This window comes from Miniopterus natalensis, chromosome 7 (genome assembly GCF_054644295.1).
Source record: "Miniopterus natalensis isolate mMinNat1 chromosome 7, mMinNat1.hap1, whole genome shotgun sequence".
Taxonomy (NCBI): Eukaryota; Metazoa; Chordata; class Mammalia; order Chiroptera; family Miniopteridae; genus Miniopterus; species Miniopterus natalensis.
Genome location: NC_142087.1, coordinates 69,773,935 through 69,846,023, shown reverse-complemented (window position 1 = coordinate 69,846,023; position 72,089 = coordinate 69,773,935).

Genomic DNA, 72,089 nt, shown 5'->3' with positions numbered 1-72,089 from the left:
GAAGATATATTTGCCTGGAGGGATAGAAATTGTGAGAAAGGAAAGGCTTGGCGATAATAACAAAACATTGTCAGCATCTTGGGGAAATTAAAATGCGATGCTGCTATTGAACTGTTGTCCCTCTAGAGAACAAATTGTGTGCCCAAATATTTTATAAACACAATACCCTCCTAGACTTTTCTTTCTAAGACATCTTTTTGTAGCACTCCCACAAGCGTTCTATAAAATTTTCCCATGAGTTTCAAATGTAGTAAAAAGTTCAACTGAAGATAGTTTAAACCCATCTATAGTCAGCCTACTTTTCTTTCCCACCAAAGTTGTAATTCATACTCCAGGGAAAAGCTGTCATTACAGAATTCAGATTTCCTGAGCTTGAACTGTGTTGCAAAAATGTTTACACGTTAGATTTGGTGCAATTTACATCTTTGTTCAACTTTATAAATCGCACACACGAACATTTCAAATGATCCCATAAGCACGGTAGACTAAAATGAAAAATCTTCATCACAGTGCTTCTGAGTTTGTTACAAAAAGATGACTTAACTACATAAGCAGCAGACTATGAAGAATCAGCCTAAATTATCTGGGTTTACTGTACTACAAGATACATTTGCTCTCAACACAATACACCATATGTTTTTCTTTTAATTTTTATTGAATTTATTGGGATAACATTGGTTAATAAAATTATATAGGTTTCAAGTGTACAACTCTATAACACATCATCTGTATGTTGTATTATGTGTTCACCACCCAAAGTCAAGTCTCCTTCAGTCACCATTTATTCCCCCTTTACCTTTTCTACCTGCCCTATCCCTCTTCTCTCTGGTAATCACCATACTATTTTCTGTGTTTCTGAGGATTTTTTTTCTTAATCCTTCCACCTATTTCATCTGTCGCCCCCAAGCCTCCTCCCCTCTAACAGCGGTCATTTTGTTCTCTGTATCTGTGAGTCTGTTTCTATTTAGTTTGTTTATTTATTTTGTCCATTCGATTCCATACATAAGTGAAATCATGGTATTTGTCTTTCTCTGACTGGCTTATTTCACTTAGCATATACTCTCCAGGTTCATTCATGCTGTCACGAAAGATAAGATTTCCTTCTTTTTTGTGGCTAAGTATTCCATTGCGTAAATGTACCACTTTTTTTTTTTATGACATAAGTTTTAGTGATAGGCACAGTGCTTATGTTCTATGGCAATTATGCAGTTGATGTGTAGTTCATACAAATGCCTACGCAGATAAGTTTACCAAACGTAACTAATTAAGAGTGCCAAGGTAAAAGGAAATCAAAATTTGCTGAAAATAGACCAGAAGTTCTCTAAATATCTTGAATTTATACCCAGCGGTAGGTTTTTGCCTTCCCCATCATGATTTCTCAATATCTTTAGGTTATCCTGAGAGTTCACAGTGGAAAATATATATGGTTGTCATGGTAATTGATCTCCCAAAATTTATTTCATTCCAAATCATTGTTCTAGGCAATTCATGGTAATTGTAGCTCCTTGCCAAAGGTAAGTATAGACATGAAATCAAATTCTGGCCAAGAAGAATCTTCTCACCACTAAACAGGAGACACAGGGTACCAACATCCCTTTATTTTACTGTTGATATTGCTTTGTGTGGGAATGATGCTTTGAACTGTTAGAGTCATTTTGCAATCACTAGGTTAGTCAATGGGAGATAAGAAACTGCTACCTTAAAGATGGCAGAGCCTAGAGATGGAAAGAACCTGGTCCCTGATGATGTCACTGGGCCATAGAACTAACCAAGTCAGGAGCCTGAACAACACATGCCTCAGTTTCCTCATATGTAAAATGGAAATGCACATGTAAAAATTATAAAGCTTCCCTTAGGGGTTACTATCAACAATAAGAGTCAATTTACATAAGTGCTTAGAATAATGTCTGATATATAATATAATCTCAGTAAAGAATAATTGTTATCACCACCCTAATTCCACACCAACAACTGTATGAGATAATTCATTTACCATTTATGTTTTTTTTGTAGTGATTTTCTCTTCAGTTACCGCAGAATATCTCTTAACTGGTATAGCATACCTGTCCCCAACTATATAAGGCTAAAAAAGATGAAGACTGAAGTTCTAAGTCGTACCTCTTTTCCTCTGGACAACTCTTAGGAAGGCCCATCCTGCTTTATTTAGTGTCCTCAAATGACTAAGACAAGTGGCGATGGGAAGAGGGAGATGACGACGGGAATTTCTGAGGATTGTCAACATGACTTCGTCCTCTTGGGGTCAATTTTAAATAGTAGCTGACAAATAAGTGGTGTGATTTTTCAAGGGCTCTGTCCCAAGATTTCTCTCTCCCTAAAATTCTGCTATTGAGGATCACATGTTATTGGAGAAAAAGGAATGTTGAGGAGAGTGCAGCTGGGCAACTTGCCATTCACATCTCACTTTAAAATTAGTTCAATGGGATGCTTTCCTGACATCTAGTTACACACGGTAGGAAAAACGAAAGGGAGGGAGGAGACACTGCTTTGAAAGGAAAGTGATAAGCAATCTTGAATGAGAGCATTTTAAGAGGAGACCTACTAGGCCAAAGGAATTTCAGGTTAAGGATAATGGGATTCCTGATAAAGTAGAATCAGCAACATTTTGTGAGAGGTACAGATGAAAGAGTGAGAAGAACATAATATAAAGGAACGTGGAAAAGTGATAACAGAACCGAGACGCAACGTGGGCAAGTTCATGCTCTGTTCTGACTTAGTACTACTACTGTGTGGGCCTCCTCTCTTTCTGTGAGGTGCTACACAGAATGCAAACAGAGTTTATATTTTATACTTTTGTTACTCTTCTTTCAGAGAGCTTAAGTGCATGACACATGCTTTAAAAATTCTTACTCAGTTATAATCATAAAAACCACCAAATTTACGTACTCTAATGAAAGCCATCACCAATTTTTTGTATACACTTTTTCTCTGAGGTAGTTTTCACAAATAATGCAATGACTTTGAAAATATGATGTTCAATTTTTATTCCACATTATGTTCCAACACATTGTATTTTTAAAGTATCCATTCCGTTTTGATTTTTAAAGAGAACTTCAAAGGACAGAGCACTGTTAGACCTAAGATGCTTTTCAAGATCATTGCACATAATTTTTGCTTCTTCCATGTTACCCCAGGAATCTTGGGCTTAAGATAAACTTAACAAAACAGTAATGAGAGAAAAAAATTCATACTCAGGAAGTTTGGAAGCCAATAAATCAGCCAAAGGTAGTTCCCAAGGGGAATGAAAATCATTGCTAACATTCTCCCTAAAAGTCCTTGAAATCCCCAGCTCCTTCCCATTAGATTTTGGCTTGTGCTTGGCTTTTATATTGTCTGTTGAATTTACCTTAATTTTTATATACAAGCATTGCAGCTCTGTTCACTGTGCTCTTTTAGAAAAGACTGTGATGCCATAGCTCCCTGCAGTAAAACATCCTAATACCGGTGCCCTGAGATGCCTATTAAATAAAAGCCAGGAGCTGTTTACTGGACCTTTGGCTATAGTGAACCACCCAAAGAAAATCCCATACCTAGAGATCCAGAATCCTTCCAGAAGACAGGCAATATGCCATGGTGGTATAGATTTATACTTAAAAGGATGCACAAAGATATTATTTTGTTTTATATGTTGGAGGGCTGATCCTACCAATAAAAACTTCTGGAGACTTTTGAGAATTGATTTCTCTACTCCTGGTGGCTACCAGATATCTGAAATCTGTCTCAGTCAGCTCAGGCTGCTATAATAAAATTCCACAAACTGGGCGACTTACAAACAATATAAGCTCATTCCTCACAATTCTGGAGGCTGAAAGTCTAAGATGGGCACCAGCATGGCCAGGGGCCAGTGAACACCCACTCTGGTTTAAAGTGAACTTCTCGCTGTATTCTCAGATGGCAGAAAGAAAGCTAGCTCTCTGGTGTCTTAAAATCCCATGCATGAGGCCTCTACCCTCATGACCTAATGACCTCCCAAGGGCCCATTGGGGATTAGATTTCAATATATGAATGTTGAGGGGGCACAAACATTCAGTCCACAGCAAAGTCAGTTTAGAGTAAGTCAGTATGCTGAATCTAATACTTTGGCTCGTCCAAAGAGCACCTCAAATTTGAGGCTGTTGGCTACTGCTCTAAGGCTATTGTGTGCCCATCTATTTATGTAATCATGCTGGCTATTGATTATTCATTCATTCGATAAAAATGCTGATTCAGCCTGGCCAGTGTGGCTCAGCAGTTGATCACTGACCTAGGATCCAGGAGATGGTGGTTCTATTCCCAGTCAGGGCCCGGGTTGCGGGCTCCATCCCCACTCAGGGGCGTGCAGGAGGCAGCCCATCAATGACTCTCTCATCATTGCTAAAGGTCTCTCCCTCTCCTTTCCTCTCTCTGATATATATATATATATATATATATATATGAATAAATTGCTGGTTCAAACATGCATACCCCTGAAAGGTGCTGTTGTGCTAACACCAAGAACACTTTTCCACAGAGACATTGAGTGGTAATTTTTCTGTTCAAGAAAAATAAAAATTAAGCCATCTTTGGTTGAATAAGCATTACAAGCTCAAAGAACATTTTTTAGCAATATTTTATATTTTGAGTTAACTTTTTGAAATATAAGAGTTAGTAGTAAAAAGTATCTCTTAGAAGTAAGACATGACACAATAAATACTTGGTTTCCATGTTTCAATGCCTACAATGATTACAAGACTCAGACTCTGAATTTGTGTGATATTTGGTTCCACTGCTATTCAAGTAACAGATTTTCAAACCTGAGATATTGGTACTTCCAAGCCACGGGGAAACAAACAAAAATGAGAAAAGTGAAGTAGTCCAAGTTATTACAGGGTAGGACCAAGAAGAGCAAAAGCCTTGTCATCAGTAGCATCCACTGAGAGTGTGGCTTATAGTGGTTAGTTTCAAGAGATCAAAAAGGACATGCCTGCATGAAGCATACAGTCTACTTCTGTAGACAATGCGTTGCATTTTTAAATTTTAATTATTTTGTTTATATCTAAAAGTTTCAAAGAAAAAGAACTTTTACATCCAAGAGAAGGTGAGAGAAGAGTGGGGGGAGTGGCTTAGGCAAGGACCAGAAGGAAGGGATAACCTGGATGAGGAGAGGGAACAGAGAATACGCGCTGCATGTGACAGTGTGCACCCCAGATTCAGAGAATAGTAAATAGCTTGGCCTTGCTGAATGACAGAGTTCAAATAAGAGGAGCAGAAGTTTAAAGGGGTAAGTTCTGGACTATAGGGGAGCCTCTACGTTCAGGGACCCCTTGATGCTCTAATGTGGTATCTTGTTAATGTTTTTCAAGTATACATAATAGTTACGAAAATCATATTAATACTTTTGAAAGTGTCAAAAAATTTGCTGAACACACCCTATCACCTTCAAACAGCATTAAGCACTTTTCAGGATTTAGCTAATATAACCTTCACCACATCCTGGAGATAAATATTTTCTCCTAAAATTTTAGAGAATGGACTTTGGAACTGGGAATGCTGAGTAACTAGCCCAGGTCCATGTAGCTAGGGAAAGGCCATCGGAATGGAACAGTTCTAAAATATCTTCCATCAGCCAAACATGTGTCTAGAAACTCAAACTTATTTCCATTATCCAATCTATAGTCTGAGTGTGTAATGTGGCCTTCAAAGAACAAAGAGACTACTGCTGGCAGAGCCGCTGCTATATTTCTTTCAGACCCTCAACGCGGAGGAACTCACCCCAACACTTCTGCCTTCCAGGAAATATGTCCTAACTGGAGTAGATAATTGTCTCTCTCCCTAGAGTCTCAAGGCACATTTTTAAAGGCATCATAAAATATTGAAGCATGCAATAGACTGATGTATTTTGGAGGGAAGAGGGGTGAGCTGGGAAGAGATTAACCAACAAGCTTGTGTGCATACATGCATAGCCCATGGACAGACGAGTGTGGAGAAAGCCTGGGGAGGCGGCCAAAGCAGGGTGGAGGGATCAATGGGGAAAAAAGGGGGACATCTGCAATACTTTCAACAATAACAATAAATTTTTAGAAATTGCATTTCCAAACTATATATATATATATTTTTTTTTTCTCTCTCTCTCTCTGACTGGTTTTCATAAGCAACCCACTATTTCATCTATGTGATATTTAAATTGTTATTAAATAAGGAACACTTAAAGGTCATTTGTAGCATTATAGTCAAATTCTTCACAAGTATATTTGAGTATCTAATTTAGAAAACAAAAGGTATAGAAATGTTAAACATTCTGATGCTTTATTGAGTCGAGCTGAACAAAGGGTGATGCCAGACGTGACTCATTAAGCATAGAACATGCTGTCGGCAGGAAAAGCGAAGGTGATGATTCAGCTTGGGGTAAGTGGATGGTTTAACTATGTTTTGGCACTTATTGGATATGATTTAAACATTCGTGGCATGTGGGTTTTAATAACCTTTGCAGTGTTCAGCCTGCTAACTTTTACTGGGCTGTGATTTCGGTGTGAAATTTCCCTCTCCGCCCCCTCAGCGCGCTTTGTGAATTGCAAACAGGTGCAAAGAGCTGCAGCCTGCGGTGCCTTTGCTGTTCTTTTCATACAAATTTCATCACCAAAGTTCTCTGTCTACCTCTTCTGCAGTACTTAAGAAATTCACTATCAAGCATGTATATGATTAGGTTTGGGTTCCAAATACATTCACAAAGCAAGTTAGGGCCACTGTCACAATGCCCTTGGCAAAGGGGATCAAAAATTGTACTTCCGATCTTTTCCTCGGGCTCCAAAACTCATAGCCAGGAGCTGAGTAGATGCTAAACTTTCCTATAAAGTGATGCAGCCTTAACTTGTTTCAATGTTGGCCTCTCCTCACCCTCTGAACAGGTAACTAGTTGTATCTCAAGATAATATTAGAAGGTATTTTTATTGAGTCTTGAAAGTCTCTTTACTCGTACCTTAGGGTCTCGATCCTGTTTCATCTAGCTCCCCACTTCTGCAGTCTTCATTCACTCACTTTTGAAGCCCACAGGTAGGATCAGCTTCACCCCAAGTGTGAGCACGATCCTCACCATAGGCAACATGGCTTCAGGAAGCAATTCTCATCACCCTGGGTCATGCTCAACTCCTCTGCGTCCCGGTTCTAAGCATTGGTAACTGGGTTTCTGGCTGGCTGCCTGTCATCTCCATCTGCCATGTGCACGAGCCTCCAGGGTTTAGAATGACCACAGTCCAGCCATCTGCCCTCTGATGGTGCTGCATGCTGCCTGCAGACAGACCATCCTCACCTTTCCTGCCTGTCTCTGAAGAGCCCCCTGACCGTGCGAGAATCCTGTTCCCATACTGGCCTTGCACCCTGTGCTTTCATGGTCACCTGTTGTGTGACGCTATCCACACCCTGGACCTCAAGGGGTTATTTTTTTGCCGTACTATTTAGATGTGCTTTTGCCTGCTGAATTACACCCCATCCCGATGCTGCCCCTTGGTCTGTTGACTCTAGCCCTGTGGAAATGTAAAGCTCCCTGTCTCCACTTAGAAAGAGGCTACAAGGGTAGTTGACAGAAATGATTTAAAAAAAAAAAAATGACTTCACAGTCATCTGTGATTTAACTAAGTTGAAGTCAAACTTAAGGTTTCACCAAAATTAAAGAGAACCTTTTTCTTTTTAAATTCACTTCACTACCACATTTTATTGCATGAATTCAGGGAACTCGTGCTGAGTCATATATTTGCTGTGAGATCTTGGGTAAGCTTTTAGCCAAAGAACAAATATGCATAGCCCAAGGATACCAACAGCAGTGTGGTGATGGCTAGAGGGGGGACTTGGTGGAGTGGGTAAAGGGGGGAAATGGAGGACATGTGTAATAGTGTCAACAATAATAAAAAAAGAAACAAACAAAAATAAAATAGGTAAAAGTGTCAATCAGATTATGCCACTTCTTTCTTAAAACCTGATACAATGGTTCAATCCACTTAAAATCCAAATCCTTGGATCCCTATCAGACCCTCCAACATCAAGCCCCTGCTCCTGCTGAGTCTGGTCGCCTGGGTTCACTTAGCTTCATCTCCACTCTCTGCTCCCCTTGGATCTACTCACATGTTCTTCCGTTTTAGAGAAATAATCTTCCCCAGATATGCTAAAGTTTCATTTCCTCATTATATGAAATTATCTAAATTATCACTTTCTAAAACACTGTCCCACCTAGTAGCTTTCCCTTCCCATGACTTATTTTCTATGCCACTTCTCACCACCTAATATTGTGTCAAAGTTCCAGTTCTGAGTGTGCACTGCTTGTCTTCTCCAGGTGCGGCTCAGGGGGAGCTGGGTTCCAGTTCTTCTGTCTATTGCAGGGCCTTCAGGACATGGGACAGCACCTGGCCACAGGCTTTTGGTTCACGTGTGTGTTGAAGGAATGATAAATAGAATTTTAATTGTAAATCCTTTGTAGAGTTATGTTTGAAATTATTTTTGCATTAAAGTATTACTGCAAAGTACTTCATAATAAAAATAAGTGGTTTTAGCTATTATTTTATAGAAATAGAAAGGTAAATAAAATGCACAAAAGGCAGGCATGGCATAGGTTTTATGCAAACACTTCAGCTGCAAGGAACAACTTTGTAAGCCAAAACAAGCTTATCTCTACTCTGGCAAAGGCAGATTAAAGAGACAGTGAGCCGGAAGAGGGGTAAACATGGCCTAGTGAAGGCTTGGAGTCAAAATGAGTGAAATGTGTTAGCCTCAAACCCAGCGTTTCCGATGTTTGAGTTGGAAAACAGGATTAAAGCTGAGAGGATAAACCTTTTTTTCAAAAATGTCTTTTGCCAGTAGAGGTGAACAAAATATTTTGCTTGAAGAGGTACAAATTCCAGAAGACTCTGACTGATCCATATCGCTATAAACAAAAATTCCCATTGAAAACCAGAAGTAAATTATTTTTTGGATTACCCATTTCAACACTTCCCTCTACTGGCATAATAATTAGAAACTGACCGTATGGCTCAAATGTCAGTTTGAAACCAGACGACAAGAATATTAAATGTCAAGCACGTCCCCATCCCCACCTGCATATGCTATTTTCAAGTCAACAAAATCTGTGTCTGGAAAATGCAAAGCCCACAATGTGAATATTATATCTCGATTTTAGAATATGTGACTGATAAACCTGTATTCTACTTAGAAAGCTACCTACCCTACTCCTTGGCAACTTTTCTTCCATTTTATACCCTTAATTTTTGAACTCCTGAGCCCTCTTAACTGTTGGAAGTTTTCTCTTTTTTCCCCTCAGAATCTTAAAAGAAGTAATAATATTTATATTCAGAGATAAACAGGGGAAAACATCTTCTAGGTTTTTAACTGGAAATGAGACAGTCCTACATATTCTTATTTATTGTAGCTATGAAGTAAAAGAAATAAAAGCCTGCAGATTAAACATCAGGGATTCTTCGAGACACCATGGGCAAATGGTATACAAATTTTTACTGTATCTGCTATTATAAAAACATCCTTGTGTAAATTACTAGTGGATGAGTTTGCATAAGACAATCCTGAGATTAAATGCTTAACTGTGATTAAAGTCACATTAAAAGTGAGATTTGTGACAATGAAAACTTATGAGGGGAAAAATAAACATAGTAGTAGCCAAAAGATCTCTCCTGAAAACCTGAGTTGTCATCTTTAGAGATCCTGCAAATGAAACACAACAGGAGGGCTTTTTTTTTTTTTCCCTTTTATGTAGGGATTTTGAAAACTATATAATTAAAGTGATACCAAAATGTATGAGTAGAGTTAGACAACTAAGACTAGCTAGAGAGAAAAGTGGAAAGGTGAGTAAACAGTGGGATACTACATTTTTAAAACAGGCTTGACATTAGGAGATGTTTTTAAAAATTATAGCAGACGTGAAGAGGAGCCCCAACTAAAGAAACATGTTGGTCTTCTTTTATAAATTGTACTTGTAAAGTAAAAGAATATATCATCATTGACTAACAGTGTCATTTCAATTATGTGTTCTAGCAGGGGGAAAAGGCATTTAGTGATAAACAATAAAATCACACTAAAGAAAGGTATTAGACTTCCTGAGTTCTGATCAAGAAGGCAGTACTCTGTGTGAGCACCGTGCTCACCTCCTCCCACGAGCACAACTAAATAATAGAAGGACCATCATTAAGAACCACCTACAGGCTACCGAACAGAAGTTCTGTAACTAAACATAAAAGAAGACACGATGAGACTGATAAGACAAATATATACATAATTGATTTGAAGGGGAATTTTTCTTCAGGATGTGTGTGACTGATTGCATTTAATTTTTCCAACAAAATAGCTTTTAGAAAATGGGAAAATTTGCAATATTTACCACAGATTCATTCATGCCTTCAACAAATATGTCTTGTCCCTTTAATATATGAAAGAAGAGCCCCTGGCCAGTGTGGCTCAGCTGGTCTTGGGTTTGATTCCTGGCCAGGGCACATACCCAGGTTGTAGGTGTGATCCCCAGTCAGGGCACATGTGGGAGGCAACCGATTGCTATTCATTCGCACATCAATGTTTCTCTCGCTCTCTCTAAAATCAATAAAAGCATGTCCTTGGGTAAAGATTATACAGAAAGAGAGAGAGGAAAAGAGAGAGAGAAAGAGAAATATATTTTTAAAAATATATATACATATGTATATGAAAGAAGACCTCAATTCACATATATTCACCTATTAGTATTTAATGTTTGTGTAGAGGTTTTCCTGAATTTTAAAGTATTTTTCTTTATAACTTCCAGATATTTAGTAGTGGCATCAAGCCCCAGAAACCAGGTCCCCACACCAGAACAGTTTGCTGTTCTTGTTTATGGTCCCACGTGTGTCCTGGAATTGTAGCAACCCGGTCCTATTCCTAATAAATGACTTTCAAAGACTGATTAATGCTTTATTCGTAATGCAACATATGACTCATCATCATTTGCCATCCTTGTGGCCATTAGTGTCATTCATACTCAGAATGGAGTAGATACATCACTTAGGGTACCTTTGTGGACTCAGCACCTGAAACGAGTTCTGAGACTGTTTTTAAGAGAAATGGAATTTATGATCAAAATTGCAGGGAGACTTGAGAAGAGAGCAGGTTGACCGGAAAAGTCGTTCTGTTAGTGCGTAAGGATAATTGCTTCATCTTGGGTGCAGCATAAAACTCCTGAAGGAAAAATTAGTACATACTCAAGGTGCTCCTAACCTTAAAATCTCAAGACTCTACGAATAATCAAAATGTAGAGATTTTTTTCCTTTGCTCAATGCATAGTTCTGAATTTACCTTTAGTTTACCTGAATTATATCACTGACTTTGGATATAATTAATTTCAGATTTTAAAACGTAAAGGGCAGTACATGACGATAAAAATTAGTGGTTGAAAAGCCACAAGAGTTAAAGCTGATTTTCTTGATAAGTTCTCTCTTTACACAGGGAGAGGTTTTATTTAATTTTTGTTCAATAATCTCTGATTATATCATCTTGTAATTATTTTCTCCTTTGTTTACCAACTGCTGAGCTGAGTGCGAACAACTTAGATTCAAGACGTTGTTCTCATCTGAAAGGGAAGGACAGAGTGGGAATTATGTGACAAGCCAGTAAACTTTACAAGCACACAGCAGAATCAATTACTATTTTTTACTGCATTGTTCAAATGAAACGAATGGCATGCCATTAAGTTAGAAATTGGAAATAAGCCGATTTCTTTCCATATCTGTAGGAGACTCAACCATCAGTAAAAACATGTTTTAAGCCTCACTCATTGAGGAGCAAGAGGAAATCCAGCTTGAATCTGCCACCACCCACACTGTGAGCCCATCTCACTCAGCACAATGGTCACTTCTCTACTGTGCAAGTCTCTGGTTTGCTCTCCCTCCCCCGCCCTTGAGTCATCCCCCAGTTTTTTCTATGTACAAGCATAAGAACTATCAGCAGCTTAATCTCACTGGCACTTGAAAAAAATTTCATTCCCTGAAAGGATTGACTCAAGGAGGTCCTTCAAACCTAGTTTGAAGAGTATGGCAGGCGCCCGAGAGGAAATCTCCTCTCCAAGCTTTAGAACAAAGCTCTCGGCCAAAGAGCTGCTGCTGGGAATCTCTTTTCCTCACAGCTTCCCATTGAGAGCCCCATTTCATCATTCAGGGCTCAACTCAAATGTCATGTGCTCAGAGAGACTATTCTGAACACTAGTGAAGATCAAGGTTTGAAAATAATAGAGAGAAAGTTTGAGAGCAGAACTGGGAAGAAGGTTCCCCAGTCGACATGGATTTGTTAGGGGGACAAGCATATATGAAAATGAAAGACAGGTGGGTTGACCTTAGTGACTAGGAGCGGCAGTCACTGGCCCAGGCTGCTAGGTATCTGGGATCACCTGGAGTGAGCAGCCACCCTGAAGCCATGATGGAGCCTTCTTGCCACTCCTGCCCACAAGCAAGCTGATGTGAGGAATGTGAACAGTCAATGAAGCAGAGCTCCCCACAGAAGGAAGTGGGGGTCAATATAACACATTAACAGAATGTAGGACAAAATGACATGATCATCCCAATTGATACAGAAAAAGCATTGGACAGAACCTAACAACTCATGATAAAAATCACTCAACAAACTACAAATAAAGAGAAGTTCCTCAACTGGATAAAGGCATCTCTAAAACCATGGCCTTGTTGATCAGGGCCCAGACTGGCATGGGTGGGGAAGTGAGCCCATATATGTAAACAGCTCTAGAGAGAAATGATGCTGTGATGAATGGCAGGGGGAAAAGCAGCCATCCCTGCAGCCGGGTGTGGGGGTCAAGGTAAGTGCATTTGTAGCTGTTTCTTTGTTTGAGCAGGGGTGATTTTAGAGTGTGTTTGGATGCTGCTGAGATCGACTGGCTTTAGCACGTGAAGCTGATGATACAGAAGAAAAGGGGCAGAATAACAGAAGCCAAAGGCCTTGCGATGAGGGCGATGGCTTCCAGACCACACACTGAAGACCAGCCTTTGAAAGCAAGAGGGTCACTTCCTCAGTTGTATCACGAGATTTTAAAAAAAACAAATAGATGCAAATAGAAGTAATTTTGAAGATGTGTAGGAAAGCAGGGGATTCTGTATAATGGTTTATTACTTTTTCATCAGTGTATTAGTTAAATCATAAATTTTGAGTATGACAATAGACAAAAAGATGTCATTGAAAGTTTAAAAAGAAGGAAATGTGCACAATACTTTGCATGGGAAAATGAGAAAACTCAGCTTATAAGAGACAGAATATTGAATTATCTGACAGGGCTGAGAGCCCAACCGATGTCTTGGAATTAAACCAGTGAGTCCCAGTGTATGGCTTTCCCTCACTGTGTTCACTCTAAAGCCTTACTTCTGCCACGCTCAACTTATAGTATTTGCCAGGGTCTCCTTCCTCAGTGGGCATCTTTCCTTTGCCAGCTAGGCCATTCCCTTCTTTCTTCATGCAGTTAATGGCCACATCTTTACAAAAACTCTATGTACACACAGGGACTTGGCCCTCACATGTGGCCAGGCTGGGTCACATGCCTTCCTCTATTCTCCTGCAGCACCCTGACCAGGCCTCTATCAAAACAGCAATTTCACTCAACTATAACTGCTCGGGGTAAAACTACAAGTTAAAGAAGATGTTTACCCTATTGCAGAACAAATATATTCTCTTTAAAAGTTTAATCCTTTAGTTCCCACAGCTATAATGACCATTTCTATTTGGCTTTTGCCTCAATATTTCTTCACAGCAGAAAGCTAGATTATAGAAACAGGATACCAGGGAGAAAGTTGACTTTAGCCGCCTAAAGGATTCATGACTCAAGTATCACAGGAACCAGTAATTCTTTGTCAGTTATATTGTCACAAAAGGTGAATCACTTGTGTGAAGATCTAATCTTAGGAAAAAATCCATGTGAGACACCAGAACAAATGTATTCTTGTTTTCTGTGCATTAATGCCTGTGTTAACATTTCACAGAGAGAAACAACCACAAATTTTACACCTGACTACTGTGTAATCTCACCTGTTATTGCTCACAAGGTAGAGGGACTGAGAGAAGTGACAGATCAAGGCAAACTCTGTCACCTATGATGCAATAACTATTCAGAGCTCATGATGTAATAAGAAGTCTTTTGGCAACTTTTCCATATATCAAATAAAGCCCACAGCCAGGGCCTTACAGTAAATTTGAACCTAGCATTTATAAAATCATGGAAGCAGCATAGTTACATCCTGATCTAGTGCAGCAGAGTTTAGAGATGACAATAGCATGGGATGGGATCATTGTGTAGGGTTGATCTCTCCATATGTCGTCTATAGATATCCAAACTCTTCCGTCAGTAACAACTACTTTGTTCACTCCCTCCCTCCTTTCACAGAGGGTTTCTGAACATATACCAGAATATATGTATAAAATAATTTTGTATGTAAATATGTATGAGTTGATACTTATTGAATATGTAAATATGTGCCCAATACTTTGCTAAGTGCTTTGCATGAATTGTCTCATGGAATGCTTCCAACAACATTAGCATGTATGAGCTTTTTACTCCCCTGACTTTATCATTACAGAAAGTAAATAAATAAAATCAGGTTGCAGGAACATGAAAAATAAAAATCTCTCAGTTATGCCTCTTTGAGACAAGAGAAAACATGCCAGTTCCTGGCGGTAAGTTAGTGTCTTTAGTACTTATCCTAAAATGCTTTCTCACGTTGCCTTCCACAAAGAGAATGGTCAATAACTTCAGCAGCATCCCTGGAGTAAAATCATCAGCAGGTTTTGTGAAGCTGTTTTTTGTAGGATTCCTCATTATATGCTTAGGAGTGAAATACAACCCCCCAGCTAAAGACAGTTCTATGAAGTGAAGGAAAAAACTCCACAGAACCCTCCTTCCCCTCCACAATCGATCGAAGACGTCATCAAAGAAGATATACGAATGGCAAATAAGCACATGAAAACGTGATTGATAAATTTTGACATTAGGAAATTGCAGATTAAAACGATGAGATGCCACTACACACCTAGTAGAACGGTTAAAACCCAAGCACCTGACAATACCAGCCTCCGGGCGTGCTGAAAAGCAAGAGAAACTGTTATGCATTGCTGGTTGGACGCACTCGGGGAGACTGACAGTTTCTCATAAAGCTAAACACAGGCTTATCAGCACTGCTTCCCAGCAATGGTGCTGCATGGGGTTGAGTGATACCTGTGTCTGCAACCCCTTCCCTTCGGCCCCCAGGTCTATTCCCATCCCTGGTTTTCCCAGAATTTACACTCTCACTGGAGCCCAGAAACTTAGATTCACTCTCTGAACCAGGCTGAGTGAGGACCTATGCGGTGCTCCCTGCCACCTTTTCAGGTACCACCCCCAACCTGTACTCCACCGCCATGCCACATTGGGTACCACTTTGAACATGGAGACATATGAAATGCAGGACTTCCCTAAGAAGCTACACCCAGAGAAATGAATCACCAATAGCAATACTCTTGTATTTTTCCTAACGTGTCTGGATATTTCTTTTTCCCATCTCCCCTGAAAATGTCTATTCTTGGGTAGGACTTTGGATATCCCTGTGTGACTTACTGCCCCTCGTTTGCTCTATGGATCTTCCAGGCTATGCCTTCCAGGATAAGAAAGGCTTTCCCTTCTTGTGTAGCAAAAACTTCCCTCATATTATATCCTCATTTTATCTACTTAATCGTTTTCTCTGTGCTTAATTCTTTAGGCTTTGAGTTTATATATGAAAACCAACTTAAAGTATTCTGAGAAAGTATATTCTTCCCCCATGAAATTCAGGTTTTCCAGATCATTGTCCCACTATGGACTTCTAAAAATCTGATTTTAAACTCAACATTGAACAATTATTTCCATGTTCTAGACAGCTTGTGGTGTTCCTTTCCTGAGGCATAAATTTGGGCTGAATAATAAAAGGGCTACAAGTGATGAAAAAAGAATAATTCCCTCCCCGTAGAGGATCCTTACCGCCTAGTAGGACCATCTGTTGACAACTACAGACTTATTAAATCTACTAAATCTACCAGAATGAATAATCTAAATTTCCTTCATCCAATCATCCTTACATATAAGTCTTTTTAACTATTTTTATAACAGTTTTGCAGCAGCAATTTAAGGTTATACAGGTTCTCTCTATGTCTTTTGTGTAGGGGATAGACTATTCGGTCAACTCCATTTATTATCAGATGAGTACTTCCCCTAGCAAACAAGCCTGGAATAAGAGCAGGATGTCTGACTGAAGGAAAAATGTAATTCTGTGAATTTCCAACATACACATTTGCAGGACCACCCATTGTTTAGAAAAGTCCTATGCATACATCAGCACCGCAGGCAATCAAAGAAAACAAGAAGGGATGCCCAGTCTACCATTTTCCTTCCTTCGTTGTTAACAATCACCATGACACTAATAAGAAATAATGGTTGAACACTTCTTATGTACCAGTCTCTGAAATGAGTGCTGTGTATGCATTACCTCCTTCCACCTTTCCAGCTACCCTGTGGGATGCTGGCAGTATCTTCTTTGCGTACATGAAAAGTATTAGGCTTGGACAAATCTAGTGGCATGTCTAGCATCACAGAAGGCTGGGCCTGTATCTGAACCCAGGTCTATCTCTAGAGTTCTCACTCTTAATAACATGGCTATCATGCCTCTTAAAGCCTATTACATTCTTTACCACAAATAAAGAGAAGATGTTTACCCATTAATTTATTTCAGATTATAGTTTGTACTCCACCTATATATTCCATTATGGATAAATTTTACCACCTTAAATTTTGTTGATACTCCCAACTTGTGTTTGCTAATTCACAGAGCAATAGGTGCAGAGAATTTATTTTAAAAGCAAAGCCAAGTACTGTGTGTGTGTGTGTGTGTGTGTGTGTGTGTGTACATATGAATGTGTAATAGTAGTAGTAAAGCAAAATATATCATTTGCAATTAATATAGAGACACAGCTTGTAGAGCTAAGCTTACCCTATTTTATAGCTACTTTAAATTTCTGGGATATGTTTTTTTTAAATCTTAGATTACTGGCATAACTTTGTTATTCACTTTAATTTCATATGGGCTTAATTAAATAGACTCTCCTTTAAGTATGTAGAACTTAAATACTCAGCTAGGAACCAGAATGGCCCTAGACAACATTTGCCTTTTTACTTATTTTAGAACTATCAATAAATTATTTGCCATGCCTTAAGTATAATGAAATTAACTTACTTAAAAGATTTTTACCACTTTACTCACAAAAGTAATTGGAACAAGAAAAATCTGTAGTGATATCTGATTCTTGGAAATATGTAAGTCTTGGAAATGTATAAATGTCTGATTCCATGGGGTGAAAAGGGTGTACAGGAAACTAAAAGAAAAACCAGAGAAAGAAATGAAGAGAAGATGAAGGAAGGAAGGAAGGAAGGAAGGAAGGAAGGAAGGAAGGAAGGAAGGAAGGGAGGGAGGGAGGGAGGGAGGGAGGGAGGGAGGGAGGGAGGGAGGGAGGGAGGGAGGGGGAGGACTCAGACCTTTGAGTAGGAAGAGGGACATAGAACAAGCAATTCTATTAAACATTATGTTACAAACTGTCTAGCCCTCATAATTTCTTTAAGGAGAGCAATTTTTCAACTAGAAAAGATAGCACAAACCATCAGCAGACAGGGATACTCTAAAAGAAGCATAGAGCAGTTAAGATGTCGATTAGAGGACACTTTTTGTCACTAATAGAAGATGAATATGTTCCTAATAGAAGGGAAATAGGCACAATCTTTATAGAAGCCATTTGAAAACGTGTGTATAAAAGCATTCTCGTGGATGCATTGTTTGTATAAACATATCATAGAATATTATGAATTACCTAATTTTTCAATATTTTATGATGCATAGTTGATAGAAAAACAAGTAGCTCTTGACAAAATTATTTAACTTATTTATCTGAGGTAATCAGTGAATATGTTTTTAAGTAAAATAGAGCTGAACTGGCTGAGTCAAACTTCAATGACCTCTGAAAGTAATCCCCAAAGGAGAAGCATGGAAGAAACAAAATGTGGCAAGAGCAGCTATTAAAGGTCTTTTTGTGGGCTTGATGAAAACAATAGCACTCTCTATCCCAAAGCACACACAAAAAATACACATAATTCTTTTTATTAGAATTATATATCAGAGAGGAAAGAAAAACAGTATTTACCAAGCTAATGCTTCTCTCAACCTTCCATTTTTATGAGAAAAAACAAAGCACTACTTCCCTTAAAACAAAAAGGAGAGAATTATATCCAAATTATAATAAAACTTTAATTCTTCTCAAAGGCCAAGTTCTAAATGAAGGTTGCTATGTTTTTGACTTAAATAAAAGCTTAAAATTGTAAAGTTAATTGTGGCATGGCTACCTGTATCATACCTTTTTTTTTTTTTTTTTTTTTTTTTACAAATAATTGATCCAAATTTGTTTTGTTAATGTGGCACATAGGAAACCCGAAGTGGTTTAGAAAATTTCAAATAGAAAATATGCCACATCAATTCCTTTGTTTTCATGGCAATGAAGTCATCTTTGACTAGGTCTTCATCATTTATGAAGAAAATAAAGAAATAGAAGTTACTTTAAGAAAAAAAGTGGTCTTCAAATAAATGTTTTAAACTTTTTCAGATGTATGTCTTCAGTGAAACAAGTTTTAATACTCAAAAAAAATTTTACTATATTGAAAATTGTATACACTCGTTTGCCAATCTCCTCATACACGATGGCTTATTAGTTAAAATAACTAGCCATTTTTCATCAGGATTTATAATGGAGAAGGTTGGACCTTGAACAAAAAGATAGTCTTCTTTTTTTCTTTTGCTAAAATTATGTGCCAATTCAGCCAAATCATTAATAAACTGCACCTCTGGGGGAGCAAGAAACATTTGTACCATAAAAGGGAACGTTTCGTGTTTTGATCTCTTTTCTTCACAAACGTCAAATGTGAGCAATTTAACTGCTGTTTCTGATATAGCACAACATTCCTAACAATATGCAAGTATTTACAGACTATGGGCAACAAGTGTAACAACAATTCAGGCAGCACAGGAAGGAAAGTCATGAGACTGGGGAGCCTTTTCCTTTACAACGTAGAAAAGTCAAGGGTGTCCTCAATCTATTAAACTACCACCTATTAGAGTCTCAAATTTTTCTTTCAGTTGAAACTTTGCTTGGAAAAGAAACATTTTTATCATTACACTTGGGTTAGTTATCTAGTGCTGTGTAACAAATTACCCAAGGCTTAGTAGCTTAAAACATTGGTTTATTATCTCAAGTCTTGGTGGGTCAGGAATTTGGGAACAGTTTTAGCTGGCCAGCTCTGGCTCAGGGTCTCATGAGGTCACAGTCACGATGTGAGAGCCAAAGTTACAGTCATCTGAAGGCCTAACTGGAGCGATGGGTCCGCTCGCAATGGCTCACTGATATGAGTTTTGGCAGGATGCCTCATTTCCTACCAGATATTGGTGAGAGGCTTCAGTTTCTCATCCAATGAGCTTTCCATGGGGCTACACGTGACATGGCCATTGGCTTCTCCCAAAGCAAGTGATGTGAAAGAGCAAGAGCTAGAAGCAAGCCCCCAATGCCTCTTATGACCTGGTCTCAGAAGTCACACACTATCACCTCTGCCTTATCTCCTCCTGCAAGTTACTAATTCCAGTGACACTCAAGAGGAGGGGGAAATTAGGCTCCATTAGATTGTGCAGACTTTGAAGGTGACAGTGTGTAAGCCACACATGAGACCAAAAGTAACCTGCCCTAGAAGAGATCAATTATTTTATCCTGCCACTTCCTGAAGAGAAATAAAATAGCTTAATTCTTTCAAGACCATCTTACAAATTCTATCGAAAACACTAAAAGAAATTCTAGAGTGGATAGAATCATTCGATACAGTCATTGCTATGGGTTTCTTCTCTTGTTCTATAGCTCTACATTTTTATTTAAATTTACTAATCAGATAAGGAAGCTGGTCAGTTAAGGAAATCTAAGAAACCCGAGAGTACATCTCAGAGGTCTCAGGGCCTCTGTGACCTCTGTGGGCTACTTCTTTAGAGTCTTATGTCTAAATTCTAAATAATTCTTTTCTCACTTTTACTAAAATATAACTGTCCACTATGTGCCACTTTTAGCCGCACAGTTATCTGTATCTTAGCCAACTTTAGTCCACAGTGGTTTCTTCTGACTTAAGTAAGCACATTATAAGTTATACTAAATTTCCAACACTAATACTGAATTGCCCATCCTAATGGATAAACACTGATACAGGTAACTGAGAAGAGAAGGTTTTCAAATGTGTCAGGAAATAGTTTCTGTTTCACTTTCATATATAGAAAGACCATTTCTGCAAAAGATTTATCTTCCCAACACTGATTCAGGTTTCCAACTGGTTTGCTCGCCTCAAAACACAAAATTTGATATAAAGAAAAGTATTGAGAGGCACCTCTCTTGGTAAAAGATGTAAGATGCTGATTTAACATCTGCCATAGATATTTTATAAATGAAAACTTGAGGCACCTACATAAATGCCACTTTATTATTAACAGTTCTATCAGTTAATGACAGAGATAAGTTGAATTTTAAAATATCAGCTTTGTAACTGGCCTTTTGTTCATCTATTGGTGTAGGTTGGGCAAAGTACAGACCAGCATAAACTTAAATAAGTGCCCTGAAGTGGTACCAAAGTACTTTTTTAAAAATCCTGAATTTAACACTGGACATAAGTGGATAATGTGGATTCCTGTACATGGTATAATTCATTTCAATGAAGTGGGAAATGGAAAGGGTGTGATTTATAACAGATAAAATCTAACAAGAAATGTATGTTTCACTTCTGAGTACTAGGCGGTGCTATATGTTAAGGCCTCATAGGACAGGATTAAGAGAAACCCTGAAGTGACGGCACATGTAAGAGCTGTCAATCACAGCTGGTAATCAGAAGGTACTGAAATAACCCAAGACTTCAGTGTCAAGTGGACCAAAAAGTTCTTAAATGGAATTGAAACTCCCTATGTCGTTTTATGCTTCAGTACCTAACTAGGCAAGGATGGAATCCTACAGGACATTATAACACACCAGGGCTCTGATAGTGCCCAGCAAGCCAAGCCAGCGCTCTTTCCCACTGTAGGCATATGCAGACAAAATGAATGTGTAATCCCTCTTAAGGAAACCAATGTTCCACTCATGATCAGTAAATGTTATTAGAGTATACTGTTTAAAATCAAATGGGTTCTAGTTAAACTGCTCAATGTTATTTAAAAGCAAACCTCCATTCCTTAATAATTTCCATGTATCTAGCCAACTAAATGGGTTGACTGTTCAACTCCATAGAGTCGCCACTGACTCCTACTCCCCGGCATTGCCTTTGTTGAAGCCCATCCCCAAGACACTCCTCTCTGAGAACTGCTGTCATCAGCAGCCACCTACAGTTAAGTACCCACTGGGGCTGCAAGTGACTTAGGTGAGGAAAGCCAGTTAGGCTGGAAAACAATACAGAATAGTAAAAATGACAGTAAAATGATGAACTTAAGCCCTGTCTAGAGAGGCTATGGACACATTGCCTCAACCTCAACCAATTTTCGGCAAGTGACACGTGTACCCAAGGTTGCCAGATATTCTAAGATTTTTTGTTTAAAAGAAGCTAGATATCTGAATTATGTGAACTTGTCCAATTTTCAAGTGCTAGCAACAACTTTTTTAAGCCAGTGCAACACAAACAAAAGACTCCTGCACATGCCCCTAGACTGGTTTGCAACCTGTTTCATGCAGTTTCCTTTTCTGTGCACATGTTACTACAACTTCATCAGTCTGCATAATGACTAAAAATTCAAACTAAAGGGTTTCACGTGGCACTGGCACCAAAAAAAAGTTCCTATCTGATGAGATTGTAGTAACTGAAAAGAACAGTTACATCATCAGAGGGAAACATGGGAAGCCACCTGAAGTATTTTACACCTGGAACAAGTTCTTTAGCCTATCAGAGAACATTTTATGTTCTAACAAAATGTACCAGTAGATCTTTACTACTATCAATATGTTCAGTTTTGTAGAAACTTTCTATTTCGAGATATCTGAACCCTTCCCCAGGAATAAATGGGAATGTTGCCCTAAATTGGCCTTCTTTTTTTTATTTTTTTTTTAGTGTGGTATAATCAGAATATCTGGATAACTCTAAACCAAGACAAATAACTGAGCTAAAATGTAAAGAAGTTTGGGACAATCATCAGGAAGGAAAATATTAAGAAACTATATCTCCAGATCAACTTTTTCGACAAACATTTATTGAGTACTAGTGTGTGTGGAGCCTATGCTGCATGCTGAGGATGCAATGGAACCAGGCAAAAGCTTTGCATTCCTCTTGAAGCTTATAGAAAGTAGATGGGCCCAGCGATGAAAAGCATATGAGATGGGCACGATGGTGCCACGATACAGTCCAGAGCGTGTGGTTAGCATGGAGGGGCGCTGCTCAGATTCTCTTTCAGTGAGGGGTGCATGGGCCAGTTGTGCGGGGTGTGTTCAGCAACGCTAGGCTCTGCCTCCGCTGCAGGGAGCTGCTCACCCCAGGCCGCCCCATCCTGAGGCAGGCTGCGCGCAGGCAAGGAGAGGGGATGAAGCAGGGTGGGCCCCTTTCAGCCCAAAGCGGACAGTTCCAGTGGCTGATGCTCATTCCAGAGCACACTCCAGCGGGGCTGAGGCTTTGTCAAGCCTACACTGCAGTTCGATTCCTTCCTTCGCTTATCCTGCTCCCTCCCCTCTCCTTTCACTGGAACTGATCCCTAATAAACAAATTGTGCCTCAATCTCCATCTCAACATCTGCTTCTAGAGAACCTAGCCTGCAACCTGATGGATTACAGCAACATTTAGCACAGCCGGAGGGGAGCAATCAGAGAAAGCTGCCCGGAGGAAGTAGCATTAAATCTGAGATCCAAACATTGAGGTTAACCCTCGTTTTGGAAATTAAAGGAGAACAGAGAACAAGAAGGCCAAGATCCAAAGTCCTAGGAAAAGAGAAATGTGGGGAGGATTGTGTGTTGCACAGGGAAAGGATCAATAGGACTGGCTGATTTAGTAAATGTGAGATGGTAGGAGTGAGGGGAAAATCGAGAATGCCAATTTGTTTTCTAATTGGTCCCCTCTGAGATAGGAAAAATGAGAAAAGGAGATTTATGTGTTAGGGTTCTCCAGAAAAACAGAACCAATAGGAAATATACAGAGATATACATGAGGATATTTATTCCAGGAATTGGCTCATGTGTTATGGAAGCCAGGAAGCCCCACTGACTGCCATCTGCAAGCTGGAGAACCAGGAAAGCTGGTGGTGAATTCAGGCTGAGTCCAAACGCCTGGGAACAAGGAGCTCCCATGCAGTACGGCAGGAGAAGATGGATATCCCACCTCAAGGAGTGAGAAAGAGTTCCCTCTCCCTTTGCCTTTTTGTTCTATTAGGGATTCGATGAGGCCTGCCCACGTTGGTGAGGGCGAATCTTCTTTACTCAGTCTATCAAATCAAATGCTAATCTCTCCCAGAAACATATTCACAGACACATCCGGAAACAGTGTTTTAACAGCTATCTGGGCATCCTTTAGGCCAGTCAAGTTGACACATAAAATTAACCATTACAGTTTGGGAGGAATGATTTCAGTTTTGGACATGACAAGACTGATATAGGAGCCTGTTTTTCAAAAGGGAATCATCAGCATACTATCAGCATAGTATTAGCATATCATTATCCAATTGTATCATTAGCATATTGTCATATCAGCATATCATCAACATATGAGTGCTCACTGAGGCTGTGGGATTGGAGAATATCTGGGGAGGGCGGCATTTGAGGGAGAGAAGAAAAGGGTTTGGGGCAAAATGCTGAGCAATACCAACGTCGAAGAGATGAGCCAAGGAAATGTAACCTGCTTGGGAGAGAGGCCAAGTTAAGAAAAGGAATGACATTATCTACAGAGCTTAGTTAGCAGTAGCAGCTTATTGACGCAGAGTGCGTAGGCACAAGCCAGATTACACGGAGTTGGGTGGGGAATGAAGCAGAGGAGGCCCGTACCGTAGACACTTCCCAGGATATAGTGTGATCGGAGAGAACCAGACAGAGTTGCTGATGTCGTGATGATGATGATGATGCTTTGTAGCTGGTGGTTTTGTGGCTGTTGTAGATTTTGTTTTAATGGGACACCTTGGTTTAAGTTTAAGTGGTTATAGGAAGGAATCGGTTATAGCAGAGACATGACTGAAAATATAGGAGAGGAAACAATCAAAATATCCTGAGTAGGCAGGAGAATATGGGATCCAGAGAAGAGGTGGAGGGAATACCCTTAGAGTAAAGGTGCCTCTTTGTTTTGCACCTGGATCTCAATTTATAAAGTTGACTGAGAGAAGACACTGAGAAGTCAATGCTCTTGAAAAGAAAGTTGAATATCACTCATAATTCTTCTAGAAACAAGAGATACAACTCACCCTTCAGGGCCACAGGAAAAACACCAGTTTTGATCAGGAGACAAAGGACAGGAACATGGAAAGCACTAGGCCACGACCTTTTTGGGGGTTTCTGTGGAAAAGGCAAGGCAGAATAAATAGTTTAGGATTGGCTAGTTAGAATAATTTGGGTGGGTTTGGGCCTATAGAGATGGCGGCTAGATGCTTGGTACATGGCCCAGGGATGATTCTGGCAGAGGAATACTCTCTCTGGGGGTATACAAGCCAGATGGAGGAGCTGTGGCTCTGGATTGATTAGTGTGCCTATCAAAGGCATGCTCCCAGCTGAGTCATTTGCTATCTCAAAAAGTTGGCTAGCTCTTAGAAGCAGCAGTCTCTCCCCAGCCAGAGGTTGTTTTAGGGTGTCAAAACATTGTAATATACAGAAAACAAGCAAACAAACAAAGGTGAATACACTCTTGAATTGTAATACACTCTTGAGAGAGAGAGAAACGAGTGAAGGAGTCTAGTTCTAACGTCTAGAAGGAAATTTGAGCAGTTCACTTTCTTTGGGCTCTATAATCTGTATAAAATAGAAAACAAGTCAGCGGATGAGTGAACCTGACTGGCAGGCAGAGATTTGACAACCAAGAAGAGGTTTTGCAAAGGAGCTTTGGAGATTAGGAGGGAAAGCTGATGACAAGGGAAACAAAGTCGGATTCCTGTGCAGTTGACAACCAACTTTCTGCTTCCACTGATTATTTACTTTCTTTCAACTCTTAAATAGCAGGAAGTTTTTATCCATCGCAGCAAGTGTTTTCAGCTTGTTTGCAGGGGCATCTGTTTGACACCCTTCATCCCATGATTATTTTAATAAATAAACATGGAACAACACCCCAGGGCAAGTCTGCTTCATACACTCTGAAAAAAGAGTGAAATTCAAGAAACTGGTTTATAAGGTTGCTAAAGAACAGAATTTATTGAAATCTAGAAGTAGAGTTTCCAGAGACCATACAAGTTGCCCAGTCCAGTTGTCTTTTCATCACCTTCCCAGGGAGCTGGTCATCAATGTAAGGTGCCTCTTAGAGTGCATCCAAGAAGTTGAATTTCTGACATTATGTACAGGTGGGGTCATAAATAAATTAATCATGGAATGTACATATCTATGTCTTATAAATAACCATTAAAGAAAAATCAGAATTTACAACATAAATGAGTTAGAAGGTTGTTATTTATACTCTGAAATGATGGCTTTCCTTTTTACAGATTTCCCACAGGAAAAAATGTGAACATATTTGATTTAATAGAATCTCTGAAGAGAATTTTTATTCTCAGTCATCCTCTCTCTTTCATCGTCTGTTTCTCTCATTCTTATTCCCATATGGCTCTGTCACTTTCTACAATTATTACTTACATTAAAATAAAATAAACAAAAAATTTGATTTCTAATAAACATAGGTAAATAGGTAGATAGATAATAGATTTCTACAATGCTTTTCATTTATGTACAAGTTGCTTTAAAATATTTTATTTTTTTCTACCACCAATTTTCTACTGTCCAATGAACCCCTTAGATGTCATTGGTTTCCAGGTTGTCAAATCTAACAAAGTTTATTGCCTATTCAACAGCCTTTTCCTCCCACTCTCAAGATTTTTTTTTTTCCAGGAATCAGGTGACTACAGGCTTCATGATTGCATCAGCCTGTTCAGGAAATTCCATTCCCTTGGTAGTTGGCAGTTTATGCATGGGCATATGATGCAACTCTGGCCAATGAGGTCCTTTAACACATTATTATAAATGTAGTGACTTAAAACAGCACAAACATTATCTTACAGTTTGGAAAGTCAAAAGTCCAAAATTGGTCTGACTGGGCTAAAATCAATGTGTTATCAAGGCTACATTCTTTCTGGAATCTCTATGGGGAGAATCCATTTCCTTGCCTTTTCCAGAATCTAGAAGCAGCCTGCAGTCCTTGGCTCATGCCCCATTCCTCCATCTTCAAAGCCAGCAACATTGGGCCAAGTCTTTCTCAAACTGCTATTTCTCTGGTTTTCCCTCTCCTGTCTCCCTTTTCCACTTAAAAGGTTCCTTGTGATTAATGGGCCCACCCAGATAATGCAGGCTGAAGAATCCTGAAACACTAATTTGAAAGAATATATGCACCCCCATGTTCAATGCAGCATTATTTACAACAGCCAAGATTTGGAAGCAGCCCAGGTGTCCATCATTAGATGAGTGTATAAAAAAGCTGTGGTACATTTACACAATGGAATACTACTTGGCCATTAAAAATAAAAAGAAATCTCACCCTTTGTGACAGCATGGATGGACCTGGAGAGTACTGTGCTAAGTGAAATAAGTCAGTCAGAGAAAGACAAATACCATATAAATTCACTTATATGTGGAATCTAATGAACAAAATAAACAAACAAAATAAAAACAGACCTGTAGATACAGAGAACAGACTGACAGCTGTCAGAGAAGAGGAGGGTTTGGGGGATGGGTGAAAAAACTGAAGGGATTAAGCAAATTAAAAAACCAATCTCACAGACTCAGACAACAGCATGGTGATTGCCAGAGGGAAAGGGGGGTGGGAGCAGGTAAAAGAGAGTAAAGGGAGGATAACTGGTGCTAGAAGGAAACTTGATCTTGGGTGGTGATCACATAATACAGTATACAGATGATATATATTATAGAACTATACACCTGAAACCTACAAAATTTTATTTACCAATGTCACCCCCATTGGAAAATAGACTGTTTCTTTAAGCAGAATCTCTGAAAGGCATCCCAGCTAGAGACATTCTGGGTGTTTCAAAGACAATAAATGTGCATTGGCTGTCCAGACATTGTGGCAACTTCTAAGAATCTCTGAAGTAGAAGAGTTGGGAAGCAGAATAATAGCACTGGAGGCATAATAAATAAAACCACTCCCAAGGAAAGAGACACAGGTTACTGACTTGCAGTTAGCTAACGTTACGATTTATTTCACGAGGCAAAATGAGTAACAAACACAGAGAAGAGCCTTGTTGCCAGAACTACTCTGGTGAAATCATATGATCGATAATGTGGTTAGAGCAGAAGTGAGCATTTCGGAAGGTTGGAAGTTTTAACACTGAGGAAGACTTGCTGTCTTGTCACGCTGGAGGCACAAAGTTGCAAGAGAATGAGTTCAAAAGGAGTTCAGCAGAGAAAAATGGCAGGGACCTCAATGGTTTGCAATCCGGCCCTAAGAAGTACCTCTCAGTCACAGCTGAAACACCAGGCCCTGGGGGAAAAGGCTGCACTGTCACAAGGCACAACTTTAAAGATTTTTAAATAAACGTATAAGATTTTTTAAAAATTGTACATACACAAAATAGATTTGTAATACAATGCAGATGTGTAAATAATCAAAGTTGCTTTCAATTAATAGTGTGTACTCTTCATTTAAAAAGCAAGTAAAATTACTGTGTATTTTCTACCCCACTAAAAAATCCACAGTAACTTGCAAGTAACAGAAACTCTTACTTCCTTTAATTTAGACATGAAAGCTTATTTTTTGACAGATTTGTCGAAGAAAATTGATGTTCCTGCTTGCAGAGCTTCAAAGGAAATTGCCGTGAACTGCCCTGTGTTTTAGTATATGTTATAGACCAAGGACGATCGTTAATCAGCGGTGATTTCTTTCTTCCTTTGTTCTGTATTTACAAACTGGTTGTCCCACTTTCTAGTTTGCATTTTCTTGTTCAACACAAGAAACTAAGTCTTGAGTTATTCTTTAATATTTTAAATCTATTTAAAATACACTAAGGAGAGGTAGTTCAAGTTCAAAGGATAAATAGGCGTTGATTAGATTTTAGGAACACCCTAAAAATTCCACATAATATACGTATTCCAACTGTCATGCAGCAGGTAAAGTTTAAGACCTAATTATCATTCTTTATATAATATTGTGTTTTATCAATGAACTTGCCCGTGTTAGGGTTAAGATTTATCGAATTATTTAATAGGTTTGTACAGGAGTTTTAAGCTCCATTCTCCTGCTCCAGGCCTCATAAAGTGTTCTGAGGAGATGGCAACCCTGAGAATGTCCAGTTCTGTCCCCAGATCTGGAGAGAAGCACATTGTATACTTTCGTCATCTTTTTCGCCTTCAGCCTGGAGACGGGTGTAAAGGGCAGTGAGGAGGGGAAGTGAGGGTGTCAGAGTGAACAATGGGGTGACTCTCTCTGGAGGAAGCAGCTGCTTCAATCATATATGCTGCACAAGAGGATGCCTATTGTTGAAATGGGATGCACTCCATACTAGGAAGTGGGAATTCAGGTACTGAAAATTTAAGAAAATATCAGAAAAGAGCATGGCTCCCAGGTGGCCTAATACAGGTTGAAGACTTTGTTCCTAAACTCTGACTCTCCATACTACTCGTTTAGGCCACAGAACATGACATTCCACGCCTCAAGTGATAGTTTAGAAGGGGAAAAAATCATCTTAGATACAGTGGAAGAGAGTCACTCATTCACTTCTCCTACTTCAAGCCAAAAGAATACCTGTAAGGAGCTCCTAAAACAGGAGCAAGATGAAAACAAATGGCACGAGGAATGTGGAAACACCCAGTACAATATTAAAAATCAGAAGAAATTTAGAGAAAAAAAAAACAACTGAGCGAAAATGGAAAGGCATACAAGACTGACAAAACAATTACAAACTTGATTTTTTTAAAGATAGACAAGTCAACAAATGGAAAAGAATGTAAAGATATTTGAAGATATGATGCAATAAAAATTACCCTGAAATAAAAGAAAATCTACATTTGCAGGTTAAAAGAAGACATCGTGAGCCATAAAATGTAACGCTCAATACTGTCGGGCTTTAAAGACAAACAAAACACGCCTTAGTCTTTTAGGCACAAATATCAAATCCATAGGAGAAAATATCTCCTTCCTCGGGGAGACCACTTCTCCAAACACTAACCATTGCAGACAATGGAAAGTCCCCTACAAAGTTAGAACTGGGGGAGAGGGAAGGAAGAAAGAGGGGCTCAGTAGCCTTATAGACAGTCAAGATAGGATTTAAGAAATTTAACCCCAAGAAGAAACTAAGAGTACATAGCATCCAAGTCCTCCTCGAGGAGGGGTGTGCATGTGTGATAAAGGACTCTGTCGAATCAACAAACAATTCAGCGTGGGAGAAGCTGTGGCAGTGAGTACAGGGTCCATTTAAAGAGTATCTGCTGAACAGCCGTGGCGATTATGGGGAAGGACCAGGCACGCTCAGGTGTCTGTACACTGTAAACTATTGATAGAACTACTGCAAGGAGAGGTAAGGAGAGAGGAAATGCAAACGCAGGCAAATGGCAATGCTGTTTATCAGAGCAGGCAGCAAAACTGTCTAAAAATACAATATATGTGAAAAATGATACCACCACCTCTTAAGTTTTTCACAATATTTTTCCTTCCCTTAACAGGATCTTTAAAGAAAGAAGGCCTTATGATTAAGGAATGCTTATTAAATTTAATTCTTACAGTTTTACTCATGTCCTTTTTATTGTGTTAAATTCAGGTAAAAATAAATATAACATTTTATTTAATATTAGTGTTTTTAATGCAATATCACATTTATGAAGGCGTTTCTATTGGCCCATCTATCCCTGTGTCTATTTCTCTGCAGAAATGTCCAGAGAAAGATATCTATGTTGATAGATACAGAGAAAAAAACTGATGGTTGCCAGATGGGAGAGGGGTAGGGGGCCTGGATAAAAAAGGTGAAGGGGTTAAGAACTACAAACTGTTAGTTACAAAACAGTCATGGGATGTCAAGTACGGCATAGGGGATAGAGTCAATAATATTGTAATAGCTATGCATGGTGCCAGGTGGGTGCAAGGCTTATGGGGGGGGACTTTATAAGTTATATAAATGTTTAACCACTGTGCTGGGCGCCTGAAACTGATGTAGTATTGAATGTCAATGGTAATTGAAAAATAAACATTTTTAAAAGATGTCTATGTTGGTATATAAATGACAGAACAGGAACGGTGTTTCTTTCTGGGTGGTGACATTTGTATCTCTGTGCTTTCCTGCAGGCGCTGCCAGGCATTCTGTAGGGAGTGAGGCCACAGAGAAGGCCCTGAAATGCCAGGGGGAACATGACCTTTAACCCATGCAGCCTCCCGAAATGGTCCGCAGAGGATTTTTACTAATTGATAATTCACTAAGCATGAAGCATAAAAACGGGGAGGGCGCATCTAGATAATTGTTGCCAAATGGTTCACAAAACTGAATGAGAATTTTAAAAGCCTCAAAAAGTAGCTAAAAAGAGAATACACGTTTTTGTTTCACAGAGTGTAAAACAAGCTTGAATCTCTAACTATGCATTGTATTTATAAAGGTCAAGGATTTAGTGGTTCAGACATGGGAGAAAGTAAAAGTGAAGAGAAAATGCGTTCAAGACACTTTATATTAAACCGGCAGATAGAGCTATTGTTATATAGAGAATGGTTTAATGATTCATCTTGGTTTTACAAAATAAGAACATGATGTGAAACAAAGTTTTGAAAACTTTTGACTTATCACTCACAGAATTTAAACTGGCATGAGACTGTAAAGGGGGAGTTAGTCCAGAATTATCCAAGCAACAGGATTTTACTAAAAGATGTGGGTTATATTCCCAGTGACTTCATTTTTTAATATGCCATTGTTATTATCTGACAGACTGTATACATAACTAACTGCTGATGTTAACGTGAAGTAGGCTGGGTTGGAAATAACAGATGGATTTTTTAGCAGCATTTAAAATGTTCATATTATCATAAAGTCCCTGTCACAGACATCACTTCTAAGTAGAACATATTTCAGATGTACAGTCAGAAATGGAAATACGAAAGGAAAAGCCACCACAACACAAACTGATGATTTTGCAACAATCCTACCAGTAGCACAAAATAGAATCATCAGTAAGTAGAAGGACAACACATTATTATTGAGGAAAGATTTTTTTGCCATTTTAAAAAAAATTAGTAGGCATTTTGACTTGTAATTTTTGTTGAAAAAAATTACAAAGTAAAAGATATTTGTTAGCTAAAACATGTAAGGGTTTATATAATTTTTTTCATTTTCTATAAACACAGATATTTTTAGTTGACACAAAAGGAGGGAATTTCTTTATTCTTTAATTGGTGCCTATGATATGTGTAATAATTTGGTTGAATCAGCATGCGTAATGGATAATGCAACTTTATTTTCATCTCTCGCAGTCTCTTAAAAATAATTTCAGGTGGATAGATTTTTCCCTTGAAGTGGCTGAAATTCAGGGCTAGGTCCATGATTTTTCTTATTATTTTTAAATAACAAAAAGTGATACATTTACTTCTATTTATAAAAGAGCTCGGTCCACACATTTATATGTTCAATATAGTGCCATACTCAAAAGATGCTAATCCATTTAAGTTCTGGCATCTCTCCTCTGACTTAGGCCTGGCCACCAGCAGTAAAGGCAGTGTGGTCAGGTTTTCTTTTTTCCTTCACTTGCCTTGTTACTCTCTCCTCCATTTGCTGTTACATTTCCCACCTACAGGGCCCGAGGAGGTGAGAGAAAAAAGTAGGAAAAATGTTCTTGCAGATATGGCTGTAACTGAAGTATGTCCACTCTGGCTCTTGCTGGTGTATAAGGCAGCCTGACAGAGCCCCGTTTTAGGTTCTTGTTACTGTTTTTCCCTTTGAGCTTTGCTATAGCTCTTTTTCCCTCCAGTTTCCTCAATGCTGATAAATGCACCTTTCTGTCTAATGAATTTTGCCTCTTTCATCAATTATGTTAACATTTTACCCATATAGCTAAAATTTATAAATGGAGAAAAACACTTTTTGGACTTTCTACACAGTGGTGTTGAAAATTCGGCACTTTATGGAGACTCACCTACTGATATCTAATGTAGGAGAGTCATCAGAAGCATGATTTTATCTGTTTTTATTTACGGCTTTGAGAAGACATGAGTTGAACTGTCTGTGACTTACAGTCTACATAAAAGACATGAAGAAAATAGACTGAGAACAACTTTTTCCTGCAAAACTGACTTGTCACATTACTTTGCAAGAAATGGTCATGCTTCCTGCGAGTCCCCAAGTGAAATGGAGACACCCAATTCTTGCCCCTGTGCTCTTCAACTTGACTTCAAGAACCAGAACTCTGTTATCAACTTTCAGTCTTTAAAGTCATAATCTGAGAGAAGCTTACTCATCCTAAGAAACACATGGAAATCTCCATCTATTTATTCCAGCTTCTGAGTAACACAATGCTATCACTGATACTAATGCTGTCATTCATCATACTGTGCAAATGTACTTGGAGTTTGATCTGGATGGGTATAAATTACAAATTCAACCAGATGGGGTGACAAAACTAATCAGTCAAATTCTTAAAACTCAACAATAAGAAAATAAACAACCTGATTTTTAAAATGAGCCAAAGACCTTAACAAACGCCCCACCAAAGAAGACATACAGATGGCAACTAAGTCTATGAAAAGATGCTCCACATTGTATGTCATCAGGGACATGCAAATTAAAACACTGATGAGATACCACTGCACACCTAATAGAATGGCCAAAATTCAAAACACTGACGCCACCAAATGTTGAAAGCATGTGGAGCAACAGGAGCTCTCATTCATTGTTGGTGGGAATGCAAAATGGTGCAGCCGCTTTGGAAGGCAGTCTGGTCTCTTACAAAATTAAACATATTGTTACCATATAACCCAGCAATCTCGGTCCTTGGTATTTATCTAAAAGAGTTGAAAACTCACGTTCCACACAAAAATCTGCACGTGAATATTTATGGAAGCTTTATTCATAATTGCCAAAACTTGGAAGCAATCAAGATGTCCTTTAGCAGATCAATGGATAAACTGTGGTACATCCAGACAACGGAATATTTTTCTGGGCTGAAACAAAATGAGCTATCAAACCATGAGAAGACCTAGAGGAACCTTAAATGTGCATATTATTAAGTGAAAGAAGTCAATCTGAAAAGACTACTTACTGTATGATTTCACCTCTAACATTCTGGAAAAGGCGAAACTATGGAGACAGTAAAAAACAAAAAAGCACCAGGGATTGCCAGAGGTTGAGGATGGGGGAGGGATGAACATGTGGAGCACAGAGTATTTTCAGGGCAGTGAAAATGCTCTCACGGCACTATAATGGTGGATATGTGTCATTATACATTTGTCCAAACCTATAGAATGTACACCACCAAGGGACTGAACCCTACGGTAAACTGGGGCCTTTGGGTGGCTGTGCTGTGCTAATGTAGGTTCATCAATTATAACAAATGTACAACTCGGAGTGAGGCTGAGGGCAGGGAGCTGTCAGTGTGCGGAGGTGGGAGCACATGCAGAAAATCTCTGCACCTTCCCCTCAATTCTGCTGGAACCTAAAACTGCTCTAAAAAAAACTAAGTCCTTTAAAAAACTAATTACACTCACCACTTAGAAATAAAAATGATAATAACTTAGCTATAGAAACCTGTGATTAAATTTATATATAAACCTGAGTGGCATCATATTGAGCGTGCCTCTGTCTGTATTATGATATTCAAATTCAAAGTGACTTTATTGTTGCTAGTAATGCAAATTCATGGAGATTTATTTGATTATGTGGGTCGAGCCATTTATTTATGAAAATTTTAAGATGAAAAATTGCAGAGTACATAGTACATATATTACAGCTGATATTTTCTGGCTTTGAAACCTGCATCTGCAGATAAAACCTTCAGTCAAATCAGCCTTGAAAGTGGCAAGTTCTACACATACCTATAGTAGGAAACTCATTTATTAATCACTTTAAAGGGATCATTCTTTAAACTAACAAAACAAGTTGCAAGGAATCCTTTTGTTTGTTTTAGTAAAAAATCTTTTTTGTGTTATTTTGCTATCTTTCTTAGTGAGCATATTTATGATAGCATTTTAAATGTGACCCTGAGTGAACAAAACACTGCTCAAAAACAAAAAACAAAAAACTGAGAGGTCTCCAGTCTGCATATCTTTGAGGGAAGATCCATTAGGCTATACAGGAAGGAAGGAAGGAAGGAAGGAAGGAAGGAAGGGAGGGAGGGAGGGAGGGAGGGAGGGAGGGAGGGAGGGAGGGAGGGAGGGAGGGAGGGAGGGAGGGAGGGAGGGAACACTAGAGAATCTATCTGGCAGGATGCATCTTATGGAGAATTTAAAATGTAGCTAAAACTTTATAAAGTATTTGAAAGCTCTCATACGAAAGTTAAAGTAGAAATATATATATTTAAGTATGAGTTCTACTTGTTCAGTTTCTAGAACTTGCTGCAAGTCAATCTGTAAATAAATTGATTTAAATGAAGTATAACAAAAGATAGGTGAAATATTTGAATGTTAAAAAGATTTTGTAATGGCATTGAATTATAAATTTGTAAGTCTAACTCCAATGTCAATCATTGATTCACCCATTTCTGAACAAATTATTGAATTCTTACAATGAACTGCACTAAGGTTTAAGAAAAAAAAATCCTAAGACATTATTTTCTTCACCTTTTATCAACAAGTATATAATTTTTTCTCTTCCATAAATTTTCAAATGCCTGTTAATTAGATCGATTACGGAAGCCCTGATTTAAGTCTACAAACTTAACAAAAGGATCCTTATGTATATAGTTAAAGCTTTACGGTTATACATTATTTTGGGCATATAAATATATGCATTGCCTTACCACACCATCAAAACAGCCACGCTTTCTAATAATTGTTGCAATAATTGTGTACCTGTTTGCATTTTTATTAGCTGGTTGCACACTGGCTGCAGGAACAAAGATTTTTCTAAGAACTCCAGAATAAAGTAAAACTGTACTGCTTTGTGAATTTACCTTTAAGCATACTTTATAAAAACTAAAAAGACAATAGTTTATTTAGGCTTTACCCTCCAAGGTGGTTGGTAGGACAAGTTAGAGCAGAGCATATAATTACTTTTTAGAGCAACAGATATGTTCTCAAGAGCAATTTCTATTGATTTACAATTCTGACATAATCCTTAAAACTCCCTTGTGCTGTCCTTCAATTTCAATTTTTATTTATTGTCTCATTGCCGCCCACCACCTAGCTCACAATATACCCAATATTGGTTGTTTTCTCTTTGGGATGTATGCTATCCCCTAACCACAGATTTCTGTTTTCACATTAATAAATACTCACTTTTTGGTATTTTTTCTGAGAGATTTCTGTTAATATAAAGTATCGATAAAAGGACTATAAGTCTCAGTTCACTTCCAGGCTCTCATTGCCTTTTATTTTTTTAATCACAGAACAAACAGTGATTTGTGTTTGCTGCCTGTAAATTTTCAAGTTATCTAATATGAGTACTGGAATTTTATATTTGACTTATATTGTTTATTATATCCTATGTGTAAGAAAAAATTCATGGGATTTTTATAAAGCATGTGTCTTAGTCCATCAGGGCTCTATAGCAAAATAGACTGTATGGCTTATAAACAACAGAAATTTCTTTCTTCCTGTTCTGTAAGCTGGGAAGTCCAAGGCCAAAGCACTGGTAGATTTGCTGTCTGGTGAGAACCCACTGCCTGGTTCATAAATGACTTTTTCGTGTGTATCCTCACATACGGAAGGGAGCTCTCTTGCTTTTTTCCATTCATGGGGGCTCCACCCTCATGACCTAATCACCTCCCAAAGTCCCCACCTCCAAATTCACAGAAAGTAGCACAAGATAATTGTGAATCTACCCTTTGATGTATGTAATTTGAGGAGCGCAGTCTTTGGAGCCAGAATGCCTATGTTCAAATCTCATCTCTACCATTTAATAGTTATCTTACCTTGTGCTTAAGTTTCCTCATATGTAAAATGGAGATAAAATAATAATATCTGATGCAGAGGGCAGTTGTAAGCATTAAATGAGTCAATCTTTGTAAAGTGATTAGAGGTGTAAGTTCTACATAACCATTTGTTACAGAAAATATTCTCTCTAAACCAGAGACTGATATGAAGCACCTATACTTCCAGATTTATATCTATCACACCTTGTCAGTTTGGTTAAGTCATAATTGGAAGAATGCTCAGAATATAAACATAGGCTCCATGAGAAACGGCATTACATTATTCGTCCCCTGACCATTAGATCTAAGAAAGCAGGAATCAAAGATTTCTCATAACCTGAGATTTGTTCTCTTTGTAAGCAGAACAGTACTAAAGGGATCTTCAAAAATTTCTCAGAATGTTTGTCTGTTACTGAATGAATAATAATGTGCATTTACATAGATAAAGATTCATGAATATTTAAATTTCCCTTCATTATCTCTTTTCTCATAAGGCTCAAGGATATTTGTTTCAAAAGCTCTCTGAACATTTTCTCTTTTAGTTAATATAGCATTTCAATTTTTATAGGTTTAAACTTATAAAATTGAAAACTTTTTACAAGGAGTTCTGATTTTACGAGATAATAATCTTATCAAAATATCTAATTATTCAATATGTAAATTAAATTACTTATGCAACACCACGTAAGTCCAAAATTTATTGTTCTCTGTCCTGTGACACTCCAGCTGACACCATTGTAATCGACCCAGTTATTAATAGCAGGGAAGGAGCTGAGGGAAGGCCAAATAGTATAGGCCTGTCACTTAGGCCGCTTCACCAGGAGGCTGCGACGTTACACTCCCCAGGGGCCAGCAAAGGGAACAGACTCATGCCCAGTACAGCTGGGGTGACGTCAGAAAGGTACTGCCTACCAGTCACAGCTGGGAACAGGTCAGCGGCCAGAATGGATGTGGCCACCGCAAGAGCTCGAAGATCTGAGATACTTAATCCCCTAATCAAAGTCTGCTCTCTCTTTGCCTGTGTGCTTGGCTCCTGGCTTTGGGGCTCTCACGCTCCTCTGCCCTTTGATAATTTACTGAACAGATAGATCCTGTCCTCCCCAGAGGAGCACATTGGGTTGAATATGGGTTCTGAGTTTTCATTGTATGGCTGCGTCAAAACCAGGCATATCCAATACTCAGGAAAGCAAAGAACGATGTAGTTGATAGTCTGAACCAGAGAATTTTCACTTGCCATAGGACAGTGAGTTTGTCTTTTGGTCCTCACGTAAATTAGATTCTAGTATTATAAATGCCAAAGATTTAACAAGTGACAGATAAGACTTACTCATGATTATAAAGTGCCCACCCCTCCAAAAATGAACAGGAACTCTATATCTCAAATGTTTCAAGCCTACAAAGAAATACTTGAGCACCTCAGGAAGGACTCTAAAATGTCTGTTTATGGGAACTAGATGTATGACTAGTATTCAAACTTTCATTGCAATAAAGCTACAGATAATGCTCTGGCCTATTTCTGTGTAAATATCTGAAAACAATACAAATTACAGAGCAAAATCCATATTTGTCATTGTCCTCATTTTTAAGAGGTTTTAAAGTTCCAAAATTAACCCCCATTTCACAATTAATAAGTGAGGAATCAGGATAGGCAACTAGTCTCTTAAAGACAGGATTATTAAATACATTTCTTTAATCAAAGTAACGTACATCTTATTTCCATTGCTTAAAAATTCAGTTAAAACTAGTAAAACATATATCTTCAAGTAAACTTAAAGAATTGTTTCTCAACAGAAAACAGTCATTTTTAAGAAACAAAATGTATCAAATTTGTTTAGAATAAGTGATCAGTCTCAGTTTGTATCCCTGTTTGGATATTCTTTAAAACTATGGTTAATTTTGCGATCTTAATATGTTTAGCAACTTTCTGAGATAAAACTCTGTATCCTGTTGGGCAGGCTTTTTTTTTTTTTTTTTTTTAGAGAGAGAGAGGAAGGGAGGAAGGGAGGAAGGGGGGAGAGAGAGAGAAACATCAATATGAGAGACACATCGATTGGTTGCTCCCAAATATGCCCCAGTCAGGGCAGCGATGAATCTGCAACCCAGGTACTTGCCCTTGACGGGGAATCGAACCCATGACCCTTTGGTGCACAGAGCGGTGCTCTAACCACTTAGCACACCAGCCAGGGCATATCTATCGTGTAGGGCAAGCATTCTTAATCTGAGGATTCGTGAGTTGAAAGTACATGCAAACTTGCGTGTGTGCTGGTTCTTGTGGCCAAATGTATTTTTCTGGCAAGAGAGAGTCAGGGAGTTTAACAGACTGTTAAGAACTAGCAAGTGTTAAAAACTCCAAGTGGAAATATAGATCATTGGAAATTTTGTCTTTATCTCTGGAACAGTCTTAAGTGGTGCTTTTAGACTGTAAAAATAACTTGGGATGTGCTCCAATCTGAAGTAAAACATGCAGTATTTAATACAAAATTGCCTGACCAATTCCTTTCTGACAATGTGCAATATCTAATATAAGCTCATTTATTTATTATTATATTCTCTTCACTGGAATGAAGAGAAGATAATAATTTGCTATTTTCAAAAGGTTGCAAACACACGAATCAAAATTTTATTCCTTTAGTCTAATTGTTTATAATTATTAAGATAAATTAAGTTCATACATGCCAACAGTAGGGTATTATCTTATATTGTGCATTAATAACCACATATAGCTTATTATTTTTGGTAAAATCATACTGGTGATATCAATGACATTAATTTTAATTAAAATACCCAGTCAATGGAAAAAAAAGACTGAAATGGATTTAGATTGCATTTCTTTCACAGTTAGATACAGTGAATAATCAATTCCCACTAATAGGAGAGGATTTAAAACAAGTTAAATGGTTTCCTTTAGTAATCATTGAGCCTCTGGTGCTTGGACGGGTTTTTTTTTAGTGCATTATCTTGCATTGATTGAGGAGAAGTGGCAGACAAATAATTTAGTCCCAAATGACATCATTTAAAAAAACATATAATAAATGTTGTTTTATAAAAATTTCAGTCTAAGCAACAACAACAACAACAACAAAGCAAGATGCATTAGATATTGTAACTTCAAATTACCATTCCATCTCAGAGTCATTCTTGGCCACAATTTACTTTTATTTTATTTTATAATTGTATGTGTGTGATGTTAGATTATTTTCAAATTATCCTGAAGACCTGAGAAGCAATGTCAAGGGTTACTGTCAGGTTAGTGATAGACAACTTACATTATCTACAGATTCTGCTTTAAAAACGTTGCCTAATGAGATGCACTCAGAAACTCCTGGGGCCTGCGATAGAGGGAGGAGAAATAACTTGGGAGGGAAGGAGGGTGCTAGAATGGTTATACTGAACAAAAACGACACAATATACAGGCGATGTATTATAGAATTGTACACCTGAAACCTATACAATTTTATTAACCAATGTCACCTCAAAAATTCAACAAAAAATGTACATATCCAGAAAAAAAAAAAAAAAAAACACTTGATCGGTATATAAGTCAGGAAATTGAGGGGGAAAAAGAATTGCATCCAAATAGGTGAGACGCAAAGTGGAGAAGCATTGAGGAGGCGGAAATAAGCAGCACTTTGTCCCTTTGATTGGGGGCAGTGTTCGCTGATGGAAATAAGGTGCCACAGTGGAAGTAGGTTAAATGCCAAGGGAATCGGCGGAAGAGGGTGGCAGCAATGTGCCGTTACTGCGAGCATAGCATAAGCAACCTTATGCCATCAGAAAACTTAAAGCAGGTCGTCTACGTCACACTTGCTCTGGGATAGGACCACTCACTTGGAAGAGCCACATTTTCCTATGTTTCTTTGTTTATAAATAGGGATATAAGCACCAACCTACTCTTATTTATTGTAGGAAAAAAATCACAAATAAATACAACTGCAAAGCATTTTGAAATAGGAGGCAAATCAGCATCCTTTCCTGGATTTTCTGAGTGTTAATAACCAAAATCTCTTCTTGAAGTATTTCCATTAGTCAACATTTATGGTGCCCCTAACAGATTATATGTTATACTTGCTGTGTTCTAAGGCATAGAAGTAGGGGAAATATAAAAACGTCCCTCTCTTTCTTAAGCCTTGATGTACGTGACCAAGTCCCTTGCACTTTTATTCGCTTCATAAATATTTGCTGAATTTCTTCAGCTTTTGTAGGAGAAGATTAAGGAGCATTCACCTACAAGATAATCTTATTAAGCAAACAGGACAAAATCATGTGTTTCAAACTGAAAGCGAACCAGCATGTCATTGATTTTACAATGCAGAAGTTACTGTAAAATAACTCAGAGTGTTTCTCCCTGAACCAGACTAACCAAAGCAAAGCACCACAGTCAAAGTAGTTTTGTTTCTGGAAAAGTACAAGGAAACATCAAGCTTGATTTTCAACAGCAAAAAGAATTGCAAAGTCCAAAAGGAAATTTAACTCCACCTTCAAGGGGAAAATATTTCATACAAGAAATAATCTAGAGGGAATTAAAATCTATTTTTATGTGATTAAACAAATAAAAGTAAATCCATTTTCATTTGAAGTGAAATATGCTTTAATTTGGGAGCTATGATTCTACACTTCTGGACTCAACTTGATAAACTGCTGATTGAAGAGTAGCCACCAGAATGGGTCATAATTTAAGTCCCAGGAGAAGATCTTCATATTTATTACCGGACTGTTGAGCATATTCTGTAATATGTAGCTAATTAACTATAAACTACCTAAAGGGCTGCTATAAAAAGAGAAGTTCCTGAAACGGCTTGCTGTTTTGCCCTGTGGCATGGGAGTGCTGTTCTGTGCCAGGGGACAGGGCACACACAGTGCCAGGAGCACCATCAAGAGAGTCTGCTGTACAGTAAGTTGCTTAAGTGACCGAGGTACAGTCTTGTCCCAAGTGCATGCTGACAACGTACCTTTGTGGGCTGAGATGTGGACAATGAATGAAGGTGGAAAGAACAGAAAGAACATTATTTGACCAGAAGGTGTCACAGCTAAAGGTAGGAAAAAAAAAAAAACCCACCACGAAAAGCTGGATGTGGGATTTAATTACTTAGAATGGTTCTGATAGCCCCAAAGAGGCTGTTGGTGAGGCATCTAACACCTGCTTTAAGCGGAAACCAGCCTGCCAGGCCCCGCGCACGCCAGCAGAGCTGTGACTGCGAGCTCAGCTGTGTGCTCAGAGGCGCATCCTCCACAGGCAGGTGAGTTCTTCTAACCCGGGCCATCTCGTTTGTTCATCAGGAGCCTTGTCAGCCCCAAGGACTAGGGTCAGGCCCTGAAAGAGCTTGAAAGCTAGACTCTCACCAGGGAGTTGCCTTCTCTTCTCACGTCCTTCCCATTCCAGCTCCACCCAGACACCCCCATTCGCCACCATGTTCAGGTTTCAGCCCTTCCACAAGCTAAGCTATCACTGGGGAGAAGCCAAGAGAACACTGACTTGATTTTTGAACAAGCCTCTTTCTAATGGAGAGTTGCCCCCACCTGTTGACAGGAGATTTTGAGGAAGTTAATAGTATATTATTTAAGGCCACCCAGCTTTCACACTCAGTGTATCAGCCTAATCTTGAGACCTCCTGGCTCTTCTTTCCTTCTCTTTGGGCTCGATGCCCCCTTAGTCTACTTCAAGTGATAACATAGGATTCTTAGCCTTGCTTTTATGAGAGGCAGGGTAGCATGGTGGTTGAGAATGCAGACTTAGACGGCCTGTGTTCAAATCCCAGCTTTATCATTCACTAGGTGTGTAATTTGGGCAAATTGCTTAACTCTTCTGTGATTCCATTTCCTCTTCTAGCAATAGAAATGAGAGGTATCTACCTTTTAAAGTCATGCTTGTAAAGCACTTGAACCAATGCCAGGTACACTCCATAAATATGCAGTTGTATTACTCTTCCGGAAAAAGGCTATTTTCTGGACCTATATCTTTCAGATATCTGTTCCATAGCTGAATTCGGAGGCTGCTCCTCCACCCCATCCTCTCTGCCATGTTGCTGCCAAGGCCCCCAGGTGATGTGTATTCTATTATGGCCTAATCTTGATGGGACACTCCATAATGGAATATATTTCCTATCATGCTAAAATCTTATTTAGAAGATGTTTTCAGTTTCTCAGCAATGGGGGGAAAGAATGTCAGGGATAAGTTTCACAACATGCATTTAATGTAAGAAAACAGTAGAATCCATGTTTTACAACCCTCATGCCGGCGCTTTATCTAAATTATTCTGCTTCTCAGAAGCTTTATTAGTGTTTGCTCTTTATGAGTAGACACTATTGTATTTCCAGATGGGGATGAGAATTATAACATCCCTGCATTGCTCTTCCTGAGCGTGTGTACAGATGAACAAAGCAATTCTGATAAGAAATCAGAGAAAAGAGTATAGCTTGGAAATGTCATAAGGAAACTAAATTTTTCTGAAGTAAATGTCAGTGACTGTGATCTCCTTGCAAATCTTCAATTACTGTTCTGCTGTTTCATTTATGAGAAAATGTATGACAAAGCTAGCTGATGCTCCAAATGGTAGATTTTTCCATTCTGAATATCAACTCCAAAACACACTCTTAATCATGGGATGTGTTCAGTTCACATCCTCAATGATTAGTAGACATTTGGTCCTGTCTAAAATGTCCATGAAGACATTTGGTCCATGCTGAAAGGTCCATGTGTGAAAAGACAAACAGAGGAGCCAGGAACAAGTTATCACCCAGGTTCTTGGTGGTCACACTCCAACATGGCCCCAACCTCCCAACTATACCTACAGAACCAAATCCGTATCACTGTAACTTTTCAGAGATAGAACAATATCAAGCCAATAATAAGGTTGATATATACAGTTGACCCTTGAACAATGCAGGGGTGAGGGTCACCGACCCCTCCTAGTCAAAAATCTGTGTATAACTTTTGACTCTCCAAAAACTTAACCACAGTTGTCCCTCAGTATCCACAGGTGATTGGTTCAAGGACCCCCCATGGATGTCAAAATCCGTGGATACTCAAGTCCTTTATATAAAATGGTCTAGAGCGATGCATACAGTAGGCCCTCCACACCTGCAGTTCCCAAATGTGGGTGCTTAACCTGGGGATTCAGAGGGCTGAATGTATATTCACCGAAAAAAAAACCATGTATAAGTGAGCCCACGTAGTGCAAATCCATGTTCTTCAAGGGTCAGCTGTACTTGAGAGAGATTGCTCATTGACTTCAAAATAACTCTCCTGAACTTCATGATGAGAAAAGCATGAATCCATATGAAATCCAAGATTCCTCATGCATTACAAGAAAAATAACATCTGTGCATTTTGAACAAAGCTCACTGTTTGTATCCTGTAATTAATCACGGACCAAGTGTCTCCATGGATGTTTTGGACAGGACCAAATGTCCTGCAAAGTCCTCAATAAGTATTAATATTTTTCATTCTTCTTTGATGTTATTCCTATTAAAATTTTATTTTTTTTCCAATTATAGGACATAGAAATACTTCTCAACCATTTTGAACATTTCCCCTGCCTACATATCTATATGGGCTGAATTGTGTCTCTCTCCCCAAAATTCATATGTTGAAGCCCTAAACCCCCAGTACCTTAGGATATAACTGTATTTGAAGATAAGAGTTTTGAAGAGGTGATTAAATTAAGATAAAGCCTGTAGTGTGGGCCTAAATCCGATCTGACTGATGTCCTAATAAGTAGAGGAAATTTAGACAGAGAGACAGGAGCATGTGTGCAAAGACGGAAGACCATGTAAAGAGACAGCAAGAGGCTGGCCATCTGCCAGGGAGGAGAGAGGCCTCAGAGAAAACCAGCTTTGCTGACACCTTGATCTCTAATTTCCAGCCTCTTCGATCATCTTCTTCTATTTGTGAGAAAATCTATTTCTGTTGTTTAAGCCACCCAGGCTACTTTCGTTGGCAGCCCTAGAAAACTGAGCCAGTACCCCGTTCAGGAAATTGCCAGCTCTTGGCCCAGATTCAGTTGGTCAGCCAGGCTCTATCTCAGTTCATATTAATTGCTCAACCTTGACAATTTACCTAGGCTGAGCCTCCAAACGCAAATGCAGCAAGATACAAATGACTGCATTGTGTCAGATCGAGCAAGCTTTCTGAAGTTCATCTCCCACAGTCAACAAATCTTGAAGAATCGGTTGAGGACCTTGGTTTATTTAGCTTTCTGATTGTTTGGTAGCAATTTAAAATCACCATATTAATTTGAGCAGGCTGTGGTTATGTTTCTCTGACCTTTAACACCAATTTTTCCAACTCTATTTTTACCTATCCCTCCAATATCTAGATGGGCATTTGAGGAGTCTGCAATGAACCAAAGGGCTTTTAGCTCTGAGTTGATTCAAGAAACCAATAGCATCTGTATTTGTTTCCTAAGGCTGCTGTCACCATGTATCGCAAACTTGTTGGTTTAAAACAACAAAAATTTACTCTCTCATGGTGCTCAAGGCTACAAGTCTGAAATCAAGGTGCCGACAGGGCTAGGCTTTCTCTGAAGTCTCTAGGAAAGAATTTGTTCGACGCTCCTCCCCAGCTCCCAGTGTTACTGGCAATCCTTGCCATTCCTTCAGGTGTAGACACATGTTCCAGTCTCTGCCTCCATCATTACTTGATTCTAAGTCTTTCTCTTTATTTCTCTCTTCTTCCTTTTATAAAGACACAAGTCATTGGATTCAGGCTCCTTCCTATTTAGTTACAGTCTCATATTCACGGCTTACATTTGCAACAACCCAGTTTTCAAACAAGGCACATTCTGAGGTTCCAGGAAAAACCAGAACCCAGTACAGCATCTGAAAAGAGCAGATATCCACGGGAGATATTGACACCTGATTGACAAGATCCGAGATGCATTTCCTTTGCAGTAGGTGAACAATTGTGGGTCTTGTTTCTCTGACTCTAGGTTGGAAAGGAACCATGGAAAACTAAACAACAAAGACTGGAAAGACAACGAGGCAGCACTTTAGTAAAGAAAACAGAAAATAAAACTTGTTCAGGAAAACATTGTAGAAAATTTTCTGCAGTCTCATTTTTTTAAAAAAAAACCTTTATACAACAAACTATAAAAGTTAGCCTCGTTTAACTGTTTAGACTAATAAGAAAGGTTGATTCTGGGGCATAATTACCTGCTAAGTTGTGTGTAAATAAGTGGCAGAGCAAATCTCTACTGACCTGTGGGTAACTTTACCAGTGTCAGAGCCCTGGAGCAACTCATTAAATTTTCTGAAATTTAGCACTCTCCCTGAGACCTGCTAACCCATCCTTCCAACTGAGTTAAACTCAGAGCATACTACAGGAAGATTTTTTCTCTGAAAAATTTTAAGCCAGTTCTAAGTGATGAGTATTAACCCTTATCAAAATAATTCACCTTGAGAAGACATCATGCTTGAATGTCTTCTAACTTTAAAACAACCTTCCCCTGAGCCAACATCTACCTTAAGCAAACAGAGGCCAGGGATCATAAAAGTACTTTAATCATGTCTTTGGAAGTTTTGCAATGGCCCCTTAAAACAGCAAACATCTTCTGCCCAGCCGGGCGTGGCTCAGCAGTTAAGCGTCGACCTAGGATCCAGGCGATCAGGGTTCGATTCCCGGTCAGGGCACATGCCTGGGTTGGGGGCTGCAGCCGATCAATGACTCTCTCATCATTGATGTTTCTATCTCTCTCTCTCCCTCTCCTTTCCTCTCTCTGAAATCAATAAAGATATATTTAAAAAAAAAAAAAAACAGCAAACATCTTCTAACCAACTGTTCACTAAAACTTTCTTTACACCTACAAATAGCTATCCCCGCTTTCTGTGACAGGCCCTTCCCAGGCCACTCCCAGTTTGTTCTAGATTTTTACTGTTCGATTTCTTACTTTTTTAGTGCCCAGCCCCCTTCTATTCTATTAATATTTCCATCCACTTTCTAATCCATTCTTTTGGACAATATATATATTTAGCAATTATTCTTTTCTGGGGGGTTACTGACACAGGCAGAACTGAACGAATATGCTCTCATCAGGGGGAACTTGATACCAAAATATTCTCTCTTCGTTTTTTTGTCTGTTTTTTTAAATATGTTTTTATCAATTTCAGAGAGAGGAAGGGAGAGGGAGAGAAAGATAGAAACATCAATGATGAGAGAGTCATTAATTGACTGTCTCCTACATGTCCCCTACTGGGGTTGGAGCCTGCAACCCAGGCATGTGCCCTGACTGAGAATCAAACTGTGACCTCCTGGTTCATAGGTGGATGCTCAACCACTGTGCCACACCGGCCAGGTACAAAATAGTCTCTCTTGTATCCCCGCGTCACATATGTGGCCCTTACTATGCCTACTTCCTCATTCCTATCACTCCTCAGCTCACTGGAATCCAACATCCTTTCCAACTGGTCAGCCGAAACCGCCCTCCCTCTGTGTCACCTGATGCTATCGAAGATTTTCTCCATTCACATCCCCACACCATTTTCTGTTGGTTCCCTGAGTTACTACTTTGCTCCTCTGCTACCTACTCCCTCTTTCTCATGCTCTTAAATAATGGCTCCCGTTATCTGTTAGTTCACCATATTTATGCAGGACACCTACAAAGCGTCATATATTTTGCTGGATCCCGGGGACAAAACAGTAAGACAGACACTGTCCCTATTCTTGTGGAAAGTAGACCTTCCAGGACCCTGAACACCTCCTAAGTGATATCCCATTGCTTTAGTTAATCTCTATGAACTGATCATTGTTAGAGTAATGTATTGAGTCTTGCATAACCCACTATGCTCTCTGCTCACACTCATTCCCACATATTCATGCCTGTCAATTCCACCTCCTAAACACTTCAACTTGTTCCCTTCTACTAAAATTAGAGATTAAATCTTACTTCAACTGTTTACTTGCAAGCCTCAGTAATATGCATTTTTAAATTGCTCTTTAACTGATCTCTCATATCTGGATTTAATTGCTCCTAATGACCCCATATTACCATCAGAATAAATTCTAACTTGTAAAAAGGACCTTAAAATATGAAACCAACATACATCACTTATTACAAAGCAAAACAAACAAAAAATAAACAAAAGATCACCACACAAAGGGTGAGAAAATAAGCTACAATCTCTGAGAGAATTTTTGTGACACATAAAATGGGCAAAAAATTAATATTCAGAAATCATTAGAACTGCATATCCACAAGCAAAAAGTAACCTGACAAGAAATGAGAAAAAGAATTGGCTAAAAATTTCAGAGAAGTTTACCAATGACCAATACCATGCGCATGAAAAGATGTTCAATCTCATTGGTAATAAGGGAAACACAAATTAAAACCACAGAGATTCCATTTCACACTTACCTTATTAGCAAAAAATTTAAGTTAATTAGTGCTAAATACATTTGCATAAGAAACAATATAAATTCTTACCACTCCTGATGGGAGTGTAATTGACTTAACCACTTAGAAAAAAGTTTCCCGGCAAAGTCGAACATGTGCATGACCTACTCAGTCCCACCACTCCATTACATGCTCTGAACTCTTGCACATACATAAGAGCATGCTTAGAAGCATTGCTCATTAAAAAAACTGAAATAACCCAATGCCCACCAATTGTAAAATTATAAAACTAAAGAAACTATGAAATTACCATCTATCCTTACAAGAGAATTCTACTCCTTATAGTATATCCTTACAAGGGGATTTCAAAAACATACTATTTGTCAATTAAAGCAAGTCACAAAAGACTACACATAGAATAATTCCACTTATAGAACTTCAAAATCAGGCAAGTTTAGGGGTATGTGCTTGGGAGGTTAACACAACATTTGTTCTATCATGATTTAAACTCTATGAACATGGTTCCATTTAATTTGATATAATGCTATATTTTGCAATGGAAGAAAAAGATCATCAGCATATGTTCTCCATATTTCCTGTCATCCTAAGACCCACAGCCATGAGTTTTCTGCCAGTACCCCAACACACACACACACACACACCCCACACACACCTTTGTTTACTCCATTATGACACGATTTTCCACTGTCCAAAAAACTATTTACTTTTGATCTTCTCCAATTTTGTGTCCACTACTCATTTTTCTTAGGATGTCCCTTCCTCCCTATTTGCTCACTGTTGGGGGAGTTAGTTTAAATAGACTATCTCTGTAAAAATTTTCCCAATCCCAGAAGGCAGAGTGAATCATTTCCTCTTTTGACTCTGTTTAGTTTTCTTTTGCTGCTTTCTCTAACTCATGCTAAAGTTATTCATGTGACTTTTCCCCCTGTCCAGCCATATCATGAGTACAGAGATATTAACTCTCATTTATCTCTTCAAAATTCTCATTCCTATTCTGGCATTTGGTAGAGTGTTCATCAAATTATTTTATTTGAATGGAAATTATTGCAACATTTGAAACAGCATATTTTCAAGTTCTTTGTTGCACAGTGACATAAAATTCACTATTATTTACAGGGAAAACTTGTAAAATACAGAAGCAGTGTTTTTAGAACAATGAAAAGATTACAAAAAAATTAAACTATATCAGGGGCCAGAGTGCTTGGCAAAAAAAAAAAAAAAAAGAGGAAAGCTAGGAGACACATCATCCTATCTTATACAAAAGACAGTGAGGAACTTGAAAAGGTCGGAAATTTGGTATTTCTAAGTACACAATGTTCTCTTTAAAATGATGACTCAAAACATATTCTCAAAGATAACAAACTCTAGAACATTTTCCATAAAGAATGAGACTTGAGTTTTTTAGTTCTAGGAATAGAGAAGAAAAACATAAGAGTGTGAGTTCCTGAGGAAGGCAATAAGCAACACTGGGTGTGTACGGAGGATGTGAGTCCGCATCAGAAACTACAACTTGCCCAAGACCAAGAACACAAGTGTTTCCAAACCATAAGAGAGAGCAGGCACTCTGATGGGCATTCTACACTCCTTCAGTGGAATGGTTGATGCTTAACTCACCATAACAAGTTGAAGAGTCAATCAATTTGGCCATGTAGAACATTGAATAAGTTTTACATAATACAGCACAAAAGTAGGAAACTCCCTTAGTGGTAGCTTCCACATTACGATAGTATTCCAGCTCCTAGTAGTTAAACTACAATATGATTTTCAAACATTATATACATTTAATTCAAAAGACTTTGTTTCAAGGGACTTAGCAACCTACCTTCAAAACCTAAAGATTCCCTACAGTGTAGGATGTTTTATTTTAATGCATATTCATGATAAAAAAATTATTAGAAACCAGAAAGCCCAAATAGTTCTGTATTGTAAACCTTAGAGGTTCTCATCACAAGGAAGAAAAATTGCAATTACTATGTGGTGAGGGATGCTAACTAAACTTATTGTGGTAATCACTTTGCAATAGATACAAATATCAAATCACTATGTTGTACACCTAAAACTAAAATAATCTTATATATCAAATATATCTCCATTTTAAAAATAAAAATTCTAAAGAGATTAAAAAAGCAATCAGTTTTATGAAATCATATGATTTTAAACAGAGATAACCTACCAATGATGAAATGAGACATAGAACTCCCTTTTAATCCAGCCCCTGGACGCATCTACTCCTCCTCGGATGGGCTTCATTCAGTACTGAATAGCAGCAGAAAAGGAGACCATATGAGCATGTTAGTCTCAGCTGACTTTCCCAGTGCAATTTTCAGTGGCATCCTTTCTCTTTCATGCTATAGATTTGCAATGACTCAACATCAGGCAAAAGCTCTTGTTCATAACATAAACTGTGCATTTGGGGGACATATGGCATCAAGGAAAGCCTCATAAAACGAGGGCTTGCTACTCTTCGGGATTTCAGTCAGTACACGTTAAAAAAGCATCTGTAGTTGATAGCACTTTAGTAGCCTCTCGATGGACGTTAACAGTGGCCAGAAGGGACTAGCTTTATTTTGCTTTTAAAAGAAGATATGAAAACATGTCCACCAAAACTCATGGCCCACGTCTATAGAAATGATAAGAGAATAGTTAAAATTTTTTTTACACCTTGTTGACAGGACTGTCAGGGAATGTACCCAGGAAGGTCCTCTCTTCTGCTTTTTTATTTTACTTTTTTTTCCATTCTGAGACTCATAAACAGCAATTCAGTTTGATCCACTGAATTTTAGCCACAAGATTGATTTCTAACATTCTTACTGGAATGCCCAAGACAGCTGTGGCCATGGGCAATTGGGATAACTACTCACATAATCAAAACCTCCCAAAAGTACCTTAGCATGACTCCTCGAGACCCGATATATAAAACAATCTGTGTTAGTTTTATCCAGTGATGTACTGACACTTCCTCCAAATGGGAGACTGGCTCCTACACAGATCATTTGGCACTAGAACTTGAAACACTGTTCCATCACTGCAGACAGCTTCCCAAACCCCACTGTGCCACAGACACATTAAAAGGATGGCCTGAAGGCCAAGGAAAGTAGCATGACTAATGTTTACCTAACATTGTATAAATCCAACAGAATTTTAGGCAATTTGTTGTTGTTTGATAAATATTGAACATTCGTGCCTATATTTGAATTTAAGATAAAAAATGCTATGACATGAAATATGCTGAAAACTTGTCATGTCATATCTTCATTGGAATTTATATATTGCGTTAAATTTGCTGATTCATTTTTAGGAAAATTTTATCTTGGTTTATTCTTAGGCTACTGGTTGAAGGGTAAAGAATCTATATTGCTATTTTCATCGCACATTGCTATTTTCTATTTTGGTTAAAAAAAAAAAAAAAGTAGGCAATTAAATTCATATTCACTTGCCATATAACTGAGTCAACCCCATTGATATGCAGGCCTTCCCAAAGATGTATTTTCTATCCAACTGGGATATAAAACACTAGGTGTATTTTATAAGATGTTATGATAAAGTAATAAAAAATTATTCTTATTAAGATAGTGTCACCTTGCTCTATCAGAAATTTGGAAACTGTTTTCTACCTCTGTAATATAACTCACTCTATATCACAAGTTGGAATAAGAAGAAATTTCAAGAATTTCTACTAAACTTATTTGAGGAATTTGGCTCACTTTTTCTGGAAATGCGCACAAACTTCAAATATTCAGTAGTGCTTTCACATTAATTAGAAGTCTGCATTGCCTGACCTCTACTTTTGAAAAAATAGGGTAGAATTGCCTTTCCCTATTTCTCCCAGTAAGCACAACTGAAAACTCTGGATGTTTTATATGTATATATAACAAACATAAGAAGACTCTGAAAGGTAGAGAGAAGAAGTCCGACCAGCCAGGGACCTTGGGTCCCAACAAATGACACAGTGGTGAGATCCCTGGGTTTTTGTTTGTTTGTTTGTTTGTCTCATAGAGCCCAGTTTTGGAGCTGGAGAAGACAGCAACCTAGAAGTGTCAATGAGCTTAGACATTTTTTAAAACCCACCAAAAGCCTGCTTTCTCAAGCCAAAGTACCAAGAAAGAGGCAGCCTAGCAAGAGAGAAAACTTTTAGACAATCACTCCATGCCCACTTCCAACCAGCAACAATGAGTAATGAAAAACAGCCCTCTCCTCACTACGGGGGCGGTGTCAAGAAAGCCTGGTGAAGAGACAAGACTTTCACCACCACCCAGCACCAATGAGGGCAGTCTCTCTCCAAACCCCCTCCACTGCCACACCAAAAAATAAGGCCCCCTCGCCCCCTCCCAGCCAGGGTGATACCAGCTGTGGCTTAGTGAGGAGCTAGGATTCCCAGGCCTGTCCAGAAATAATGAAGATATTCAACTCCCATTTCACCCCAAACTTCTCTTACCAATGGGGGCCAAGAAAAAAATCTGGATGTCGGCCCCCACCAAGCAATAATGAGGCTGTGACATCTCCCCCCCCCCGCCACTGGAGTGGTGTCAAAGAAAGCCAGAAGATTGAAATAAGACTCAGAGTTCTATTACATAATACCTCAAATGTCTAAATTTTATTTCAAGTATCCCTTGTCATACCAAGAACCAGGAAAATCTCAAGAGTGAGAGACAATCAAAAAATACCAACACTAAGAGGAAGGCGATGTTAGAATTATCTGACAAAAAACGCAAGGCAACTATTATAAAAATCCTTCAAAGACTAATTACAAGTGAAACAACTGAAAAAACAGTCTCAGCACAGAAACAGAGACTGTAAGGAAGAATCAAGGGGAAAATCTGAGAACTCAAAAACATAATAACTGAAAATTTAAAAATTCATTGGATGACCTCAAAAGTGGGATGGAGAGGAAAGAAGAAAGAATTAGTAAACAAGAACAAAGAAATTATTCAATCTGAACGGCAGAGAGAGAATACACTGAGCAAAAAAACTTAGAGCTTCTGAGACCTGTGGGACTGAGATAAAATATCTGACACTCGTGTCATCGGAAATGCAGAAAGAGGGGAGAAAGAGGATGGTACTGAAAAAAGCAAAGAAATAACATCTGAAAACTTCCTCGGTTAGGATTCTGTGGGCTCTTTTCTTTTCCCGTATATGACAAATGACCTATTTGACTAGCTTATTCCAATTTCATTTGTCTCTTTTGAAATTAACCTCTGCTGGTGTCAGCCAGAGCATCTTCACAGTGTGTTTTCTCACGTCTAAAACTTATTGGTTCAAGATGAGCTATGTTTTATGAAATGCATGCGAATAAGAAAGTATAAGTCTATTAGTCAACAACAACATAATCACCTATGTTTAAATGGATTTGGAAGCACAAGAAAAAAAATAAACAAAAACAAAAAGAAAAACCAAGGCAGAAGTAATGGTCTAGAAATTGTATAACCTTGTGACTAAGAAAAACAGAAGCTGAAAATTTAGAGTTGCAATAAAACAAATGTGAGATTGTTTTTCCCCACAATGTCAAATAAATATCTTTTACCTATTTTTTTACTCTTTGGATCAGCTGGTTGGATGTTATTTATAGTAACGCACTCAAAGAGCTTAAGAAAAAAACTAACAACAAATCAATAATAATGATAGGTATTTATTGAGCTTTTCGTATCACCAGCTACCATTTTAACTACTTGAACTGTATTAGTTTACTCAATCTTTGAATCAACCCTATCACATGCTAGTATTATCCTGTTTTATGGATGAATAAGATGAGATGAGGCAAAGGAAGGTTAGGAAAGCTGCCCATGATCACAGAGCTAGTAAGTGCCAGAGCTAGTAACATGGGCCGTCGGAGTCCAGATACCTCAGATATAACCGGTAAGATGCTGTGTCTTCAAAAATATGGAACATGAAAAGCAGTTTCAAGAAGAGCTCTTCTCACTGGTAAAGACATAAAAAAGGTCTTCAAAAAATATATCGGCTTTAAAGATTAATAAATTAAGCTATCTTGTGTTCGTACCCAACTGAGAAATACATTACTGGGCCTTGTAGCCTAGAAATATCATTTATAAAACTATAAAGTACCAAGGAAATAAGCAAAGGTTTTTCTACTTGGGCCCCTCAAACCCTTACTTATAAGAATAGATCCATTTCTATCTATCACTTCAGGTCAGACATGCCAGGAATATAGGTGGCAAAAAGAGACTAACACTGAACGTAGCAGTTGTCAAAATAATTAATGATCATTTTGAAAGTGAGTAGGGAAATTGATAGAGAAAATTTTTTAATAAAAAGCATTGTTAATAATCAGAGGGTTCCTCTTATGTGACAATTGCAACATTCTCTTACATGAAGCAAATTACATGCAAGGTTACTCTAAGATTTTAGTGTTCAGAAACACTGTATGCTGAAGAGGCAGAATACCATTATAATTTATCACTCTGTAGAAATGCTCTTGACATGATATAATAGCATGACTATCTTCAAGAAAATGGCCTTTATCCCACCCTGGAAGATTTTAGAATTTCCATGTATTCAAAGTCGTCCACATGGAATTTTCTCTCTCTCTAATTCATACTAAAGTACGCATGATTAAGAAGCGAATGTGTTACTTCTCTCAGATATCTTTTTTTTTTTTTACTAGAGCAATTAAAAAAAAAAACCACCTCAAGTTAAAATAATGAATATGCCAATATGAAATGTAAGACACCAACCAGCAGGTAATAAAAAAATTGGGGGATATCCCCAGGGGCCCTCAAATCACAATTTCAGAGTTCTAAATTTTCTGTACAAGGTTGATGTTGTGCATACCAGATACCTGAGCTACAGGAGTATTTTCTAAGAAAGATGAGGCAAGAGAAAGGGTAAATTCTCAGGAAGAAAAATGAACTACGACGAAGCATGCTGAATTAGAAAAGAAGACAGAACAATAATTTTTGAGTTTGTTGTGACCTGGTTAGTGATATATTTTGGGATTATGTGAATCATTGCTTTCTTCATGCATGACATGAAAAATAAAATCACGATGGTAATTTTGACCTAACAACATGGGTAATATGAATGAGTTGTCCATTTGTTCAGCAAAGATTTATTGAACACTTTCTATGTGCGAAGAAGCTTGTGACCAAGAAGAATAAAGCTCATCGATTTTTTAAATAGAAACTTTGACAGTGTGATTTTTTAAAAAGAACGGTATGTATGAAGTAGCGGGGGAATACAAATAAAAGAAGTAAATTTGCTGAGCTATGGATTTAGTAAGAACAATAATGAAGATACAATGGGATGTGTGTCTTTTGGAAGTCTGCTAATTAGACAAATTATAGAGAAGAGGTTGTTCTTGACAGAATAACATGTGAAAGGGCAGAAAGGTGTTAAAGTCATTGCAGTATTTTTAGAACCACAAATGACAATGGAGTGTGACAAAAACATAAGGATCATCAAAGTCAGGGGAAAAGGTTGGCGATGAGAATAATATTCTAAGTTGTAGACACTTAGGCAGTAAAGGGGCTGCTGTGCTCCCAGGAGCAACTCGAACTTGGTTCTTTCTGCAGTTGATGGAAAGGTCATTCGTGACAGTCCAAAGCAAGAGACAGAAAACTACAGTCTGCAGGTCTAATCTGGGCCAACACCTGTTTCTCTACAGCCTGTGAGCTGAGCCTAACTTATATGCTTTTAAAGGGGTTTGAAAATGAAAAGAATAATAATATTATTATAATATTCATGTCACATGAAATTATATAAAATTCAGATTTTAGTGTCCGTAATGAAAGGTTCATTGGAGCACAGACATGCCCATTCGGTTACATGCCGTCCATGCCCGCTTTCATGTTACAGGGCCAGAGTGGATTTCTCTTTACTTGTCTGTCTCTCCCGCTAGACTGAGCACTCCGTTAGAACAAAGGCTAATTCTTCTCTGTGCCCAGCACCTAACTGGTCCTGACAGATAGTCACTCTCCACTTTTCCTTGAGCTAATAACAATAGTTATGGCTAACATTTAATGACTGTTGTTAATTAACAGTCATTATTAATGTGAATAACATTTAACAACACTGTGCTAAGTTCTTTGCATGGCTCCACGCCTTCAGTTCTGACAACAACCTTATGATACAGGTACATTTATTTTTTCATTTTACAGTTCAGGTTTTATATATTGGGAAACTAAGACTCTAAAGCTTGCACCCTTAAATAGTATGCCAGAATTCTCTCTTGTTATGCCTCTCTGATTAAGAGATGGATGGATGGATGGATGGATGGATGGATGGATGGATGGATGGATGGATGGATAAGTAAGCATATATTATAGAATGCGTGAAATTTATGTTATGTGGATGAAATATAGAAGAATAAAAACAAGTTTACACTTCTCAATGCATTCACATTATAGTAGGGAACATGAAAGGGATACAAGTAACTGTAGCACAAGGTAGAAGGTAATAAAATACATGAGCAAGGTCTGTATAAAATGCTATGGTCAGTCAAAGTGACGCTGTTTCCAACAAGGACAGTGAGGAAAGGCTTGGCGAGCACCATTTATTGTTTATACATTCATTTGCTTATCAATAAACATGAACCAAGCCCACAGTGTCAACTGGGAATAGGAAGAAGATAAAATGTGGCAAGTTATTCCGAACTCCTGATTATTAAAAACAAGACAAAATTACTAATTTTAAATGGCCAGAAAGCAATTTATTTCCTGTTATTTCTAAGGTTGGAAAAAGCCAGTTTCCCATTTGTTCTCAAGGGACCACGCTAGCAAGCGCTTTCAGTTTTGTAGCTATAAGGCAGCCCTAACCACTGGTAAAATAATCCAAAGGTTCAGACAGATATGCTAAGTATTCTGAAGAGTAATGTTTCTCTGCATTGTGTGAGTTAGTGGGGATAGAGGCAGCAGCCAATCTATGAGACACTGACAATTGATTTTTTTTTTTTTTTTTACTTGTCAATTTATTGGTTTATCAATGAAGGAGGAAGAAGGGATATTGGGCTTGGGCTTTGAGAACCAAGGGCAAGATCAAGAGGATTTCCATAGGGAAAGGAAGAGTGGGTCTCAGCGACAGGGAGTCCATGGATGACTGGCACAAAGAGGTGGTGGCCAGTGCCCCGTGGCAGGCATGGCTGATGGACCCCTGGAGCAGGTGATCTGACACCCAGCTTAAATACCCCCCTTCGGCAACGCTTTTGGCTGTTGACACCGGCTCCTTCTCTGCAGCCTCCTGTTGGGTAGCAGGTGGCGCTGGGCGTGTTCAGGGGCCACCTACAGAGCGATGCAGAGAAGCAAACCAGCAAAGGACAAGCAACAGCCAGGGCCCAGGAGCCTCCCCAGGGCCGGCTGAGTAACAGAGGGGAGGCTGCACCTCTTAGGCCTGCTGGGCCTCTCTGGCTCTTACATTCGCAGGGTGAAGGAAAGGGTGGCTCGCTGGGCTCGAAAACTTTGGCACACCGCAGTTCTCAGAAACAAATATGTTGTGGTCTCTGCTCTCAACAGACTCGCTGTCTTAGGCCTTGATAAGTGAGCAGAATTCCAACTCCCTCTAGGCAGGTGGGAAAGTCTGAGCAAACAGAAGAAACAGGAAAATCCCAGAGCAGGCAGGGATTTGTTTTTGTTTTGTTTTTTTCTTTTAATTGGGAGAAGAAAAGGATTTTCTCTGTTCCAATCAACTTTCTTAAAATGTACTTTTGGAACCAAATCCACTTATAAGCTGGGGACTTGCTGCATCAATCAAAAAAACAAAACGTATTAAGTCATCGTGGACGCGTGGCCAGAAAGAGAGATTTCTGCTCCAGAAATGAAAACACGAACCAGCAATGATTTTCAGTTCCTAATTTGCAATCCAGAATGAGGTCACATATTTTGATGCCACAATTTTCCATTCTTATCAAGCACCGTTTATCATTTTAATCTAGAAGTATATTTTAAAATGTTTAACTACAAACATCTTGCTTAACTGATTCATATGATTACAGCCAATCTTGCCTTTTCTTTAATCTGCACATTTTCAAAGACTCTTCCAATGCTAACATTTGCCTAAAGGCAATGAAATCATAAGCTGATAACAGCAAATATCTTGTATTTACAAAAATATTGTTTTTAACAATTTTTAAGGCATTTGCATAGATATGGTTCTTATCATATGCAGAGGTCTTTCTCATTATATTCTCTCAAAAATCTTATAAAATAGGTTGAGCAAGAGACAACTCAGTTTTTCAAAAGGGAAAAGTGAAGCATCAAAGTTAAAAGATTGGCTCATGACTCCAAAACTACTTACTGGTTTTGTCCCCCAGCTCCTAATCCAGAACTTGGGCTCATATCTCAAAATGTCCCCTTTGTGTTTATAATAATCCTCAGGGTTCCTGCCTTTAAAAATTCTCTAATAAATAATCAGATTTGAATTCACCATGCTTTTTAAGAAATCAAACCTGTCTCTTATAATGTTCACCTAACGATTCAAGCAATGTAATAATTCCAGAAGACAAGCAGAGCTTGGGGACAGGCACATTTATAATCCAGAAGAATTGGTTGATATCTAACATTATTTAAATTCCAAATTCAGGAGTGTTTGCCATGCTTTGTTAGTTACCCATAGGAGGAGAAACAACCCATTTTATATCACTGCCTTTAACCAAAGCAAGAATGTCAGCCACGATTTTTTTTTTCCAGTTATGTTTATCACAGGTGAAAGCAGTATCTCCAGAGGCTAAAAATAAAGAAGAAAAACCCTGGACTTAAATTGATTTAACAAAGGGAATGAATGTAATTATGATAATGATATGATCAATCCAAAATTGGGGGGGAAATTGTCAGATAAATTTTTTCATGCAGTTTCATGCCTGAGGTAACATGACCTAGACTAATTGGGGCCACTGCCTCCCAGCAAGGAAATGCTCCTACATTTCCTTAAATGAGGAAATTATGTTGACTATACGGAGTAAGTAAATATAAAAGGTGAAAAACCACAGTTGCAGAGGACACAGGTAAATATGCAGAGGATGTTGTCTATTTAGAAATCCTGTAGTCACTTTTAAATTAAGAATGTCTATTTAGAAACAGTCATTTTTAAATTGAGAATAGTGTTAACAAGGAAGTGGTAATCTTGAGAAAGAGAATTAATTTTATCACATTCTTTTCTTAAAATTCAACAGTCTCTTTGGCAGGCACACAAGAGCCCAAGTCTTAACATACAGGATGAAATAAGAAATAAAACGCTGTAAACTTTCTTATTGACAGACTGCCCACCCCTCACAGGCAGGGACCACACCTACCTACCTCTGTACCGCCAATGCCTGACCTAAGAGTTGGACATCTAGTTGGCACTTGGTAAATAATTTTGGATGCATGAATAATATGTTCTGGTTAAAAGAATTACCTGACTCACTAAAATTTTTATTACAAACACTATGAGGATTGCCATTTTTTAAGGAATTGGGATATACAAAACTGCATTTAGCAAAGCATTTATCTTTTTTATCACTTGGACTATTCATGAAAATCTTCACTCACTCGGTACCTCAGGGCTGCTTTTAGGGACAGCATTATTGTACAGAGCTGAAATATTTCTGAATGTTGGGGCTATCTACGATTTACTAAGATTTTAAGCTAGACTATTAAGTTATCTATAAGTTACAGGTTATCTATAAGTCGGTTTATATTTGGATAAATTGTTGGCTAGAGCATCATTTCTGAACAAGGAGTGATTTATATTTGATATCTGAGTTTACTCACTTTACTCTCTTTTAGGTTAGTTGATGTCATTTTCTTACATAAGAAGAAATTACCCAGAGTGGTTTAATCACTTAATGGGTATATCTTTGTTGATCCTATTGCATCCACTAAAGGCACAGCAATGAACTGCACAGATAATACCCCTGCCTTCACTGAGTTTACTTTCTACTTTTAAAAAAAGACAAATAAATAAATCATCAAAATATGTAGTTTTCCAGAGAATGATAAAGGTTATTTTAAAAAAAAAAAGTGAAGTAGGGGGATAGAGTGTATGAAGAGGGAAAGTGCAATTTTAAATAAGACCCTCAGAGAAGGCTTCCCTGGCACGATCCGAGTGCAGACCCCTAGGAGGTGAGGCAGTTGACCTGCACCAGCTGGGGGAACAGTGTTCCCAGAGCATGAGTCAGAGTTCAGAGGCCCTGAGCATGAGCGTGTCTGCCGAGTGTTTCAGAAACAGTGAGGAGGCAGTAAGGCTGGACCAGAAGGTGAGAAGGTGAGAAGGGAAGGGGTTGTGGAAATTGGCCTAGGAGGTGAGGTCACAGAGGTGATGTGGGGCGGCCCGTGGGGTCCGATGGGCCTTGTATGGACTTTACTTTTACTTTCAACAGGTAATGCAGCCATCAGAACAGAGCGGCTACTGGACCTGACTCGTGCTGAAAGAACCGCCCCTGCTGCTGTGCTGAGAAAGCACAGTGAAGGGAAAGGAAGCTCCAGCAGCCCAGGCAAGAGATGGATGGCTAAGCAATCGTGAGGCCAGGGCGTCGGAGGTACGGAAGACAAATGTTAGTGTAACTGTCCGTCAAAACTCAGTTGGGGTCAGTGAGGACAGCAGCAGACTTGCTGATACCGAGTCCCATAAGTATCCACCCAGGCACGGGGAACAGTGGTCAACCACAGGCCTAAGCTAAGCTGACGGCGCAGGCAAGGGCTGGCCGAAACACATGCCCTCCTCCGGCAGACAGACGGTACGGGGAAGGCAGGCAGAAGAGGCTGAGCCAGAGTTGCTGCCCCAAGGATGCGATTTACTGAAAGGCGCTGCAGTAATGATCCTTCCGCATGGAATCAGGAGAAGGGAGAAACATATCCCTCTCCACCACCCTTGCTTTAAGTTCGCTGAATGCATTGGGTTTGACCATTACCCTGTGATTAAGCAAGAGTAGGAGTCATCCTGTTGGGCAAGAAGGTCATCAGCCTACAGCGCAGTCCTGTTCCCACCTTCAAGAGGCCACTCCCCTGGTACCAACCCCTGCTCCACTGTGGATCCTCCTGAGACCCCTGGTGAGCAGAGTAGATTTTACTCCCACAATGCTCTGAAGTGTTTAACAATTAAATCAATTCAGAAGGTTCTTCCCTAAGTCTAGACTGTCTCTGTCTTATTTATTATCCCAAGTTATATTTCCAACCACACTGTCCAATATTCATCAGAATTTCTGCAATGAGATAAAATGGTAACATAAAGATACCCTATATTGTATAGGACAACGAAAGAAAGGTGCCCTGCATTTGGATATGAATCCCATTCTATCAAATCTCCATGGAAAAAATAAAATCTGAAGGTTAAATGTTTGCAAATTAAAGTCCATGGATATGTAAATCCAAAGGATGGAACACCTGAAATTAAATTATCTTGCCTTTGTGAGTAAAAAGTCTAAAGAAATGAATAGCTTCTTCAATTTCTTATTTTGTTCATTCTCAACAGAGGGGATTATTGCAGGCTGTGTGTACTGAGGTTCTTTGAACAGCTATGCCTTGAAATGGTGAGTGATCCAGGCAACAAAATAAAAGTAAGCCTTCTCCTATCTTCATGGTTCCCAGGTCCCTGAGAAAGACATCCATTGGCAGGAGGTCTTTAAGATTTATTCGTTTTAAAGGGAGCAGAGAAAGAATTTGTGACTACAAGTTCCTTAAATAAATGCTCTAAGAAAAGAGAGGGCAGAGGCCTACAGTCATAAGAAACCTGTCTAAAATGTAGTCGAATGAGGGAAGTGTTAAGGGCACCTTGATCAGCTGATACCAATGGACATTTAAAAAAATAAGTGTTAGCCAAGGTGTATATATTTATTTTAAACATAAAATTTTGGTGTTTGTTACAATTTCTTCCATGAGCCTTATTGAAATAAACATCTAATTCTAAAATCTATTTACATAGATTACTTTTAAAGCAATTTGATAGCTAACTATAGACCTCGTAAAGGAAGTAAATGTAAGAACAACCATAAAGGAGTAATAATTAGGTTTTTCCCCAAAGTTTTATAAATGATGCCTAGTGTGACAAGTAAAAATGACTCAGCCTAGAAATATCTATCTAACGGTCCACATAAGTCAACAAAAAGAATTATGTTTTTTGGAGAAAACATGGGCTTTTATATACAGTGCGTACCTGAAACTCACTTACATGAATACATGAAAGTTATAATAAACACATGAGCCAACAGAAGGGTCCATTTAAAAATAGTTAAAATAATATTGCAGTCATTAGTCTAACTCCTCACTCAGATCTCTGGGACCCTGTAGCACCATGCAAGTTCATGCCTCCTAGGCCTGATTCAAGTACTTCTCAACTCTGCAAAGAGGGAAAGGGAGAAAGGAGGGAGGAAGGAAAAGTGAAGGACTGACAGAGACCACAGGTAATAATGAAATACATCGTCTTTTCCATGGACTAACATCTTTCCCTATACTTCCCAAAAGAGTAACTAGTAAATCACTAGTGGTTATCACCCCATGCAAGGCCTACTCTACTGACCCACAAAGGAAACTCTGCCAAAGAACATTCAAATGAAAACCCACATACCCAGAAATTATTCCTCATTTACAAAAGAAAGGATTGTGATGACATACTTGTTATTAATCATTCCCACTTGAAATTTTTTTAATTTAATTCCACCTCAGGAAGGGTTATTTAACAACCATTTTCCCATTTAGATCATCTCAAATAAATTTTGCTTGGGTATGTTCAGCATATTTCTTAAATTGGAAGAATCTGGTTCTGGCTTACCAGTTAGCGAAAGGCTCAGAGTAGTGGAAAGACACTAGTGGAGCTCAGAGAGTTGCTGAACAACTAACCCTTGGCAAGGACAGTGATCAGAGAGGCTCGGGGAACACGATAAACCTCCTCTCTCAAGCTCCCTTATCAAACGTGTCACCTCCAACTGCTTGTTTTTTCAGCGAAACTCTAAGAAAGTTTTCAAATTCCTGGAAATGGGATCTCTTGGCTAATTGTGGATTGTAACAAATATCTCTACTGTTAGATAAATCCTTTGCTTTCTTTGGAACTTTATATAACATTAAGACTAATGACATAAAAGGTATTCTTATCCTAGCTCCAAAGCATTTGAAGAGAATAAATAAGGTCACAGACTTGCTCCCACCATGAAAAAGAATATTATAAAGCTAATATAATGTTATATTACACATGAACAAATAGGCCAATAGTATAGAAGAGAGAGCTTGGAAGCTGGACCACATCTCTATGAAGATTTGATGTGTGATGGAGATAGCATGAGAGATTAGTGATGAAAAGGTGAATTACTCAGTAAATGACACTATGGTGACAGAGCAGCCATATGGACAAAATTTAAAATTAGATCCCTACCTCACACTACACTCAAAAATCCATTCCTGAGATGGAAACAAGATGGCAGCGCAGGTGGCGGCTGTAGCCGCCGCCTCCCGCACCCACATCAAAATTACAACTAAAATACAGAACCCCCGTCACTCAGGGCCTCCTGAGACCTGGCTGAACAGAAGCCCCACAACCAGGGAACCAAAGGAGCATCGAGAGCGGGAGGAGGGATGCAGACGCGGGCGGGGCGGGGCTGAATTGTGGAGACGCGGCCGCGGGCCCACACACAGCGCCGCAGGAGGGAATCTCGGCGGTGGGGGTTTCCTGGAGGAGGGAGGGGTCCCAGCCCCACAGCAGACCCCCAGCCCAGGGCTCCAGGCTGGGAAGAGACGTTCCCACAACTCCAGGCTGTGAAACCAGCAGGGACTGTCCCTGAGGGTCGCGGAGGCTGCGGGAGCCCCAGCAGCTCCTCTAAAGGGCCGGGCGCGGACTCACTCGGACGCTCCCTCTGAGCCCAGCGCCGGGCAGCGGCCTGAAAGGACCCGGGACACTCGGGGAGGAACTAACCTGCCTGAGATCCGGGCGAGAGGCGGAGGGCGGCTTCCTCCCAGGCAGAAGGGCTGGCGAGGCCACGGCTCCTTTGGCAAGTCCTCCCCGCACACAGCCCGCAGGCAGGCAGGCGCCATATTTGAGTGGCCAGCACCTGACTCCCACCTTTGGCCCCGCCCAGTGATTCCCGGAGGCCCCGCCCCTCCCCACCTGCAGCTCATCCAGGCCATTTCCAGGGGCTTTTCTGTGCAAGTGGCCTCTCGAACCTCATGCTTAGGACTTTCCTAAAATCCCTCAAACAAGCAGCAGTGTGCCCCATACGGCTTGATAAGCGGCCCCAGGCCTGGCACTGGCGGCAGCTGCATTGGCCCATAGTTTGGCCTCTCCTGGGCACCTGCAGGCCCAGCACAAGTAGCAGCCAACTACGGTTTGCTGTGTAGCTCATGCTGGGTGGCCCTGGGCAAGGCACTGGCAGAGGCTGACTTTGTCCCAGGATGCCCCAGAGACAGTGCACCTGATGGCCAGACTCGATCATACTGGATTACAACCCTTCCACATCCACGAGTGACACACTCAAGGCACACACTTGGTGAGCACCAAAGCCCCACTGAAGTAAATCCTGCTCCATAGGGGTGTCTCCAGCACAGCAGCTCTTTGGCTGTAGTTGCAGCTGGTCCTCACAGCCAATTGGCATGGGGGTCATTTCCTCCAGATGATGCCAACAGCAACCAAGGCTCAACTACAACAGGAGAGTGCACACAGCCCACACAGGGGAGCACCTAGAAGGCCCAGCTCAGGTGACTGGGGAGGCTGAGCCACTGGACCCTACAGGACACCTACTACACAAAGCCACTCTACAAATTCCAGGAGACATAGCAGCTCTACCTAATACATAGAAACAAACACCTGGAAGCAGCCAAAATGTGGAGGCAAAGAAACGTGCCACAAAGGAAAGAATAGAAGAAATCTCTAGAAGGGGAATTAAATGAAATAAATCCAAGCAAGCTAACAGATACAGAGTTCAGAATTTTGTTAATAAGGATGGTCAAGCATATTATTATGAAAACAACTGAGAAAATCAATAACAATAAAGTACCAATTTGAAATGAAGGCTACACAAACTGAAATGAAGAATAATTTACATGGAATCAACAGTAGAGTAGAAGATGCTGAGAATCAAATTAGCAATTTGGAACATGAGGAAACAAAAAACACCCAACCAGAAGAGCAAAAAGAAAAAAAGAATCCAGAAATATGAAGATAGTATAAGGAGCCTCTGGGACAACTTCAAGAGGCCCACCATTTGTATTATTGGGGTGCCAGAAGGGGAAGAAAGAGACCAAGGAATTGAAAACCTATTTGAAAAAATAATTACAGAAAACTTCCCCTACCTGGGGAAAGAAATAGACTTACAAGTCCAGGAAGCACAGAGGGTCCCAAACAAGAGGAACCCAAAGAGGTCCACAGCAAGACACATCATAATTAAAATGCCAAAGGTTAAAGACAAAGAGAGAATCTTAAAAGCAGCAAAAGAAAAGCAATTAGTTACCTACAAGGGAGCAACCATACAACTGTCAGCTGATTTCACAACAGAAACTTTGCAGGCCAGAAGGGAGTGGCAAGAAATATTCAAAGGGATGAAAAACGGAACTACAACCAAGATTGCTCTACCCAGCAAAGCTATCATTTAGAACTGAAGGTCAGATAAAGAGCTTCTCAGATAAGAAAAAGCTAAAGGAGTTCATCACCACCAGGCCAGCACTACAGGAAATGTTGAAGAGTCTTCTTTAAGAAGAAGCTAATGAACAAAAGAATCTGATGAACTAAATAGATCCAGAGACACTGAAGCATGCAACAGATGGTCATATTTCAGAGGAAAGAGGGAAGAGGGGGTGGAGGGTGGGAAGAGATTAACCAAAGAAGTTATATGCAGCCCGACCTGGCGTGGCTCAGCGGTTGAGCGTCGACCTAGGATCCAGGCAATCGGGGTTCGATTCCTGGTCAGGGCACACGCCCAGGTGGTGGGCTTGATCAATGACTCTCTCATCATTGATGTTTCTCTCTCTCTCCCTCTCCTTTCCTCTCTCTGAAATCAATAAAGATATATTTTAAAATAAAAAAAAAAGAAGTTATATGCATATATGCATAACCCATGGACACAGTCAATAATGGGGTGAAGGCCTGGGGAGGGGGTGGGAGCAAAGTGGAGGGGATCAATTGGGGGAGAAAATGGGACACCTGTAATACTTTCAACAATAAAGACAAATTTTAAAAAAATCCATCCCTATTGAATTAAAGGTATAAATACAAAAAGCAATTGCCTTATCCTTAAAAAAGAATGCTTTATAATAATATCAGGTAGTAAAATTGTTCATAAATAAGATTCAAAAAACACAGTTCATAAAAAAGAAAACCTTGATAAATTTTACCATATAAAAATTCAACCTTCTGTGCATAAAATAATAAAAAGTATAATCAACAACAACAATTATAGATATAGAATTAGATTTTTTTCAATAAAGCTCATGGAAGAAATTGTAACAAACACCAAAGTTTTATGTTTAAAATAAATACATACACCTTGGCTAACATGTATTTTTAGAAATGTCCATTGGTCTCAGCTGGCCAAGGCGGCCTTCACACTGCTCTCATTGGACTAAATTTAGATGGGTTTCTTCTTGACTATAGGCCCCTGCCCTCTCTTTTCTTAGAGCATTTATTTAAGTAATTTGTAGTCCCAAATTCTTTCTCTGCTCCCTTTTAAATGAATAAATCTTAAAAACCTCTTGCCAATGGATGTCTTTCTCAGGGATCTGGGAACCATTATTTTGAAATCTAATCTTGCCATGCTCCTAAGAGTAGTAAAAATAAGTGAACTAGACATACGTGTATCAACATGGACATAGCTCCCTAAACTAATATTCAGTAGGAAATAATTAGCATAAGAGTAAATGAAATATCATATTATTTACAGAAAGTTTAAAAACATGCAAATCTGGGCTGCGTGTATCACTTAGGAATGCAAACATATATAGTAAAAGTATATTTAAGAAAGAATACATGGCATAATAAACTTCAAATTTTGGGTAGTGAAAACGGAGGAGAACAGGATGGAGAAAAAGAATTCTTGGAGCTTCAACTAATTGTTAATGTTTTATATCTTGAGCTGTAGAGTGCAAATAAGGATACTCACTGTATTGTACTTTAAACCTTTTTTATATCTATTGAACTTGTCAGGATACTTCTTTAAAAGATTCTTACCCTCACTCACAATTACAGAAATGCAAATATTATAGAGGTTTAATTACCTAGCAAAGTATTTATGAGGCTCTCCTTCTCTGAGGCATTTCTTCTCCAGCCTGCTGAAGTAAATCAATGTTTGTACTTCACAAAGCTTGTGACACACAGTACCTTAATTTGCAAAAATTAATTTAGCATAAATGAAAAAAGAACAATTAATTCTGTTCATGAAGGTAATTATTCAAATACAATGGGCTTTGCTTGCCTAGGTTGAGCACACAGCATGAATGTGAACAAATTTCCCAGGAAATTTGCAAGTGTATTTTTAATGTAATAATAATACATTCAACTGAGACACTAAAACGTAGTTTTGGATATGCTAAAACACAGTAAACTTTTCACAAATCAGTATTTCAGTACTTACATTGTAGCCTACGTATTTGAGTTCAACCTTACCAGATATTATGCACCATGTATTTTTTAAAAGATTATTCTAATGGAATATTTTAAAACAACAACAACAACAAAAAACTTAGGCTAAGCCAAGAGAACAAAGTAGACTTATTCATATGAGTAAATCATTTGTTTTCCAGTAGTTAAAGGATAGCAAAAGGAAGGTAAACCAACATTTCTGGGTACAGAGTAGGCATAAGAAATAGGTCTTAATTTTCCCACTTTATAAATAAGGTGGGGGATTAAAGAGATCAGATAATTTACAGACTGCCAAACAGGCAGAATGTAGAAAAAACTAGTATGTGAATTACATTCTTTATTCTAAATCACATCCCATCCTGCCTGGGAAACAGTTAGCTAACAAGCAGAAAATTATGTAAATAATAGTTTCTTTTGCCCACATTCATGGCCTTTTCCAGACTAGATACTAGAGAAGACTGTTTTTTCGCACGTGTCTACTCAAGACTATACAATTATAAAACTGATTGAAACAAAGATGATAATATCCCTCTTAAAAGGTTATTGGTGGAGCAGTAAATGTACGCGGGACTTTTAAAGGTGGGCACGTCCAAGCACACATTTGAGAAAGCACTGGCTTGAGTTAGAGAAGGCCCATCCATTCTGAACTCCGCTGAGAGTCCCACAGTCCTGTCTGAGTCTCAGATTACTAGAAGTTTCTTGGGCCAGGGGGAGAAGGAGAAGTGGGAAGGGGCCAACAGCCACTACTCAGAATATTTATGAAACGTGAAACAAATCAGTGCATGTATATTGAAGTACTCTGTAGGTGCAATCACTATCTCTAAATGAAATGATGTCCCTTTACATAGCATTTTAGAGTTTACCAAAAATTCTACTGTCGTAGATACAGTAGGCTAGTTCCTTTTGGAACTCAGACATCAGCTATTTGGAGGTCTGTTTGTTTTAGGATTACATATAGACGCTGAACTTGAAAATGCTTGTGTTTATAAGCAATTTATTATCTCTGAATTTCAGTTCTACTTTGTCTTTGGTACTGCTATGCTTCCCTGTTATTTTGCCAGGAGGTTGGAAACGAGGGCTGAATGCAAGAGACATTAAATATGTAATTAAAACCTTTAGGACCTTATCTACTGATGAAGAAACAAAAATGGAAAAGAAAATACCCAGCACGATCTCCAGGGTTGTAGCTTGTCTGCCCAACTGAACGCTTCTGCCATTAACCAGGATGGGGAGTGGGCAATGGAATCAGATATTATGGAAAACAGGACAAATTAAGTTTTGGAAGTGTTGAATTGGAAGCACCTCTGGATAAAATTGAGGTCCCTTGGATGTTCATTTCTCTAGACCTCAGTAGAGGTTGGAGGCTGGACACCGAAGAGCCTCCATCGTTCATAAGCCAACATCTACCTTATCTGTCAGGCACAGAGTTAGATTCTTGTGACTCCAAGATAAATAAAACAGAGCTCTACCCTCGCAGGCTGGCGTACAGGAGAAGTTGTAAAGACCAGTGATAATACTTTGATACATGCCATCATATGGGCACATCCAAGGCATGTGGAAGCTAAGAGAAGCTTAAATCTTCCTGGGCACATCAAGGGAATTTCACAAATATAATGGCTGATCTCTGTCTCGAAATGTCTTAAAACTTTCAAACCACAGATTTTAAAGGTTTCTTCTTGGACTTGTAACATTATTTATAGGCTTGCCAGGTTTAGCAAGTAAAAATGCTGTACTTCCAGTTTGATTTTAGTTTCAGATAAATAATGAATAATTTTATAGTATAGGTATGATTATTTATTGTTAATCTGAATTCAAACCGAATGGGCATCTGTTTTTTTTCTGGTGACCCTAATTAGTCATCACTATCATCCAAAAGGTAGTGTGGAGAGAGACACAGTTAGTTAAACAGCAAATGAAACAGTATTGTTAGAAACTAGACAATTAAAAAGAATTTTAAAAGAAAGACAACACATATCATAAATATTCTCTTTTAAAATGTTTCTTATAACAGAAAATATGACCACTTATTAATGCTTTCCAAAATATGTCTAAAGTGTTTTAAGGGAAAAAAAAACATAAATTGGGCTTTTGACATTCGCTCTACTGACACTAACAGATAAGAATCTCCTTGACCTTAGTAACATTTTCAAACAATACTACTGTTACACTCTCAAACGACTTCAGCACCTTAACAATGACAACAGCTGGTTCTCCAGCATCAGGAAGACTTGCTGTGACTTCTTAACTAGAAAATGTCGTTGCTAATTTCATGTGAGTCATGTCAGTAAATCTGCTTATAAAACTATGTAGAGCTCAACAGTATTGGTGGTAATGAGCAACAGAGGTTACAGAAATCCTGACATCCACCATGGTAGCGTTTATCAATTTTTTAAATCCTCACCCACGGACATGCTTAGAGAGAAGAAGGGAGAGAGAGAAAAACATTGACTGGGGATCAGACCTATGTGCCCTGACCAGGAATGGAACCGGCAACCGTTTGGTGCATGGGATGACCCTCAACCAACTGAGCCACTCTGGTGGGGCTACCCTGGTAATGTTTAAAGTCACATTTTAACCATTAATTTTAACACCTTTCACCTTCAGATATTTCCAGAGTGGGCAACAAGTCAATTAATCACCTCGTTACCCTAACTATGAAATGTAATTTTTGAAAGAAGTTATCTCTAAATTCTGAAAACTTACACTTTTCTGAATTTTTTTTAATATAAGCTTGAAGTCATTTAGCAACAAAAATAGTAAATAAAATAAACAAATAAAGAACAGTACCAAAATAACAATGAAAGTAAAAAATTATTTCCATAAAACCTTCTTAGTTCAGTTAATAACTTTTATTGCTAAGACATATCAAACACATGATTACCCATAATCTAGTCAGTAGTTTGTTTTAATATTATCTGTCATCTCATTATTGAAAAATTAGTAAAAATTTCTCAAGGATCTTGGAAGTTTATGTCTAATTCAATCAGTACAAAGTAGATTCTATAGAAGTAAATAAGCAAATATATTTGATTTTAACAAATATTCATAGAGTGCTTAGTACATGTCAGGAACTCCTATATTCTTAATGTTATATTTTTAACACTAACTCGTTTACTCTTTTCATTTATTTATTTACTCTTCATTTATAATACCAATGGGGAAGCAGTGGCCCAGAGAGATCCCTCATGATCAAATAAACTAGAGTATGGGAGGACCAGAATTAGAACCAAGGCAGGCTGACTCGGGAACAGGGCCCTTGAGCATACTGGTAGGCTGGCTCTCCCACACCAGCACGTTGATGGTAGCGATTTACAGTTGTATGCAAACAGGTCTAGGCAACTATGAAGTGCCTACCACATACCAGCCACTTTACCTAAGTTATCATAAATCATTGGCACATCACAGGAAGGCAATTTTTATTATACCCAAGAAATTGAGACTTGAAGGTCACCCCCCCCTCCCCAGCACACAAAATCAGGTACAGTTTGGTCTGTAAGAGGTTTTTCAGCAGAGGATCCATTGACAGGAGGAATTATAGCAGACTCACCCTTGTGTTCTCAGAGCATGAGACAGTGTTTGGAATAAATCTGGTGCTCAGTAAATGCTGGATAAAATAATAAATGAAGACATCCCCGCATTCCTTTATTTTAGGACACTTTAGTAGAGCTAAAATTCAGGAATCACATGAATAGAATCTGCTACATAGCTGTTCCCAGAACGAGGGAACCGCTGATAACTTGGTTACTAAATTCAGGTTCTGATTAATAAAAACTACAACTCCCACCACAACCTTCTCCCAACCCCCCAAATCAAGCTATATCTGTTCAAATCTATCAGTTACTAAATCCATCTTTGAACAACAGCAAACTAAGTTATCATTAGAAAAGGCTGCTACCTATATGAGGCTTACTCTTAACTCTGAGCTAACGATCCTCTTATCACTGCTCTAAAGTTTACCCTTTTCATGTTGTTGCAGATGATAGAATAAATGCAATTCCTAAAGGAACCCAAGAAAATTAAAAATATGAGTGGTAAAGTAAAAAAATTAAAAAAATATTTTAATTTGGGTAGACCCAATTACTAAGCACTAAGTGTTTTGCTTCATATCTTTGCCAAGATGAATACATGAATATAGATAGTTTATGAATAATACATTTTATTTGTAAAAATAGAATACAAATATGCTTGTATTTATATATTTATATAGAATGCATGTTGGCCACATTGTGTCATGCCATGCATGTGTGTGCAAGTGTGTGTCTGTGTGCATGTGTGTGTGCATGTGTGCATGTGCATGTGTGTGTATACACATATGCTAAGAGGCCCTTAGCTTAAAAATGGTTTGTTCTATACACTTGTTTTCAGGTCAACTTTTAGAGTTTGGATGATAAATTTCTTTGAAATTAAATTAATAAGTCAGTATTGTAGGGATAAAAATAGATGAGGCAGTTTCTGTCCTTATATGGTGGAAAAGACAAATGTATATCCACATTATTTGGAGGAATTCAGAGAGGGAAAGGAAGGCAGTTTCTTAATGTGTGCTGGACATGGAATAATACAGAACCCTTTTAAAATGGATCAGTTTAAAGCCCCATTGCAGTGCTGCAATCAATATCCCAGGCTCCTCTGAGAGATGGAAAATGAGAGAAATTCACACAGCAGCGCCTCTCAAACCCAGCTCAGGGCAGCTGTGCTTTAAGCAGACATCTCACCAAAGCACATTCCCCTTCTCTTTCAAAAAAAAAACCCCAAACCGCCAGAATTTAAATAATCAAAGTAACCTAACCATTCTAAAAGTAAATAATGAAGCACTTGAAATTCCTATACCACTTATACTATTCCTTATCTTACTAAGCATAGCACTGTTTATCTTCCTTCTAAACAAGGTCAGTTTGTGGCACGTGCTTAACAGAGTAGTTTTCAGTTCAAGTTCATCTTCCTAAAAGCCACATCACGTCACCAGTTTGAAAGAAGCATGGTGGGAAAATGTGTGCGTCTGTGGGGTGGACT